We start from the raw sequence: 72,089 nt of genomic DNA, 5'->3' as shown, positions 1-72,089 counted from the left end.
TTGTTGTGGCGAAGGGGCTTGTGTAACTCAGTGAAGCCATAAGCTATGCCGTGCAGGGCCACCCAAGATGGACAGGTCATGGCAGAGAGTTCTGACAAAATGCGGTCCACTGGAGAAGGAAATGGCAACCCACTCCAGTATTCTTGCCAAGAAAACCCCATGGAATGTATCACAAGGCTAAAAGAGATGACACCGGAAGATGAGCCCCTCAGGTCAGAAGGTGTCCAATATACTACTGGGGAAGAGCAGAGGGTATTTCCAAGTAGCACCAGAAAGTGTGAAGTGGCTGGGCCAAAGCTGAAAGAACACTCAGCTGTGGATGTGTCTGGTGGTGAAAAGAAAGTCTGATGCTGTAAAGAACAATATTGTTTAGGAACCTGGAATGTAAGATCAATGAATCAAGGTAAGCTGGAGGTGGTCAAACATGAGATGGCAAGATTGAACATCGACATCTTGGGAATCAGCGAACTAAAATGGACAAGCATGGGCGAGTTTAATTCAGGTGACCATTATATCTACTACTGTTGGCAAGAATCTCTTAGAAGAAATGGAGTAGCACTCATAGTCAACAAAAGGGTGGGAAAAGCAGTACTGGGGTACAATCTCAAAAACGATAGAATGATCTCAGTACAAATCCAAGGCAAACCATTCAACATCACAGTAATTCAAGTCTATGCCCCAACCACTGAGGCTGAAGAAGCTGAGGTTGATCGGTTCTAGGAAGACCTACAACACCTTCTAGAACTAACACTAAAAAAAGATGTCCTCTTCATTAGGGATGGCAGACAATTCCGCCATGAATTCCAGTGAGGTCGGATTCTTTAGAATCTGCCCTCCCCCGGAATCCATGGCGGAATGGCCTCCTGCCCCCTCGCCCCCCTGCGGAATCCCCCCGGGACGGCACTTACCTGGGGTGGATGCGATGGATTTGGAGGTGGCGGTGGCGGTTCCGGCGGCAGCGGTGGCAGCTCCGGCGGCTGGTCTCTTGGCCGGCCACGGCTGGGCTGCTGCCGCCACCCTTGCCATCCTTGCAGCCATGATAGGCTACGTAAGGATTTACGTAGCCTATCACAGCTAACCCCCCCCAAACCCCAGCGGACGCAAATGGTGGCGGCTACAGCGGCCGCCATTTGCATTCCCTATTTTTCGCCTTAGCCGCCGCCATTTGCGTTCCCTATTTTTCGCCGTTTTATCTTACGTAAATATTTATGTAAGATAAATCGGCGAAAAATAGAGAACGCAAATGGCGGCCGCCATAGCCGCTGCCATTTGTGCACGCTGGTGTTTTTTTTTTGGGGGGGGGTTAGCTGTGATAGGCTATGTAAATTCTTTCGTAGCCTATCACGGCTGCCTGGCTGGACGCAAATGGCGGCCGGTATGGTGGCCACCATTTGCGTCCGCAGCAGCCTGTCCGTGGCCGGAAATCCAGCTGCGGACAGCCCTGGCCGGCTGCTCCACGGCCTGGCTGCGGAGCGAAGCCAGCTGTCGAGAATTCCAGGGGGGAGGACCGGATCACCTCCCTCCCTGTCGAGGATTCCGGGGGGAGGGACGGAGCGCCCCCCCACTGTGAAAGATTCTGCGAAAAGGTGAGTTTCGTACATCCCTACTCTCCATCATAGGGGATTGGAATGCTAAAGTAGGAAGTCAAGAATTAACCGGGATAACAGGCAAGCATGGCCTTGGTGTACAAAATGAAGCAGGAAAAGGCTAATAGAGTTTTGCCAAGAGAACATGCTGATCATAGCAAACACTCTTTTCCAACAGCACAAGAGGCGACTCTACACATGGACGTCACCAGATGGTCAATATCGAAATCAGATTGATTATGTCCTTTGCAGCCAAAGATGGAGAAGCTCTATACAGTCAGTAAAAACAAGACCTGGAGCTGACTGTGGCTCAGCTCATGAGCTTCTTGTTGCAAAATTCTGGCTTAAATTGAAGAACGTAGGGAAAACCACTAAACCATTCAGGTATGACTTAAATCATATCCCTTATGAATATACAGTGGAGGTGAGGAATAGATCTAAGGGATTAGACCTGATAGACAGAGTGCCTGAGGAACTATGGACGGAGGTCCATAACATTGTTCAGGAGGCAGCAAGTCAATCCATCCCAAAGAAAAAGAAATGCAAGAAAGCCAAGTGGCTGTCTGATGAGGCTTTACAAGTAGCTGAGGAAAGAAGGGAAGTGAAAAGCACGGGAGAAACGGGAAGATAAATCCAACTGAATGCAGAGTTCCAGAGAATAGCAAGGAGAGAAAAGAAGGCCTTCTTAAATGAACAATGCAAAATCAAGGAAAACAATAGAATGGGAAAGACTAGAGATCTTTTCAAGAAAATCGGAGATCTCAAGGGAACGTTTTGTGCAAAGATGGACATGATAAAGGACAAAGAAGGCAGGGACCTAACAGAAGCAGATGAGATTAAGAAGAGGTGGCAAGAATACACAGAAGAACTATACAGGAAAGTTCTGAATGTCCCTGATAGCCATGATAGTGTGGTCACTGAACTTGAGCCGGACATCCTCGAGAGTGAAGTCAAGTGGGCCTTAGGAAGCATTAGTAACAACAAAGCTAGCGGAGATGACAGTATTCCAGCTGAGCTATTTAAAATCCTACAAGATGATGCTGTTAAAGTGCTGCACTCAATATGTCAACAAATTTGGAACACTCAACAGTGGCCACAAGACTGGAAAGGTCAGTTTACATTCCAATTCCAAAGAAGGGCAATGCCAAAGAGTGTTCAAACTGTGCTCATTTCACATGCCAGCAAGGTTATGCTCAAAATCCTACAAGCTAGGCTTCAGCAGTATGCGAACCGAGAACTACTGGAAGTACAAGCTGGGTTTCGAAGAGGCAGAGGAACTAGAGATCAAATCGCCAACATTCGCTGGATCATGGAGAAAGCAAGAGAATTCCAGAAAAGCATCTATTTCTGCTTCATTGACTACGCTAAAGCCTTTGATTGTGTGGATCACAACAAACTGTGGCAAATTCTTAAAGAGATGCGAGTACCAGACCACCTTACCTGTCTCCTGAGAAACCTGTATGAGGGTCAAGAAGCAACAGTAAGAACCAGAGATGGAACAACCGATTGGTTCAAAATTGGGAAAGAAGTAGAACAAGGCTGCATATTGTCGCCCTGCTTATTTAACTTACATGCAGAGTACATCATGAGAAATGCCAGGTTGGATGAATCACAGGTCAGAATTAAGATTGCCGGGAGAATGATCAACAACCTCAGATACGCAGACGATACCACCCTAATGGCAGAAAGCGAAGAGGATCTAAAGAGCCTCTTGTTGAGGGTGAAAGTGGAGAGTGCAAAAGCTGGTTTGAAACTCAACATTAAAAAAACGAAGATCATGGCATCTGGCCCCATCACTTCCTGGCATATAGAAGGGGAAGAATTGGAAGCAGTGACAGATTTTATTTTCTTGGGCTCCAAGATCACGGCAGACGGTGACTGTAGCCATGAAATTAAAAGACGCTTGCTCCTTGGGAGGAAAGCTATGGCCAACCTAGACAGCATAGTAAGAAGCAGAGACATGACCTTGCCGACAAAGGTCCATCTAAGCAAAGCTAAGGTTTCCCCAGTAGTAATGTATGGCTGTGAGAGCTGGACTATAAGGAAGGCTGAGCGCCAAAGGATTGATGCTTTCTAACTGTGGTGCTGGAGAAGACTCTTACGAGTCCCCTGGACTGCAAGGAGGTCAGATCAGTCCATCCTACAGGAAATCAACCCTGAGTGCTCATTGGAAGGACAGATACTGAAGCTGAAGCTCAAATATTTTGGCCACCTAATGCGAAGAGAAAAGTCACTGGAAAAGACCCTGATGCTGGGAAAGATTAAGGCAAAAAGAGAAGGGGACGGCAGAGGATGAGATGGCTAGATAGCATCATTGATGCAATGAATATGAACTTGAGCACACTCTGGGAGAGAGCGGAGGACAGGAAGGCCTGGCATGCTATGGTCCATGGGGTCACAAAGAGTCGGACACAACTTAACAACTGAACAACAACATTTTCTTATTCTTACATTCTTATGCTTTGGTTTTTATGGTTTATTGTATCTATCCTGTTATTAAAACACGTTTAGAAAACTTAATTTGTTAACTTATATTTTGTGGTCTCCTTTCCTTCTGGATTTCCCATCCCATGCCTAGCAACCAACTCCCACATGACCTTAACGTGGTTTCCGGGGACCCAGAGGATTTTAAGGCTGTTTGATGGAGGCAGATATGGAAAATAAAGATTTTCACCTGGTGGCAGCAGAAAAGTACCAGGAAGCGAAACGCAAAAGGAGCTGGGAGCACTGTTCTACTTCATGTCCCTTCCAGTCATGGACCAGGGAGAAGAGCCAGTGGTACTGAAAAAAAATTATTTTTAAAGTAAAAAGACCACTGTGCTTGCTACCAGTAGTAAGTCCCTAAATATTTTGAAGATTTTCATATTTCCCAAAACCGCCATCCATTTCATGCCTGGCCAATTATCAGCAAAATATTTCTAGTGGTAACCATCAACTTTATCTTAGCAGGAATTCTGCTTATTTCCTTCTGCTAGTGTATCTTTCCTTCCAGATCATGCACTACATTCCTTCACTCATTTTACTTACTTATTATGACTTTGTTATATGTAATCTATTAAATGTCTTTTGTTTAGTCATCAGTATGTGCACTTTATTACTAGCATATATAGGTCTTATTTGGATTTTAGTCACTTCATTAAATCTTTCTTTTTTCATTGTTCGTTATTGCTAAGGGACTGAGATGTAATTAGATGCAGATGCTGAGAAGATCAGACAAATTATCCTATCTAGATCCAAGATCCCCAAAAGTGAGACAGAAGGATATATTCCTGCAATGTGGTATGAAAAAACAGACATGAGTGGATTTGTATTGTTGTTGCAGAAAAGCAATTAATTTATTACACAAAGAAAATGCCAAAGGTTTATGAAGTGTCAAATTTTTCCTTCTTGCATTTGCATCCAGATTAACAAAATGGCTTTACAATAATACAACACTAGAAGATCCTTACAACTCCTGTTAATTTCTTTTTATTAGCTGCTCCTTAAGGTTCAGTTCAGGCCTTACTACAATTATGTAACATTTGGGACAAAAGATACACACCAGTAGTCCAGCACTAGAAGCCAGGATGGAGAAAACCTCCACAGCCACCATGTATTTCCCCTTTGTGCCTAGGTAAGTTGGGACAAAAGAGACCCATACACTGCAAAACAGCAATAAGCTGAAAGTGATGAACTCGGCTTCATTGAAAGTGCTGGGCAAGCGCCTAGCAAAGAAAGCCACAATGAAGCTTGTAAGAGCCATGAATCCCATGTACCCAAGAACACAGTAAAACATGATGGGCGACCCTTCATTACATTCTACCACCGTTTCCTCAGACAGAGAATGAGTGTCGAGGTCTGGGAATGGAGGAGCAATACAGAGCCACACACCACAAATCCCAACTTGAATAAAGGATCCGGAAAGAACAACAGCATTTGCCAATCTTGTCCCCACCCATTTCCTCATCCTGCTCCCTGGCTTGGTGTCCATGAAAGCCAGAACTACCATGATGGTTTTTGCCAGCACAGAAGAAACAGCCATTGAGAAGATGATGGCAAAAGAGCTTTGTCGTAGACAGCAAGTCACTGTGTGAGGTTGGCCAGTGAAAAGCAGAGAGCAGAGGAAGCAGAGGAAGAGAGAGATGAGCAGAGAATAGGTGAGGTTCTGGTTGTTGGCTCTGACAATTGGGGTGTTCCTGTGGTTAATGAAGATTCCTATCACCAAAGCTGTGATCAGAGAGAAAAAGAGAGCAAGGAAAACGAAAGCAATTCCCAAAGGTTCTTGATAAGACAGGAAGTTTGGCATCTTAGGAAGACAGTGATTGTGATCCTTGTTTAGATACTGATCTTCTGGGCATTTGAAACAGTCATCCATGTCTGCAAAATAGAAGAGGGGCCACTGCAGTCATTCAAAGATATCATGAACATTTCTCTCAGACTTTATTTTTTATGTGTGGTGTGAAATACCCATGGCATGGAACATTTATTTTTTAAAGTATGCTTAGATGCTTCCACAGTCTAAATTACGGATGGGTGAGAATGTCATTAGTTTCACATATAAATACCCATAGGGCTTTTTTACATGAGGCTTTCAACCTGCCACTTTACCAAGGCTTCCATTTGTAGATTCTTTGCAGGATTAAAATAGGGTCTTTTTGTTGTTGTTCAGTCGTTCAGTCGTGTTCGACTCTTTGTGACCCCATGGACCATAGCACACCAGGCCTTCCTCTCCTGCACTCTCTCCCAGAGCATGCTCAAGTCCATATTCATTGCATCAATGATGCTATCTAGCCATCTCTTCCTCTGCCGTCCCCTTCTCCTTTTGCCTTCAGTCTTTCCCAGCATCAGGGTCTTTTCCAGAGAGTTTTCTCTTCGCATTAGGTGGCCAAAATATTTGAGCTTCAGCTTCAGTATCTGTCCTTCCAATGAGCACTCAGGGTTGATTTCCTTTAGGATGGACTGATTTGACCTCCTTGCAGTCCAGGGGACTCATAAGAGTTTTCTCCAGCACCACAGTTCGAAAGCAGGGTCCTTTACAGATGTTTAATTCTAGGATATCTCTTTCTCTTCATTATGTTCCATTTCACAAGCACTAGCTCATGCTGTGGTATAGCAGAATTGTGCAATTATACTACGCTTTATCCTGCCATTCACAAATGATACCAAACTTTCTTCATGAGACACCCCCCCCCCCAATTATTGCAAAGCATGGGAGAGGCCCTGGAGGATGACGGTGTTATGTAAAAGACCCACAAATTACCATAAGTGAGTAATCATGAGTACACAGTACATTCCTCGTGTAGAAAGGCTTATAAACACTGACTGAACCCCCCCCCCTTCAGTAGGGGGAAAATATAATGCACAGGCCCCCAGAAAAATAGAGGAAGACTGGTGAGCAATGGAATTTGGAAAGATAAGGTGATACTGCGATGATGATTGGAGGAAGAAAAATTCAGGATCTGACAACTACTATTTAAATCAGAAGAATGTATGAAGCAAGGGAGAATGTTCAGTGGAGTCCAGGGGGTAGATCAGGGAGGGTTCCCACTGGATGAAACACCAGTGCCCTTGCATCAGGACTTTCCTTTAATATAAACTTGTTTACTGTTAATCATCCCCACAATAATTAATACTGGGTGTTTCTCGAGGATAGATATCAGTCCTCATCCCCACACAGCCATTGTCTCCTGTAAAATCTAGGTATGCTGTATTGTATTCATGTTTACCGTACTGTCTCTAAGGCGGTCAGAGCTTCTGACATATCCCAGGTAGTCTCCCATTCAGGTAGTAAGTAGTGTCAGACCTGCTGGGCTTCAGCAGCACAATTGCATCATGTGCCCTCAGACCATTCTCTGAATGCATCTTGAGCTCTGTGCACAGCAGGGAACATACAACCAAATTGATGTGTCATTTCTCTGCCTTTGCAGCCCATTTCTATTCTTCTTTTAAGGTGCCCAGTAAGTGGTGATACAAACTGCAAACATAGACAACATTAATTTACACAGTCTTAATATTCTCTGTAGACCTGCATGTTATGCTTCTTACTGTTCTGGTCTGATATCTTCCCTTCTGGGCATAGAACACAATCATAGCAACAAACGGCTCCCCTTCTTTCCTTTTTTTTGGTGTACCCTGGATGGCAGTGATTGTTACACACAGCAAGTGGCAAGACCTATCCCAAGAAAGTGAAGATTTTTGCCTTATTGATTTTTTTTAACAGATAATCAACATGCCTTGAATTGAAATAACTGCATAACATCCAAGAGAAAGAACAGAGAATGGAACTCTATTTTGTACCCTGCGAACTGCCATTGTCCATTCAATATATACTTCTCAAATTAATATCCAATTCCCCCACTGTGTTCCTATTCTAAGAATGCCTGCAAGACAGAAATCCTTTGCTCAAATGGCAATTTCAAGTTTTCCTCCGTGAGAGAGTTTGCATTTTGCAAACATAAATATTTTCCTGACTGGCAGTGCTGATCTCCTTCCCCCGAATCAAGGTGATTCCTAAAGTGTGGGAAAGGAAATTATTGTAGAAATCAAAACATGGATAGAAACATAGGTTTAAATGCAGTAGTTGTAAAGAGAGCAAAACACATTCCAAATAGGATCAGCATGGCAGTCAATTCATCAATCAAACCTTGTCAATTGAGTATGTATTTTTGAACATCAGTTTTTCTGACAGTTTCAAGAATATTACTATCTACTTTGCAGTATTATCTAGGGAGGTCGGAGAATTCCTCCACGGACCCCAGTGAGGCCAGATTCAAAAGAATCTGGCCTCTGAAGTCTGTGGAGGAACGGATTGCTTACCTCTGCCTCCCTGTGAAGTCCTCGCCGGCCAGATCCCCCCTGCCATCAGGTCTGGTGCACCAGCAATACGGCCACCATTGCCGTATGGCTGGCTGAGGCTGACGGTCTCTTTGCAGTCGTAAAGGTCTTAGATTAAGCTAAATGCAGCCGTAAATGGCTAGCTTATCGTGTGAAAAACCACAGATGCAAATGGCATAGCAGCAGACGCCATTTGTGGCCATAAAGCCCTTACTTTAAGCTAAATGCAGTCATTTACGGCTGCATTTAGCTTAATCTAAGATCTTTACGGCCGCAAATGGCGTAGCAGACGCCATTTGCATCTGGAGACAGCCTCAGCCAGCCATACAGCAATGGTGGCCATATCGCTGGTGCTCTGGAGCTGGCTGGTGGCTCCGCAGAATTGCCGCAGAGCGGAGCCAGCCGGCTAAGATTCTGGGGGGAGGGATGGGTCGCCTTCCTCCAGGGGCGGATTCCCGGCCAGAATGACAGGTAGGGAATCCGCACATCCCTAGTATTATCTAGCATCAACTGCCTTCTGGGAGGTCCAGCAGAGAGATGGAGAAAGGAGGGTAAGGAGGACCTCAGGGCCTGCTCCAGCTAGACTGCCCCCCTCTCCAGGGCCATGTACCATCAACTGCTCTCTGGAAAGAATCCCAGGAGAGAGAGGGAGAAAGGCAGATTAAGAAGACTTCAGGGTCTGCTCCAGCTGGACTTTCCCCTCGTTCCCTGGGCCAAATATCATGAACTACCCTCTGAGAAGACTCCGGGAGAGAGAGGGAGATAGGCAGGACAAGAAGGCCTAGGGCCTGCTCCAGCCCCTCCACAGGGTCATCTACCACCAACTCCTCTGTAAAAGAACTCCAGAAAGTAGATGAAGATGACACCAGACACCTTTTTCTGCTCCAGCTGGACTCTCCCAGCCCCAAAGGACATTGTCCACCAATTGTCTTGTGGGTTTTTCAAATTTCTAAATACATTTATTGTGATTTTATTATTTTTATGTTATTTTTAAGCCAGCTTGATAGTATTTATATCCTGAAAGGTGGCATATAAATAATTGCTATAAATAAATTAAATAAATAAACAGTGTGAGGGTATTTGTTTCTATTTGCCACTCTGATCTCCTTGGAGGAAAGGTGGAATAAAAGATCTCATCAAACAAATAACCCATGAGTTCTTAAAAAGTTAGTTATTGCTTCATGATAATAACTATTGTTTTTTGTAATCATCCTATGTATCAGACCTGTGGATTATTTTCCTCTTTGTTGTTCTTGTAACACAAATGCTAAAAAATACTGAGTCATCATTAGACAATATTTGGCCCACCAATTCACAAATATTTGTGACACATCAAATGCCCATTCCAAATTCCTATGCCAAGGTCAGTGCTTTAGAAGGCCTTCAACCAGCCAAGGGGGAGGGCATGGGATAGATGATCCTGGGATGATATTGGACCACTTTCCTCATCACCGTGGTTAGAACATACAGACAGCCAGATCCCGCCTGGCTAAATTTTCTGTGCCATGTGATGATCCTCTTGTTAACGGTGACCTCTTTGCCTGGCGATGCCTGGGGATCCATGTGTCCAGCTTTTATTCTAAAGATGGATTGGTTTGGAAAAGTGACCCAGTTGATAATGTCAAATCCAGCTGCTAATTCACCGTTGCTGTTAAAAAACACCGTCTCTCCAGCACTGTTGTTAAATGAGGTGCTCCTCAGAAAAGGGTGAAGCTACAAGGAATGAAGTTAAATCAGATTGCAACATTCTATGAAAAGGGGCAACAGCTGTGTCTTTCTGAAAACAGCATTTGTGGCATTTGATTTGTCTATTTAGCTATTCCGCAGCCAATGAACCTAAATAAAAGTGAACACTTTTGCCATTTGGCATAATATTCAAGGAGATTGGAATGGCATACACTATTATTTGTCTAAAGAGGAGAGATTAATATATCCTAGGGCTTCTACACAGCTGGATAGTTGAAGGCGTTGTCTTCATTGGCTCTGGTGGCTGGAATTATACATCACACCACATCTGTCTAGCTGGGGGCCGAAGGAAGGTGCTTTGCAATTAGAATTTGGACAGGAACAGGGGACAGATGTGTGTGTGTGTGTGTGTGTGTAGTCTCTCTCTCTCTCTCTCTCTCTCTCTCTCTCTGTGTATGTATGTATGTAGGTATAAAAAAAAATGGCCTGAACTATCCATTTGCCACAGAGCTCACTATCCTCATGGTTGGTTTTTGTCAGGGTTGGATCGGAGCCCATAGAGTCCCAAAGTAGTTCTGATTCTGAGGAAGAGATAGAAACCTTGGGAGAGGAACCCGCTTGATTTCCATAGGCGCAGTTGGAGGGAGAGCCCCTCCCGGCTCACATGCCTGAGAATGGCAGTGACCCTGGTGGGGAGAGGGAGGGGCAACTGGAGCTTCTAGACGCAAGGTGCTGGCACTGAGACAAATGGGAGGTTGCGGATGCTGAAAGGAGGTGCTCAGCCCACTTGGTGCGATGGCAACAGCTGCGCCCCGATACTCCACGGGAAAGGGGTGGACTCTCTGCTCCTAGCTCTTAAGTTCAGGGGTTTCCCGCCCTTCCCTCCCAAATGGAGATCAACTGTCTCTATAAGCTAGAATCCCCTGGTAGTCTGCTCCCTTAAGTTTTCCTCTTAGGCTCAGGCAATTAGCATCTGTAAGCATCATTAAGGTGAATGGAAATAAAGCCATGGAAAAGAGCCCTTTTGTCTGCATGTTGATTCTGGCTACTGGAGGATTTCAGAAGGCAGCAAGGGTGCTCCTGACAGTTTTCCACCTTTGGTATCACTCGTATTTAGTATCCTGCCACACCACACCTGGGACTAACTTGTCTGGATTTGCAGATTCAATGTGACTATACCATTTAGTCACCTTTTCCTGCCCCCCCCCCGCCTTTTAACAACTTGCCTGAAGAAGAAATCGGGGGATCTCAAAAGCGCGCGCACGCGCACACACACACACACACACACACGGTGATATTTTGGTTGGCCTATTTATGTATTTAATTAACTTATTTCATTTCTATGCCTCCCAATAGCTGAAGCTCTCTGGGCAGTTCACAAAAATTAAAACCACAAAGTACAACATAAAATAATACAAAATATGAAAGCTTAAAACTGCAATATAAGACTACAACCAGAATAAAACCTAGTAGCGATGCAGAGATTTAAAATACAGATTTAAAACACCAAAGCTAAAAGACTAGGAACCTAAAATGCCTGGGAGAATGAAAAGGTCTTCACCTGGCACTGAAAGGAGTACAATGTAGGTGCCAGGTGAATCTCTCCAGGGAGCTTATTCCACAGCCAGTGTGCCACAGCAGAAAAGCCACTCTTTCTGGTAGCCACCCCCCTCACTCCCTTTGGCAGGGGCTGCCAGAGAAGGACTCCTGAATATGATCTTAGGGTCTGGGCAGGCACATATGGGAAGAGACGATCCTTCAGATAACCTGGTCCCAAGCTGTTTATGGCTTTGAATGTAAACACCAGCACTTTGAATATGGCCCGGAGATGGACTGGCAGCGAGCGCAGCTGGAAAAGTACTGGTGTGATGTGATCTCATCGGCCAGTCCCTGTTAACAATCTCGCTGCCCTGTTTTGGACCAGCTGAAGTTTCCGGGCTGTTTTCAACGGCGTCCCCATGTATAACGCATTCCAGTCATCCAAATGAGAGGTTACTGGAGCATGGATAACTGTAGCTAGGCTATCTCTGTCTAGATAAGGGCTTAGTTGGTATATCAGCCTTACTTCATAAAACGTGATCTGTGCCACCAAGTCCACCTGTGCCTCTAGTGACAGTTCTGGCTCCAAGAGCACCTTATCCTTTAGGTGGAGTGCAACCCTCTCCAGAACAATTTGAATATCACCTAGCCGGGCAGATGAACCACCCACTAACAGTACCTCTATCTTATCCGGATTGGGTTTCACTTTATTGGCCCTCATCCATTCCATTACCATGCCCAGGCACTGGTTGAGAACAGCCACTGCCTCACCTGGGTTTGATGAGAAAGAGAGGTAGAGCTGGGTGTCTTCTGCATATTGATGGCGCCTCAGCCCACCCCTCCAGATAACCTCCCTCAGTGGTTTCATGTAGATGTTGAACAGCATGCGGGATAAAATAGAGCCCTGTGGCATCCCTGTGGCATATGCCTTGATACAGAGATTCTCTCAAACTACATTGTCAGTACATTGGCAACCACTGATCCTCGGTAGCACGCTGTGACGAGTTTGCACGGCACTTTGAGGATAAAGTCGCTCAGATTCGTCATGAATTGGACACCACCATTAATGCAGTTCCATTGGTAGAGGCGTTCAGAGCACCGTCTGGTCCAGTTTTATTGGATGAGTTTCAGTTACTGAGGCCTGAGGATGTGGACAAGGTGCTTGGCCAAGTCCGATCGGCCGCTTGTGTGCTTGACCCTTGCCCTTCATGGCTTATTAAATCAAACAAGGAGGGGATGTCTGGCTGGGTCCAGGAGGTTGTAAATTCCTCCTTGAGAGAGGGAGTGGTGCCTGCCGCTTTAAAAGAGGCAGTAATTAGACCACTCCTGAAAAAGCCTAACCTGGACCCAGAGGATGTTAACAATTATAGGCCAGTGGCCAACATCCCCTTCCTGGGCAAGGTGCTTGAGCGGGTGGTTGTAGGACAGCTCCAGGCACTCTTGAATGAAACGGATTATCTAGATCCATTTCAATCGGGCTTCAGGCCTGGTTTTGGAACGGAAACTGCCTTGGTCGCCCTGTGGGATGACCTCTGCCGGGAGAGAGACAGGGGGAGTACGACCCTGTTGATTCTCCTGGACCTCTCAGCGGCTTTCGATATCATCGACCATGGTATCCTTCTGGATAGGTTGTCTGGGTTAGGAGTTGGAGGCACTGCACTACAGTGGTTCCGCTCCTACTTGGATGGCTGATTCCAGAAGGTGGTGCTCTGTGCCCTGGCAATTATTGCTCTGTGCCCTGGCAATTGTGCCATGGGGTTCCACAGGGCTCTATTTTATCCCCCATGCTGTTTAACATCTACATGAAACTGCTGGGGGAGGTTATCCGGAGGTGTGGGCTGAGGTGCCAGCAATATGCGGATGACACCCAGCTCTACCTCTCTTTCTCATCAAACCCAGGTGAGGCAGTGGCTGTTCTGAATCAGTGCCTGGGCACGGTAATGGACTGGATGAGGGCCAAGAAACTGAAACTCAATCTAGACAAGACGGAGGTACTGTTAGTGGGTGGTTCATCTGCCCAGCTAGGTGATATTCAACCTGTTCTGGAGGGGGTTGCACTCCCCCTAAAGGATCAGGTTCGTAGTTTGGGGGTGCTCTTGGATCCAGAACTGTCACTTGAGGCACAGGTGAACTCAGTGGCATGGAGCACTTTTTATCAGTTTAGGCTGGTATACGAACTACGTCCTTATCTGGACAGAGATAGCCTAGCTACAGTTATCCATGCTCTGATAACTTCTCGTCTGGATTACTGCAATGCGTTATACGTGGGGCTGCCTTTGAAAATGGTCCGGAAACCTCAGCTGGTCCAAAATAGGGCAGCAAGATTGTTAACAGGGACTGGTCTGCGAGCTCATATTACGCCAGTACTTTTCCAGCTGCACTGGCTGCCAGTCCATTTCCGGGCCCGATTCAAAGTGCTGGTGTTAACATTCAAAGCCCTTAACGGCTTGGGGCCAGGTTACCTGAAGGATCGCCTCCTCCCATATGTGCCTGCCCGGACCTTAAGATCATCGTCAGCGGCCCTTCTCCGCGTGAGCCCCTGCCAAAGGAAGTGAGGCGGGTGGCTACTAGGAGGAGGGCTTTTTCTGCTGTGGCACCCCAGTTCTGGAATGAGCTCCCTAGTGAGGGTCACCTGGCACCTACATTGTATTCCTTTCGGCGCCAGGTGAAGACGTTTTTATTTTCCCAGGCATTTTAGCATTTTAGCTTTCTAAATTTTTAGCTTTGTTGTTTTAAATCGGTATTTTAAACTCCTGCACTGCTGCTAGGTTTTACTGTGGTTGTATTGTTATATTGTGGTTTTAATGTTCTATATATTTTAAATTGTTTTATTGAGTGTTGTTTGGTTTTAATTTTTGTGAACTGCCAGAGAGCTTCGGCTATTGGGCGGTATAGAAATGAAATAAATAAATAAATAATAAAATAATGATCCCCTATCTACTGTGTATATAGTCAGATTTCTACTAAGTAAAAGTCGTAACCCTACATTTAACAGTTGACACCTCCTTATCTGGATTCCTTTCTAAACAGTAAAAGGGTACTAATGATCTATTTCTAACGGCCTGGTACGATTGTCTCTCATCTGGCAAACCTCAGAGCTGAGACATTATAATTACTCTTGGGTGAGAAGATCATGTGGGGTGGTATTAGGTATTGGAATCTCATTTTTAATTCCAGAATTCTCTTGGAGGCTTTTGACTATAGAATTTCCTGGTCGAGCAGCAGGAGTAAGATCATGCAAATATGACAGATTTTCTTGATCTGCCACACTGCATGGCATAGTTGCCAAGGAACAGAGCAACAATCCTCCAGCACCACCTTCTGGATTTGGCCATCCAATTAGATGTTGAACCACTGCCATGCAGTGCCTCAACTCACAACCCAGACAACCTATCTAGAAGGATACCATGGTCGATGGTATCGAAAGCTGCTGAGAGGTCTTGGAGAATCAAAGGGTTGCACTCCCCCTGTCTCTCTGCCAGCAAAGGTCATCCCTGGACCAGATGGTGCTCTGGACATGTCTCCTAATGGAACTGCAGTAATCGTGGTTCCCTATTCATGACAAATCTGAGCGAGTGTGATTCAAACTCATCGCAGTGTGCTAATGAAGGTTCTCTCCCTGGCCCAGAATGTAGCACAAACCACTTGGAAAAGCTCTGCTGGATGACACTGAGAAGACGCAATGCTGGTGGAAAATAACTCTTTGCCACCCTCACTGCCACAGAGTAGGCTCAGTGATGAGCTCTAACCTGTGTTCGATCAGACTCAGCACAAGTTTTCCTCCACCTGTGTTCTAGCTGTCTCCCCTCTTGCTTCAATGCCCTCAGCTCAGGTGTAGACCAAAGAGCTGGCTGTTCTATGCTCAGAGGGAAAGGGTGCTTTGGCACGATTGTGTAGACCGCTCAAGTCATCTTTGCATTCCACAGAGCAATCTGTGCTTCTACAGGAGCACCAGCCATACCAGCAGGAAAATCCCCCAGGGCCCTTTGGAATACATCCATTAGTTTCTGGGGGTGGACCATTTTAATAGGTCCTCCACCCTTGCAGAGGGGAAAGGCCACTGAGAGTCTAAACCCCAATAGGAAGTGATGTGACCATGACAAGGGCATAGATGTTGATTCCCCCACTTTCAGATCACTATCCTCCTGCCCAGTTGAGAAAACCAGGTCAAGCGTGTGCCTTTTTACATGTGTTGGGCCAATGACATGTTGAGACAGACCCATGGTTGTCATGGAAGCCATGAAGTCCTAAGCCACTCCAGATACAGCAGCTTTGGCATGGAAGTTGAGATTCCCCAGAAACATCATCCTAGGGGCCCTCAACACCAAATCCGAGACCACCTCTGTCAGCTCAAGCAGGCAGTCTGATGGGCAGTGGGATGGACAGTACACCAGAAGAATCCCTAAACTGTCCCAGGTACCCATCCTAAGATCCACACAACTTGAATTAATAGGTAGCCTGGCAAGAGAGATCAAATTTCTATAGATCATGGCAACCACCCTCCGAGTCAGTGTTGGTGCTGCACTGAGTACCCAAGAGGACCCAGCTGGGAGAGAGTATGCCCTCCCAGTTCACCCAGTTTCTCTCTGTGATCCACCAGCAAAAGTGGCCTGTGTACTTTGACCAGGATGGAAAACACTCCTGAGAACAGCTGGAATCTATAACCCTCAAAATGAATGCTGCAACATTGCTCCCTCCTTCTTCCCAGCATAACCAGGGGGAAACAGAGCCCTCCTGCAACCATCACGTAAGGGCCCGAAGCCCGAGTCGAAGCGGTCTGCTTCGGGCCACTTTGTGCCCCTTCCGAGGTGAAGCAGAGGGGACACGAAGCGGCCCGGAGTGGGTTGGGGGCTTGGCATGTTTCAGCCCAGCCTACCCCCGGCGCCTCCAGCTCCTTACCTGAGTCACCTTCTCCTTGCTGTTGCTGTATCACTGCCGCCTCTGCTGTGCTGCCGCCGCCTCTGCCGCGCCTGTGCCTCTGCCACGCCCCCTCCTCCTGAGGCCTGGAGGAAGTTGCCTTTTAAAAATGGTGACTCCCTGCAAGAAGAGTTGCCATGTGTCCAGGCCTCAGGAGGCAGTGGTGAAGGTGATGGCGGCCAAGGCGGTGCAATGGAGAAGGTGGCAGTGGCAGCAGAGGAGGAGGAAGCCCAGGTAAAGAGCTGGGCGGTTGCGTGGGGACGTCGGGGAGAATCTGCTTCTGGTTTGGGGCCGAGGTGTGTCAGGCCCCCCCCTGACTCTGCCTGAGTTGGATCGGGACACTGTCAGGAATGCCCCTGTTGCCCACTGAATCCTCCAATAGCCAGAATCAACACTCAAACAAAAGGGCTGCTTTCCAAGCCTTTAATTCCATTCAACCTAATGAAGCTTACAGATGCGAATTGCCTGAGACTCAGGGGAAATACAAAGGAGCAGCTAACTAGGGGTATCTAAGAGTTAGGACAGCAGTTGATCTCCATTTGGGAAAAAGCGCGACAACTCTCTGAACTTAAGGAGTGGGAGGGGAAGATCTCCTCCTCTCCTGTGTGGCCTTGGGGAGCAGCTGTTGACGTCAAGCCAATCGGGCTGAGCACCTAAGCTCGGCTCCCGCAACATCTTACTTGCGCCTGCGCCTGCACCTCACGTCTAAAAGCTCAAATTGTCCCTCCCATTCCATGCCTGGGTCACTGTCTGACCATCCTTTCCATAATGCCTGTCACAGGAGCCATAGAGAGAGAGTGTGTACAGTGAAGGAAAGAGGCAAAAGACATAATACTGATATGAGTCTTTATTTCATACACTTCCTCTCTTCTTATGGTGGAGGACTAAGGATTGGGAGACAGAGCTGGGGGCTCCGACAGGCTTGTAGTGGGAGGAGAGTGGGAGGTGCCATTCCTGACATATAGGACAAACTGTGGCTAATCAGCCATTGCCACAAGCTTTTGTCTGTGTTCTGCAGATGTTCCTCTCAGGAGGTGCTCTGACCTCTCTCCTTCCTGCCACAAGTAGACCTGGCCTCTGGGCTGGAAGTCCTTAAATTCCCCCACCACGAGGGGGTAGAGATCAGGGGAACAAGTCTGCCAGCCTCCCTTGGAAGGGGGTCAGGCCTTCCCCATTGCTACATCACAGTAGTAGATTGGGCCTATGAGAGAGAGGAAGAGGGACAGTTGGGATGATGCCACTTCTCCAGGGGTAGACCTGGCCTCTGAGGGGCTGCTGAGCTGGCTCCCATCTCTGCAGGCAGATTTGGCCTCTGACTTCTGGCTGCCTGGGACTGAAAACCTTAATGCCCCTGACACAGTGTCATTTTGTTTTTCCTCTTTTGTCATGTTGTCTTCCCTATATTTCCATATATCTACATGTATTTCCCTTAAATAGTTATATTTATACCTTACTTTTAATACCTTATCACTTTTATTAATTTCTCTCTCATTTCTTAAATCCACCTTTACTTGATGTGTGTCAATAAAGGGTGCTTCCCTCTATAACTTCTCTCCCTGCTCCTAGTAGATAACCTTGTAGACTTCAGATGCCACAATGAACTCTTCATCTCATGTTGAAATGTAACAAATGTGGTGAAGAATGAAATGGATGTATGCAAAACTTGACCCTGAATGCAACTTAAAATGTAAATATCCTGAATGTACCCCATTCCCCAAAATGTTTAAGTGTCAATGGAGAACATCATGAAATGTGAAAAGCTTAAAGTGTCAACGATTCTGTGTGATATCCATATGAAACATTGTAGCTCAGGTCAGGAAAGGGGGAGAGTGTGAATGGAGAATGAATGGTTTATTACAGGAAGGCCTAATGAGGGTGCTTTGGCATGTGCTGAAGATTGCTAGAGTATCAGTTACAAAAGATGGAGATGGGCCAATTCAGAAGGGGGTCAGCGGATGTTTTAATAACAAAGGACAGTGCTTTATGACGATGGAAACAACCTTGAGAGGTGTTGGGAATCAGAAGAATGTGTCGGTCTGTCAGTAGACAAGCATCAATATTGGAATTTCGGACATGATGTATTATCAACAAAGAACCCCTCTTTAATGCCATAGGCCCCAACGAAGGAACAAGACTATAAAACCCCGGAGTTAGCCAGTGTTCAGGAGGGGCGTGGTTGCATCTGGATCATTGCATATGGACATACCAACAGTACCCTCAATCTATGGGACAGGTATTAAGTGCTCTGGCCAAGTGCTTCATCACGTGCGGTAATAGGATTTTACCATCCAGGGCATATATAGAGCGCAGTTATCTGTGTACATACAGACAGCAGGTTCTGGCTTGAACCTGGCTGAAACTCTATGCCTGTAACACCATCAGCAAGTTCTGGCATGAGCTTGGCTGCAGGGAAGCTGTGTAGCAAACAGGGACTAACTGTATATTTAGTTATTTAAGGCACCACGTTTGGGTAAGTAAGTTGTGACCAAGGAGTGTAGAGTTCCTTGAGGTACTTGCTAGGTTGTGATTAAGGAGCATGTAATTCCTTGAGGTATTTATAACTAAATTTGTAACCAGGGAGCCTGCAACTCTCTGACAGTCTTGTGGCATAAGTTTGTAACCAGGGAGCGTGTAACTCCTTGAGTATGTTGTGTTTTCTTTGTTCATTTTGGGATTTGTGTTTGTTTACTTGACGACTTTCGTTCACTAAACCCTTAACTTCTTTTTAAATGTTCTGAGTATATATCTTACCTCCATACTCCATAAGGTTCTGTGTGATTCTCACTAGGGGTGAACGAAAGTCACTTACCTTTTCTCGCAGCTTGTTCGCGGTGGGGGGGAGTTCAGGCCGGGGGGGGAGGCTTCCTGCCTCGCCCGGCCGAAATTCAGGCCGGGGGGGGAGGCTTCCCGCCTCGCCCGGCCGAAATTCAGGCCGGGGAGGAGGCTTCCCGCCTCGCCCGGCCGCGAACACGAAAGTAAAAAAAAAAAAAAACAACGTCCCCTGATAGGCTACGTGACGATTCACGTAGCCTATCACGGCTAGATCTGGAAAGTCAGCCGTGATAGGCTACGTGAATCGTCATGTAGCCTATCACGGGTAACTTAAAAAAAAAAAAAAAAAAGCGCGTACGCGAATGGCGGCCCCCATAGGGAGCCGCCATTCGCGTTCCTTATTTAGTCGCCGTAGTCTACGTAAACATTGACATAGACTACAGCGACCAAATAAGGAAGGGGAATGGCGGCTCCCTATGGGGGCCGCCATTCGCGTACGCGCTTTTTTTTTTAAAGTCACCCGTGATAGGCTACATGACGATTCACGTAGCCTATCACGGCTGACTTTGCAAATCTTGCCGTGATAGGCTACGTGACGATTCACGTAGCCTATCACGGCTGACTTTCCAGATCCAGAATCAGGGGACGTGTTTTTTTTTTCTTTCATTGCAATGGCGGGGGCGGCAGCCGGTCGAACACCGGACGAACCGCCAGCTGGACCCGCCGCCGGGAGGGACATTCAGGGAAGGTAAGTCCCGTCCCGGGGGGGGTGCGGGGGGCGGGGGGGGTGCGGAGGATTTCTCCCCGAAACTTGTTCGGGGGGCCGAACACGTTGGCGCTCGGCCCCCCGAAGTTTCGGGGAGAAATTCTCCGCCATCCCTAATTCTCACAGTCTGATCAACTGGGAAAATCACAAAATTAAAGGAGTGCATATCACTCCCATCCTTTCAACGCCCCAACAACCCTACACCTGCTTTCCTGCCCTTATTTCTCCCTCTTTGACTGATCCACCCTCCTGACCCTTGGTCGGGGTTTTGTATGTCACACAGGCACCGCCTTGCTCTCTATTGACATTCAGCTAACACGAGCTTTTCCATTTGTGGGTTGTCATGCTGGAGGGAAGACCCATATGGGCCCTCTCTGTGTCCATGCTGCACCCCAGGTGGGTTCAGAGGTGCTCCTCATGCAAGGGGCTTCTGGCCCGTGCTGGTGGCTGATGTCCCCCTCTCTCCCTGCTTCGCATTCTGGGGAAAATGTGGCTGCTAATTGGTGGCTGCCTGTCATGCCTTCCCCTGATGCCATGGTCTCAGCGGAAGAACCTGATGTAGGGCCTAGTTAAGGTATGGGATGTCAGGGTGTTGGCAGGTTGTCTCTGCCTGTTTTCACAGTTGGGGAGGCCGCTACTCTTGCTCAACTACAGCCAGATCTAGTCTGGGAAGAAGCAGGCAAGTTTTCTTTTTATTAGCTGCTCCTTAAGGTTTTGTTCAGGCCTTATTACAATTATGTAACATTTGGGACAAAAGATACACATTAGTAGTCCAGCACTAGAAGCCAGGATGGAGAAAACCTCCACAGCCACCATGTATTTCCCCTTTGTGCCTAGGTAAGTTGGGACAAATGAGACCCACACACTGCAAAACAGCAATAAGCTGAAAGTGATGAACTTGGCTTCATTGAAAGTGCTGGGCAAGCGCCTAGCAAAGAAAGCCACAACGAAACTCGTAAGAGCCATGAATCCCATGTACCCAAGAACACAGTAAAACATGATGGGCGACCCTTCATTGCATTCTACCACGGTTTCCTCAGGCAGAGAATGAGTGTCCACATCTGGGAATGGAGGAGCAATACAGAGCCACACACCACAAATCCCGACTTGAATAAAGGACCCGGAAAGAACAACAGCATTTGCCAGTCTCTTCCCCACCCATTTCCTCATCCTGCTCCCCGGTTTGGTGGCCATGAAAGCCAGAACTACCATGATGGTTTTTGCCAGCATGGAAGAAATAGCCATTGAGAAGGTGATGCCAAAAGACGTTTGTCGTAGACAGCAAGTCACAGTGTGTGGTTGACCAATGAAAAGCAGAGAGCAGAGGAAGCAGAGGAAAAGAGAGATGAGCAGAGAATAGGTGAGGTTCCGGTTGTTGGCTCTGATGATCGGGGTGTTCCTGTGTTTAATGAAGATTCCTATCACCAAAGCTGTGATCAGAGAGAAAAAGAGAGCCAGGAAAACGAAAGCGATTCCCAAAGGTTCTTGATAAGACAGGAAGTTTGGCATCTTAGGAAGGCAGTGATTGTGGTCCTTGTTTGGATATTGATCTTCTGGGCATTTGAAACAGTCATCCATGTCTGAAAAATAGAGCAGGTGCTACTGCAGTCATTCAGAGATATCACAAACATGTAAGGGTGGAGGTAGCTGGAGGGTGTCTTTGGCCCCCTTATTTCACCTGGGGCTCCTGATTCAGGCTGTTTCATCTCCCTCCCATCCAGGTGATATATAAATCTTGGGCCTGGGCAAAGGCACGAGTCCAAGGGCGAAAGCGCAAGGGCTCCTATCCCACGGCTCTCAGCAGAGGCGAGAAGCCAGAGAGAGGCAGGACAGAAGACACAGTGGGAGACTGGTCTTAGTTTCATAAACCCACTACTAACACTGACAGTAGCAGTTATCTGCACATGTGCTCAGTGCATGTACGAGGTGTACACTTTTCAGAAGTAAAAGCTCGGAGTCCTAGGCTATGTGTCCATGACCACATCTTACTGTAGAGCCAAGGTGTTGTTGTCTATATGCCATGCTTTTAGAAGAGATTCCTGCAGTTACTGTGATAGTTACTGCTCGCTGGCTGAAGACATCATCATCAAAAAATGTTCAGCTCTGTAAGCAGTGGAGAAGATTGGAAGCCCAAAGGATTCGAATCATCTAGAGGCTGATAGTGGAATATTATCTTTTTATCTACTGTAAGATTTCCTGGAGAAGTACGATGGGAATGGAAGACCAAACTCCCAGTGAAATCCAACTAGTCGCATGCAAAACCCCGCAGCTGTGGGGATGCACGCTCCCATCTGCTTTCAAAGGCACATCAGGCAGTTCAGTGGGACCCAGATGAGCACTGCAATGTGGATGCAAATGGAATTCAGATGTGCCTGTGTAACCACCTTTGCTGCACACGCTAAACTCCCTAAATGGCTTTCTTTCCTGGATCATGGCAAATCCTGGGATGAGGACCAGGGGAAGAAAGTGTTAGGATCTGGTAAGTAGTACTTAATTTGGAAGAGTGAATGAACAAAAGGATCATGTTAAATGGAAGCTGCCAGGGGTGGGGGGTGGGGAGTGGAGGAGGGCCTCCCTTGGATAAAACACTAATGCCCCAGAGCCTGTGGGACAGGGTAGAACTTTTCATACTCCATGACTTTCTTTTAGTATAATGTTGTTCACCCTTAAACACCCCATTATCATTAATATTGGCAGCCTTTCAAAGTGGGATACCAGGTTCACTCCTTTCCCCCTACGCCTCTTGCAAAATTTAATCTGTTTACTTCCCACATTCCTTACACTCTGCGAGGAGGTCAGAGTATCTTACATATGATTCCAGGTAATCTCCCATTCAGCAGCACAACGGCATCATCAATCTTCAGGCCATTATATGCATTCATCTTTTGCTCTGTGTACAGCTTTGAAGATCTACCCATGTGGGTGTGTTATTTGTGAAATAAGTTGCTTTTTCAAGTCATCCCTATTATTTTTTAAGCTTCCCAAGAAGAGGTGATGCGAACCCATGTGAAGAAATTTTACATGGCCTTAATATACTCCAGACTGTAGCATGTTGTATCTCTTACCCTTCGAGTCTGCAATCTTCCCTTCTGAGCATGGTGCACAATCGTAGCAACAGAATGGCTCCCCTTCTTTCTTTTGCTTGCTGTACCCTGGACGGCAATGGTCGTTACAAACAGCAAGTGGCAAGACCTATCCACAGAAAGTGGGCATTCTGTATGTGCTCCATTTTTGTGCTCTTGTCTTTTCTCCATATGATTAACATGTCTTGCATTGAAATAATTGCCTAATAGTCTTAAAAAAGAACATGGTATGGAACTCCATTTTGTACCCCATGAACTGCCATTGTCCAGTCAATAATCATTTCTCAAATTAGTATGTAGTAGTCCAACGGTGTTACTATTTTAATGGTGCGTGCAAGCAAGAAATCTTGCCTGCAATGGTGCCTGCAAGCAAGATTACAAAATTTATTAAACCAAAGAAGAGATATTATCATAATGAACAATGGAGAGAAATGGGTCTGGCCCTTTTTCAGAAAAATTCCTAGGAAGTTTTAGTCCTTAGTGTCTAAGATGGAAGTGAGGTCGGTCCCAGTTTTTGATGGCTATATTTGCATGTCCAAATGGAAAAGTCATTTTAGGGAGGTGTTTAATGATCCGACCACTCAAGGAATGGATTCAAAAGTTGGCTTTGACTCTAACTGCAGCCGTCATTGGGATTGTGTTATGATAGATGAAGCCAAAGCATTGATGTTAAGTCTACAGAAAGGGAAGGCTCCTGCTGGAAATGGCTTCCCCCCAGAATTATTTCTCTCTTTTCCAGATTGCTGGGCACCTATACTTGCAACTCTGTTCTCCCTTACAGATCAATCTGGTGATCAATCCAGGTGGCTTTCAGTTGTGATGGTTCCCATCTATAAAAAGGGTCCTAAAGAAAGACTGAAGGCAAAAGGAGAAGGGGACAGCAGAGGATGAGATGGCTAGATAGCATCACCGATGCAATGAATATGAACTTGAGCACGCTCTGGTAGATTGCGCAGGACAGGAAGGCCTGGCGTGCTATGGTCCATGGGGTCACGAAGAGTCGGACACGACTGAACGACTGAACAACAACAAAGGACAACCCAGCAAATTATAGACCCATTAGTCTTTCTGATGTGGCAGGGAAAAGTTATGCCAGACATCTCTTAGAGAAACTGGAGGATTGGGTTGAGGAAAAGGCTTTGCTTGCTCTAGAGCAGGCTGGATTCCATGCAGGGTGATCAACACTTGATCATTGCCTCTTACTTAAACATATTATAGATAAATATTTGTTGGCTTTCACCAAACAGATTTTGGTAGCTTTCGTTGACTTAAAAGCTGCTTTTGATTCCATTTCATGGAAATGTCTGTGGATTAAGTTACAATCCTTGGGAACTGATGCATGTCGACTAAATTGTATTATGGGTCTATACTCAGTAGGGGTGTACGAAACCCCATTTACCTGGTTCTGCTGGGTTCTGCGGCGGGGGGGAGGCGATCCGGTCCTCCCTCTGGAATTCTTGACGGGGGGGGGAGGCAATCCGGTCCTCCCCCCTGGAATCTTGCCCGGCCGGCTCCGCTCCGCGGCCAGTCCATGAAGCCACCGGCCAGGCCAATCCTCAACAGGGCCTCCATCTGCTGCCGGGCTGCTGCGGACACAAATGGTGTCCTGTGTAGGGGATACCATTTGCCGATTTGCGTCCCTGTGCTAGGCCTTGATAGGCTATGTATATATTTATGTAGCCTATCACGGCTAAAGCAGGGATGCAAATGGCATCCCCTATGCCATTTGCGTCCCTGCTTTAGCAGTGATAGGCTATGTAAATATTTATGTAGCCTATCACGGCTAAAGCGGGGACGCAAATGGTGGCTGCTACGCCATTTGCGTCCCTGACTTTTGCCGTGATAGGCTACATAGATACTTACGTAGCCTATCATGGCGTAGTGGCTGCCATTTGCATCCCTGCTTTAGCCGTGATAGGCTACATAGTAGTCCGTTCCACCATGGCATCATTGGAGTCCGTGGCGGAATTCTTCAACATCGCTAATACTCAGAGACCTCTCTTAAAATTAGAGTAGGCCAAGAGGGTCATCTATCTAATATGGTGTCTGTTACAATAGGAGTTAGACAAGGATGCTTACTGGCTCCACTTCCTTTTAACCCTTTTTAAAACGATGTTGTAGGGTTTTTAAAAGGGGATTGTTATTTTCCAGTTAAAGTTGGTCACAACAAGATTTCTATCCTTCTTAACGCAGACGATACCATCCATATATCTCATGGTCAGGTAGGATTGTGAAGACTGCTAAGGCAGTTTAGTCACTATTGTAGAAATGAACAGCTTTCTATTAATTACAGTAAAACTGAGATACTGGTGTTTGGTAAATCAAGGCATGTTTACAATTGGAAAATGGGTGGGAACAGTTTAGAGTAAGTCCCCTCTTTTAAGTATCTTGGGGTCATATTCCAGCAATCAGGGTCTTGGTCCCTCCAGATACAAACCAGTGCTGTGCTGGCTGATAAGATTCTTAGTGGGTTGTTATGCTTCCATCGGACTAACAGAGGTAAACTTGTGAATTTGGTGCTAGAACTTTATCGGGTTAAGAGTCCTGCCACAAATACTATATGGGGCCCCATTGTGAGCAGTGGTTAAATTAGATCCAATTGAAAAAGCCCAAAATAAAGTTTTGCACAGACTCCTTTCTGTCCTAGTTTCTACTAAATTGGTAATAATCCATGCTGAATTAGGACTGATGTCAATAAAAGCAGAAGCCTTTAAATTAGCCTTGTTCTTTTGACTAAACGTGTTATTTAAGCAGACGTCTGACTTTGTATTGACTGCCGTTGAGGAAATGGGCTCCAATTCTCGGAGATAAAAGATTCTCTTCATTATTGCAAACATGGCATTTTCCATACCCTTCTTACTGACACTGAGTTATGATAGAGCAAAGTCATTACTACTGCAACGCCTTAAAGAGATGCAGTTAGGGATGGCGGAGAATTCCGCCACGGAGTCCATGGTGGAACAGACCACCCCACCTCGCCATCCAGTGAAGTCTGACCTGGCCAAATCCTACCTGGCAGGCTGGTACCGCTGGCTCCAGCTCCGGCTGGGTTCATCTGCAGCCGGTCTTTGGACGCGAATGGCGTCCGGCCTAGCGGACGCCATTTGCGTCCCTTTCCCTTTTGTGATATGCTACATAAAGCTTTATGTAGCCTATCACGGAAGGGGAAGGGACGCAAATGGCATGCACTACACCATTTGCATCCCTTCCCTTGATAGGCTATGTAAAGCTTTATGTAGCCTATCACGGAAGGGGAAGGGACGCAAATGGCCTTCGTGAGGCCGGATGCCATTCGCATCTGGAGACCGGCTGCGTCCGGATGTCCGTGGCGGAACAGAGCACTCCCACCCACCACCCTGTGAAATTTTCTCGGGACGGATCCTACCTGGCATTGGCCAGTCTGGTCCATCTGCTGCCCCGGTCTGCGGCCGCGAATGGCTGCCCGGTCTGCGGCCGCCATTTCCCCCCTACTTTAGCCGTGATAGGCTATGTAAATATATATGTAGCCTATCACAGCTAACGCAGGGATGCAAATGGCATCTGCTATGCCGTACGCAGTTTGCGACTGCAGCCCGGCAGCAGTCAGAAGTGAGGCTGTGGATGGGCCCGGCTGGCGGCTCTGTGGAGTCGCTGCGGAGCGGAGCCGGCTGGGGAGGATTCCAGGGGGGATTAATGGATTGCCTCCCCCCCCAGAGGATGCCCTGGAATGGAACCAGGTAAGTGATCCGCCCACCCCTAGTTTTTTATTAAATGATTTTAACAAATATGTAACTTTCAGAACTGCTAAATTTCTTGTACTGGTCCTGCACTCGCGTGAAAAGGCCAAGGGGATGGATGTGATACATCTGTGTGACGTTGTATAATGGCTGGCTGCTAATTACACTAAACTTTTGCTTGCTTGTTTGCTTGCTTGCTTGCATGAGTTTATCATGTGGCACCATATTCTCCCTCCCCTTCCAGTTTCCTTTAGAGAGACCGTTTGCATTCTGCAAACATCGATATTTACCAGACTGCCATTGCAATCGTCCTCCCCCATTTCAATATGAGTCCTAAAGGACAGGATAGGAAATTATTCTAGAAATTAAAACATGACCATTTAAATGCCCTAGCCGAGAGGAAAAGTGGTTGAAATATGGTAGGTGTAAAGGAATTGACATGCTATTGAAATGACCAGTCAGATATTGTCTATCAACCACCTGTCAGTTGAGAGATGTCAAATTTTTGTCAAATACAGAAGTCACTGCGTAGGTGACAGCATTGCATCCTGTAAAATTATGTTTTTGTGTCATTCATTACCTTAGTGAGGGTGTGTATGAGGGCATCTTGTCCCCTATCCCTGAAGCAGGCGGCAGCTAGCACCATAGCCAGGCTTCTCCCACTAGCAACCTGGTGTAATTGGAGGCATCTCCAGGCAAGACCACTGAGCGCAGGAGTAGGGAGGGGAGCATAACTAGGCTGTTATGTATGGAAATTCAAAGGTATGCAGAGCCGTACTGATTTTAAAAGCTTCACTGAGTCCGGGGGGGGGGGGCGGGGAAGGGTGGAGAGCAAGCCTCTTCCCTTCTCCACACCTACCATTTGATGACATTTGGTTCTACTCATCTGCCTGATACAAACTGATTTTTTTTTTTTTAATGTGTGCACTTCATTACTGGCTACTGTTTGCCTCGGGAGGAGCTAACCGGATTTCATGAAAATCTGCATTTAAACGGAACCACCCCAAAACCCGTTTCCATGTAGATTGGCTCCCAGGTTGAAATCCGTACTCAGACATGAAGCCCATTTAGTGACCTTGGGGCAGTTATACACTCTCCGTGTACCAGCATTGTTGTGAAGATAAAAGGGGTCTTGGTTGCATGTCTGTATGCTACCCTCAGCATCTTGCAGAGAAGGTGGAATAAAAATCTCACAACATGATAACCCTAATCCTAACCTTTTACAATGTTAATGGTACTGTTTCACAATAACAACCCTCTGTAATTGTACCAAATATCAAACCTGCTGATGATTATCTTTTCTGTTGTTCTTATAAAATGAATTATGTTAAAAAAAATACTTAGCCATCCTTTCACAATATCAACCACTAGTCAATTGACCAAATATTTTTTGACAATTCAGATGCCCAGGCCTGTTTCCAAATTCCTACACCCAGGTCTGTGGTTTCCAAAAGCTTTCAATTAGAAGGGAGGGAAGGATGTTCATGGGATAGTATTGGACCACTTTCCTCTTCAGCTTGGTTAGAACCTGCAGACTGCCAGATCCCACCTGGTTAAATTTTCTGTGCCATCTGATGATCTTCTTGTTAAGGGTCACTTCTTTGCCTGGAGAGGCCTGGGGATCCATGCGTCCAGCTGTTCTTCTAAGGATGGATTGGTTTGGGAAAGTGACCCAGTTGATAATGTCAAATCCAGCTTCTAATTCACCATTGCTGTTAAAAAACACCTTGTCTCCAGCACTGTTGTTAAATGAGGTGCTCCTCAGAAAAGGGTGAAGCTACAAGCAAATGAAGTAAAAGCAGACTGCATGACACTATGAAAAGGGACAACTAGTGTGGTGTGTGTATGTTGAAAGAATGTATGGAATTGGCTTTCTCTCTTGAGGGCAGTAGTAGTTCAAAGCAGGGGGAGGCAAACTGGTGCCTGTGGGCTCCCATGCACCCCTGCATAGCTTGCTTCGGGGCCATCAAAGTGCCGTACCCCCTTCCTCTTTTAAGGAAAAATTAACTGCATGTAAGAAAAGGAAGACATTATCTTACCGGCAGCTGGGATTGCTGTGAAAGAAGTTTCTGTTGGTGCTATTGTTAGGGATGCACGAATTCTGTAAAATCCGTTCCGTCTGTGTTTTGTGGATTGTAAGGCGCCTTTCGTTCCATTGCCCACCCATCGATGGAATTGGATTTTTTTCTTTCCAAATTTGCCCAAATTTGTAAGTGCACAAATCCACATCTGCACAAATTTGCACATGCAATTCCCCCCAAATGTGCATTTTCACACTTTAGCTTATGGGGGAAATGTGCATTTCTGGCTGTTTTTTTTTAAATTATTTTGTGTATTTTTCAATGACAAAATTTGCACAAAACTTGGGAATGTAAGAAAAACAAGCCTGCAAGTCTGTGGAATCCACCTGGCAGGGAAAAGCCAGTCCACTTCAGAATCCATGGGTGGGATTCATGAAAATCCAAACTCATTTGGTTCCATTGCAGATTTCTCTGACATCCCTAGCTGCTATTTAGTATGTTGTTAAGCATGCTGGGGCTCAGACCACACCCCTGCCTTTTATTCAGCCTTTGGGGCAGACTACTTGTCCTTTGTCATGCCTCTTGTAGAAGCCATTTTGTAGTGGTGTCCTGGACAGTTCATCAAGTTGCCAAATGTTTCCATGGCCAGATAAGGTTGCCTACCCAGCTTTAAAATCAGGTATTCTAGAGCTAGTAAACTGAAAATAGACAGTTCTGCCATTTGGTATAATATTAAAATAAGATATTAATATCTCTCTTGGCTTCAATTTAGCTTAAGAGTTGAAGTGGTGGCTTAAGGGCCTTCGGTAGCTGGAATTATAAATGGCTGCTCCCAGTGACCTCATCCTGGTGGAGTTGAAAACTCCTAGAAGTGGTTCAATTATAGAGAAACACAGCTGCCTGGGTCTCTGACCTCTCCTTGGGGGTGTGGCTGTGGGGACTGTCATGATGAGTCCCTGATCTTCAGAATTTGCCACTACACCACTGCGCTCTACAAGCTATAGCAGGCACCCATCCCCCACAAAAGGCACACCTCACGGCACGAAAATCTGAGTTCTTTCACATTTTAAATAACAGATGTGACCTCACGCTTGCATGACCAAACAGCAAGAGGTACACAAAAACACATACGTGTTGAGAATGGCAGTTCCTGCTGGCAAACAAAAAAGTGGAGTATGGTACCTGCTAGAGCCACACTAATTACAAAAGGGGAATACGAGGTGTGAATGCATATTCAGTGAGGTAGATGAGGTTCATAAGGACCTTACTTGTGAAAAAAGGACTCACACGCTACCTGTATTCTCCTACTGGTGCTGCTTATTCAGTACCTTCGATTACATAGCCCCATGTGATCAGGATGCCCAGTTCCATGGGTTTTTCTGCTGGGAGGACCCCTTGTGTGTGACCACCCGCTGAAGCACAGAGGTTCCTTTGTAGATGCCCATGCTCAGTGCTCGAATAAAGGGGAAATCAGGACAGGGCTGGGAAGCCATGTTAGGGCTTCCCTACGTATTAGTAATAGGGGATAAAGTCACTTTGTGTTTGCATGAATAGGAGGAGGATTGGCTCATGCAGAGAAATGGAAGGAAAGGAGCCCATTTATGAGGAAGGAGTTTGGCAACAATCGTGGGAAACAACTTATAGGGTGGATGACTCTAATACAAGAAAAGGGACAGGGAGGCAGGAGGACGTTTCAAAGAAAGGATATCTGTAGACATAAGTGCTTTCTCTAAGCAATGCTCTTGAACACATTAGCTGTCTCATATTAATACAGTTGGTTGCATTGGTGAGAGATATTACCTGCCACTGCCAGTGATGCAAATTTGGAAGGTCACACATTTCTCTTTGTTTGGGCCTGGATGAGCACATGGCATGTATGGCATGTGCCACAGCATGGACAGCATTGTAGATGCTGTAGCTTTGTCCAGTCATGGTCATTTCAAAAAATGGCCCAGGAAGGTGCTCCAACTTCTCCTCTCCATTGCAGCTTTCTCTGTTCTCCTCACCCAGATTAGAATCTGGAGAGGAACATTTGAATGCCTGCTCCCAGAAGACTCCAATAAAACCATCTCCTTTTGGACAGCGAGGGTTTAGGGTCTGAAGGAAATGTTGGAACTCCAATATCTCACTGGAGTGAATTGTGAAGGACAAGGAGCCATGGAAGACCTGAGAATCTGACCCCTGTTGAAATGTGTTTGATGTGAAAGCCCATTCAGTGGTCATAATCCACACCTTGCTTATACCTGTCACATCTACATCTGCTGTTACTCCCAGAAGTATTAATCCAGTTAAAGCAAACATAGTCTGGGTATGTGCGTTTATGATAATGACATTGGTCCGGTTTAGAAGAGATGCCATGTTCTCTACGTATTCCATTAGGTGTAAAAGATCATAGACAGAAGCCATGTGTTGTATTCTTTCAGTGAAAGCTGCACAGATGCCACTCTGGGAAAGCATTGGTGTCAATGTTTGCATGAAATGTATCCCTTTGTCATCATCCATTGCAATGATCCCAACCCATGTCCATTGGAAATGCAGTAGTAGCTGGACAATTCCAGTGTACTGATACTCTTCTTTGGGGACCATCCGGTAAATGGAAGGGAACTTGGTTTTATCATTCATTACTGGAAGGAGGAAGCAATATGTGACCTAAGCAAAAACAAAATAACATTTACTTTGGAGGCATAGACTGTGTAGGTTTGAGCTGTGCGGTCAACTGCTTGCTAAATTTTAATGAGTTTTCCCAGATACTGTTGATGAATTGCTTCTCAATAAGTGCTCCATCTTACTGTGTTCAGCAGCACAACGGGAATCATACTTTTACGGAGATGCTGTTGGGTAGAGGATTAGGCTGCTTTTCAGTATGGTAGTCTTCTTTGTCTACATATCCATAAAAAGACTTAATTCAGATATATGGTTCATAACTGACATGACTTCAAGGAGAGATTCTCACGCTATAACACCATGCTGTTTCCATGCTTGGTATCTTTTTTAAATAAGTGAGACCTCTCTGCTTTAAGTCAACAACAACAGCAACAACAACAGAAGCAGCAACACTTTAAAATACATATATAAATTACTATTGTGTCAGCCACACCATCAAAATGATGTACAATTTCCCTTCCCCCTCCCAAGCAGTTGCAATTCAGGGAAGGGGTGAATAATTTGTCAAACTGTGAGCTCTAACTTATGACCAAGTCTTACCTGTGGAATCTTGTAGGTGCCTATGATGTTGGCTATGTGGAAGGAGGTTTCAGAGTCAAGTCCCCCAATGACTGCTACCAGATTCTTCTGAATGCCACAGTTGTAGTTGGGAGCAGGCCTGTGCCGGGTGGACAGAAGAATCAGTGTGTTCTGATAAGTCAGCCTTGCATCAAAGTAGCTATCATAGATATGGAATCCCAAGGTGACATTGGGTAATATCTTGGGTGTGTCATTGATCTCCTTTACAGCAAATACCAAAGCCAGGACATGCTGGTAGTTCTTTGGCACTGAACTGAAATGACAGTTACACAATTTAGAAGCTGAATCTACTCTTTATGGCTCTCTTGAGTGTCTGCTTCAGGGCAAGTACCTGCCTCAGGTCAGCTGTGAACATCATTTTAGGATCAAGGTGTACATTACATCAACATTATACAGAGACAGGAGAGACATAATGTTTCAGAAATTGAAACAATGTACTGGGATATCATGTCACTTTAAACAAATCCACCTAATTGAAGTTCAACCATATAAATATGAGGATATGGCGTGGTGCCTGTGACTGATATGGTATAGTAGGGCGTGCCTGTGGTTGAGAAAACTAGAGAATATCAGGCACAGTGTCATTCAAAAACTAATATAGAAAGGGTAGTAACTGAGTGGATCCGAAAGAGAAGGATGCATGAGGTGATGAACTACGACCTCTGACCAGAGTGGTTTTCAGCCCAAACCTCATAGTTCTGTAGTGAAGTACACTGCTAATAAACGATTCACTCCAAGTTTCAAAGGTAGCAATGTTATGCTCCTGCATTTGTCAGGGCTGCTGAAGTACAATCTTGAACAGTTCACAGATGGTGACACGCTTGTTATGCTCCAGTTCCAGTGCCAAGGATCACTGCCTGAGCTCCGCATGTCCCTCCTGCCCAGCCACCCAGTGCACACACTATAACACACCGGAGAGTGACGTGCCCACCTCAGGCGGCACACTGCGAGGAGTGGCAGATGAGGGCTGGCTCCGCCCCCCTCTCCCAAAAGTTGCCTTTGCATTTCCGCTTGGAGCGGTTGGGGCTGTGGCGCTGCTACTGCTGTTCCTCCAGGCCTGTCCTTGACCTTGCTGCTGCTTTTTTTCACCCGGGCCTAGCACACCCTCACAGGTCGCTGCTCCTCGCCTGTGCTGCTCGCCCTGTAGGCAACCACTGGGTTGCCTCCTCCACTGCTAAATGTAGTATTTTGGCATCTTTATTTTTCTCAGTTGGCCAGACAGCTTTGGTTATTGGGCCTTTATGTATTACAGAAAGGTAATAAATATATATGTCAGGAGCACGCTAGCTGCCTCTTAAAGTCCCTTCCAATAGCCAACTCAAGACACAGACGAAAGGGATTCTTTCCAAGGCTTTATTCCTTTACAACTTAATGACTCTTTCAGATGCTAATTTTCAGCGACTGAGCAAGGAACTGCACTGGGGTAGCTAGCAGAGTAGCCTAAGCTCTGGCTAAGGCAGTTGGTCCCCATTTGAAGGAGTAGAGCGGGAAAACTCTGAACTTATGGGCTATGAAGAGGTCCTCCCTCTTACCCGTGGGTCCTCGGGACGTGACCGTTGTCGTAGCGCCAAGCAGGCACAGCGCCTCCTCTCGGTGCCCTCTATTGGCGCCTCTCCCTGCGTTGGCGCCGAGCGTCCACCAACACTCCATCCCCCGCTCTTTCACTGCCAGGGTCGCCAGCTCTCTCAGGAACGCAGGCAGGAGGAATCTCTCCCTGCAGCTGCACCTCTGAAAGACAAGCGGGCTCCTCTCCCAAAGGTTGTTGCTCTTCCTCAGAATCAGAACTGCTTTGGGGCTCTATGGGCTCAGTTTCCACCCTGACAATATAAATGCATTTGGATAATTCTTTTTTTTAAATTTATGTCAAAAAGCAGATAAATTGCTTTCTGAGTGTGGTATTCTTACAAATCGATAGAACTATCTCAAATGATATTTCATTACTTGTAACATGGCTTTGTGCATATGATGGAAAATATTTCCTTACATGGGCTCATCAAGTGGCTTGGTTTTAGGGCGTTCCATGAAAGCTATAAGGTCAGTGACGGAGAACAGCTGAGAGACCATCCCACCAATGACGAGGTCTCCCGGCTGATAGTATTCATGCACGGTAGGAAGGGGGTCATTCATGCTGCACAGATGATGGTGGGCCATGGACTCAGCATGAGGCAGCAGACACAGTAAAACCAGCAGCAATGTAAAGAAAACAGGCATCATGAGGGAACTCCTAAACCACAAATCTCCAACACAGAATCCATGATTTCCATCAAACTCATTGTCACCCTTCCTGCAGCCTGGTTGCATGACTCTACTTGCCACGTTTCCTTACTTTCATGACAGATTGATAAATGGCCTGTAAACTCTAAATGGGAAATACCAAAGAAGGATTGATGGAGTGCTGCATGTCCATAGTCCCTAACCCCAGTTCTGAACGTCACAAGGGTAATCTATATACATTTGCAAACTCGTTTATGTGATCAGGGTGGCCTCTGCGATCCATGTTGGCTTGGGAAAGACAAATTATTCACCACAGTCATTTGAGGTAATTACAAAGTGCACAATTACTTTCCCAAAGTATGTATATTTTTGTGTCATCGTGAAAGAAAATATGTTTTTCAGCAACTTAATTAGTGACGGGTGGAATCTTCTGTAAGTCCTTAGTGGTCACCAAGCCTAAGGAGCCAGGAAAAAATGAATTACTTTATTTGGGTCCTGTCATCATTCCTGACACTGAGATACACATACTGATATCCTATCATATAAGCACATGTAGGTTGCTGAAGGCTGAAGCTCAGTTGTGATTATATAGGATGCTTCTTAATTATGTTTTGACACATCTCCTAGTTGCCTGCCTGTCCATGGTTTATGTTTATAATTTATGGCCACACATCTAAAACTTTGGAGGACATGACTGTGTGGAGTGATTTAACTGGGTAGCCTTTTTTTAAATTAAAAAAATAGCATATGACTCTAGTCAAATTAAGAATTTGGGGGCTATGTATTTCATATCTTTGGTGTATTTGGGGCCCTGAGCAACCAGAGGTATCTTGGGATAAAAGGAAACACCCACTTATAGGTCAGTAACTGGTTAAGGAGCAGAAAACAAATATTAGAAATAAATGGACATTTTTCACAATGGTAGGATGTAAACAGTGGGGTGCCTCAAGGATCTGTACTGGGATTGGCACTTTTAAATTTGTTCATAAATGATCTGATTCTTGGTCAGGGTTTTGTATGTTACAGGGCCTTGTCATCTGCTGAAATTCAGCCGACACAAGCTTTTGCATGCATGTACCCTTGCTGGATGGGGACACCCATGTGAGCCCTCTCTGTGCTAATGCTGCCCCCCAGGTGGGTTCAGAGGTGTTCCTCCCACAAGCACCATCTTGTCCATGGTAATACATGATGTCTCCCTTTCTCCCATCTTCACATTCTGGGAAAAAATTGTGGTTGCTAATTAGTGACTTCCAAGAAGAGGTCTGTTGCTACTGCCACAAAACAGCATCCGTGTTTGGATGTCATGAGGTTAATTTCCTTCTCTGTGTGCTCAAACAAAAAGGTCAGAAGTTCAGGAAGCCAATGGATGACAGGGGCTTATAGATCTACAGAGCAAGGAAGGGAACAGGAGGTCCAGCTAAAGGTCAGAAGTCTTGCTTATCCTTTTCTGACTCTGACTCTGCCTTAGCCTTTTGGTGCTGAAAAGACAGCTCTGAAGGAAAAATAATTTTCTGTTCAGCAAAGAGGTCAGCTGAAGGAATTTAAGGCAAAGGTAAGCCCTCCTGATTGGTCAGAGTTACCAGAGCAGAGGCTAACTTTAACATATATAAACTGGAGCCCCGAAAAGGGATTGTTAGAAGAGAGAAGAAGTTGGAAGTCTGGATGGAATCAGATAAAGAAGGAAAGCTGAGTACTCTGACAGTAAGACATGGGAAGAACTTGGATAAAATAGGGACTATCCAGTTGGGATTGTAACAAAATCACAATGCTTGCCATGTGGAGTTTATATTAATGTCAATATGTTCTTGCTGTGTTCAGTAGAACTTATGTAAGCTAGCGTTAACTGTTTGATAGTGAGTGAGTGAAAGGTGGGAGGGGCTTGTGTGTGTCTCTGTGTGTGGAGACTAGGGGTGTATGGATTCCCCACCATCTGTTCTGGTGGGGAATCCGTGGGGGGAGGAAGAGATCCGTTCCTCCCCCCCAGAATCCTCCAGAGTGGCTCCTCTCTGTGAGGATTCCGGGCGGGGGGGGGGAACTGGCTTGAGGGCTGCTTACCTTCCCTCCTGCCAGACAGAGCCATTCGCCTCCTCCCTGTCCCTGCCAATTGCCATGTCTTTAAAAACAACAATAACAGGCGATCGGGAGGATGTGCCTGTAGACTTAGCTGCCAATAGAGTCATGAATCTTGCATCTAAGTCTATGTGTCCATAGGCTCATACGCAGGATTCACAGCTATATTCGGTGTATAAGTCTATAGGCACATCCTGCTGATTGCCATTTTTTATTTTTTAATATATATTTTTTAAAAATAATTTTTTAAAAAATAAATAAATAAAAATGGCATTTGGCAGGATGTGCCCATAGACTAGTGGAAACTGAGTTTATAAAAGGCAGGAGCAGACAATTAGTTGGTTGGATAGGGCCTTAGGGTCTCATTAAGCTACATCTAGATAGTGGGGCTGTGAGAATACAAGTTAGAAGGGGTAGAGTAGGCAGGGTAAGACTGAGAGCTGAGTAATTAATTATAAAATATAACATCTCTTGTATTAAATTAAGTTTAATCTGTTTGTTTTTAAATGATAAAATCCCACATTTTGTTCATCTTTCTGCACTACCAATAGGGTTCATATTTCCTGGGTACCTCTGTTGGCTGGGCAAAGGGAACCAGTTAGGCATATCAGGTGTCTCTTTTACTTGGTGAATTTAGGGGCTGAAGCCTGTGGGACAGTGAGGACAGCTGTCTCAAAGTCGAGGCAGATGGACCTGAGGGAGGGTTACCTCACAGAACAAGAAAAAGAAAGAAAGCTGCTAGGAAAGCTGAGAACTCTGACAGTAAAATATGGCTGGGGAGAACATGAATAAAATAGGGACAACCTTGCTTGGAATAGCTGGATATATTTAATCCTGGTTATTTTCTTATTCTTACGTTCTTATACTTTTGTTTTTATGGTTTATTGTATCCATCCCGTTATTGAAACATATTTAGAAATTTAATTTGTTAACTTATATTTTGTGGTCTCCTTTCTTTCTGGATTTCCCATCCCATGCCTAGCAACCAACTCCCACACGACCTTAAAGTGGTTTCAGGGGACCCAGAGGATTTTAAGGCTGTTTGATGGAGGCAGATAGGGAAAATAAAGATTTGGCAGCAGAAAAGTACCAGGAAGGGAAATGCAAAAGGAGTTGGGAGCACTGTTCTACTTCATCACCCTTCCAGTCATAGACCAGGGAGTTGCTGGTCACGTAACAGCCAGTGGTACTAAAATAATTACTTTTTAAGGTAAAAAGACCGCTGTGCTCGCTGCCAACAGTAAGCCCCTAAATATTTTGAGGATTTTTATAATTCCCAAAACCACCATCCATTTCATGCCTGGCCAATTATCAGCAAAATATTTCTAGTGGTAACTATCAACTTCACCTTAGCAGGAATTCTGCTTATTTCCTTCTGCTAGTGTATCGTTCCTTCCAGATTATGCACTACATTCCTTCACTCATTTTACTTACTTACTGTGACTTTGTTGTATGTAATCTATTAAATGTCTTTTGTTTAGTCATCTGTATGAGCACGTTATTACTAGCAAATATAGGTTTTATTCAGATCATAGTCACTTCATTAAATCTTTCTTTTTTCAATTGTTCGTTATTGCTGGGGGACTAAGATGTAATTAGACACCAGTGCTCAGAAGGTCAGACAACTTATCCTATCTAGATCCAAGAACCCCAAAACGGAGACAGCAGGATATATTCCTGCAATGTGTTATGAAAAGACAGACATGAGTGGATTTATATTGTTGTTGCAGAAAAGCAATTAATTTATTACACAAAGAAAGTGCAAAAGGTTTAGGAAGTGTAGAATTTTTCCTTCTTGCATTTGCATCCAGATTAACAAAATGGCTTTACAACACTAGAAGATCCTTACAACTCCTGTTAATTTCTTTTTATTAGCTGCTCCTTAAGGTTCAGTTCAGGCCTTACTACAATTATGTAACATTTGGGACAAAAGATACACACCAGTAGTCCAGCACTAGAAGCCAGGATGGAGAAAACCTCCACAGCCACCATGTATTTCCCCTTTGTGCCTAGGTAAGTTGGGACAAACGAGACCCACACACTGCAAAACAGCAATAAGCTGAAAGTGATGAACTTGGCTTCATTGAAAGTGCTGGGCAAGCGCCTAGCAAAGAAAGCCACAATGAAGCTTGTAAGAGCCATGAATCCCATGTACCCAAGAACACAGTAAAACATGATGGGCGACCCTTCATTACATTCTACTACAGTTTCCTCAGGCAGAGAATGAGTGTCCAAGTCTGGGAATGGAGGAGCAATACAGAGCCACACACCACAAATCCCAACTTGAATAAAGGACCCGGAAAGAACAACAGCATTTGCCAGTCTTGTCCCCACCCATTTTCTCATCCTGCTCCCTGGCTTGGTGGCCATGAAAGCCAGAACAACAGTGATAGTTTTTGCCAACACGGAAGAAACAGCCATGGAGAAGATGATGCCAAAAGAGGTTTGTCGTAGACAGCAAGTCACAGTGTGTGGTTGGCCAATGAAAAGCAGGGAGCAGAGGAAGCAGAGGAAGAGAGAGATGAGCAGAGAGTAGGTGAGGTTCCGGTTGTTGGCTCTGACGATGGGCGTGTTCCTGTGTTTAATGAAGATTCCTATCACCAAAGCTGTGATCAGAGAGAAAAAGAGAGCCAGGAAAACTAAAATGATTCCCAAAGATTCTTGATAAGACAGGAAGTTTGGCATTTTAGGAAGGCAGTGATTGTGATCCTTGTTTGGATACTGATCTTCTGGGCATTTGAAACAGTCATCCATGTCTGAAAAATGAAACAGGTGCCACTGAAGTCAGTCAAAGATATCACAAACATATCTCTCAGTCTTAATTTCTTATGTCTCGGTATGGAATACCCATAACATGGAACATTTATTTTTAAAGTATGCTGAAATGCGTCTATAGTCTAAACTAGCAATGGGTGAGAATATCATTAGGTTCACATATAAATACCTATAGGGCTTTTCTACGTGAGGCTTTTAAACTGCAATTTTGCCAAGGCTTCTGTTTCTAGATTCTCTGTAATCAGGTCCTTTGCAATCAGGTCCTTTACATGTGTTTATTTCTAGGATATTTCTTTCTCGTCCTTTCCTTATGTTCCATTTCATAAGCACTAGCTTGTGCTGTGGTATAGCAGAATTGTGCAATTATACTAGTCTTTATCCTGCCATTCACAAATAATACCAAAGTTTCCTTGTGAGAATCCCCCCCCCCCCACTAAAATTATTGCATAGCATGTGAGAGGCCCTGGAGGATGACGGTGTCATGTAAAGGACCCGCAAACTGCCATAAGTGAGTAATCATGAGTACATAATACATTCCTCATGTAGAAAGGCTTATAAACACTAACTGACCCCCACCTTTAGTAGGGGGGAAATACAACACACAAGCCCCCAGAAAAAAACAGAAGACGACTGGTGATAAATGGAATCTGGAAACATAAGGGGATACTGTGATGAAGACTGGAGGAAGAGATATTCAGGATCTGACTACTATTATTTAAATTAGAAGAATGTATGAAGCAAGGGAGAATGTTCAGTGGAGTCCAGGGGGTAGATCAGGGAGGGTTCCTACTGGATGAAACATCAGTGCCCTCAAATCAGGACTTTCCTTTAATATAAACTTGTTTACCGTTAATCATCCCCACAATAATTAATACTGGGTGTTTCTCGAGGATAGATATCAGTCCTCATCCCCACACAGCCATTGTCTCCTGTAAAATCTAGGTATGCTGTATTGAATTCATGTTTACCATACACTCTCCAAGGGGGTCAGAGCTTCTGACATATCCCAGGTAGTCTCCCATTCAGGTAATAAGTAGGGTCAGACCTGCTGGGCTTTAGCAGCACAACTGAATCATATGCCCTCAGACCATTCTCTGAATGCATCTTGAGCTCTGTGCACAGCAGGGAACATACAACCACATTGTTGTGTCATTTCTCTACCTTTGCAGCCGATTTCTATTTTTCTTTTAAGGTGCCCAGTAAGTGGTGATACAAACTGCAAACACAGACAACGTTACTTTACATTGTCTTAATATTTTTTGTAGACCTGCATGTTATGCCTCTTACCGTTCTGGTCTGATATCTTCCCTTCTGGGCATAGAACACAATCATAACAACAAAACGGCTCCCCTTCCTTCATTTTTTTGGTGTACCCTGGATGGCAGTGATCGTTACACACAGCAAGTGGTGAGACCTATTAAAAAAAAGTGGAGATTTTTGCCTTATTGTATTTTCTACAGATAATCAACGTGCCTTGAATTGAAATAATTGCATAATATTCATGAGAAATAACATAGAACTCCATTTTGTACCCTGTGAACCACGATTGTCCATTCAATATGTACTTCTCAAATTAATATCCAATTCCCCCATTGTGTTATTATTCTAAGGATGCCTGCAAGACAGAAATCCTTTGTTTAGATGGCATTGTCAAGTTCTTCTCCATGAGAGAGTTTACATTTTGCAAACATATTTTCCTGACTGGCAGTGCAAATCTTCTTTCCCTGAAATAAGGTGATTCCTAAAGTGTGGGAAAGGAAGTTATTGTATAAGTCAAAACATGAATAGAAACATAGGGTTGAATATGGTAGTTGGAAAGACAGCAGAACACATTCCAAATAGGATCAGCATGGCAGTCAATTCACCAATCAAACCTTGTCACTGAGTATGTATTTTTGAACATCAGTTTTTTTTCACAGTGCCCAGAATACGACTGTCTACTTTGCAGTATTATCTAGCATCAACTGCCTTCTGGGAGGTCCAGCAGATTGATGAAAAAAGGTGGGTAAGGAGGACCTTAGGGCCTGCTCCAGCTAGACTGCTCCCTCTCCAGGGCCATGTACCATCAACTGCTCTCTGGAAAGAATCCCAAGAGAGACAGAGGGAGTGAGGCAAGTTAAAAACACCTCAAGGTTTGCTCCAGCTGGACTTTCTCCTCCTCCTCAGAGCCATCTGTCATGAACTGCTTTCTGGGAAGGAAGAATTTTGGGGGAGAGAGGGAGAAAGGCAGGCCAAGAAGACTTAGGGAAGGTAGCTGAAGATGACACCAGACACCTGCCTCTGCTCTACATGGACTCTCCCTACCCCAAAGAACATTGTCCACCAATTGTCTTGTGGATTTTTTGAATTTTTCAAATATTTTTATTGTGATTTTATTAATTTCATGTTATTTTTAAGTCAGCTTGGTAGGATTTATATCCTGAAAGGTGGCATATAAGCAATTGCTATAAATAAATTAAATAAATAGTGTGAGGGTATTTGTTTCTATTTGCCACTCTGGTCTCCTTGGAGGAAAGGTGGAATAAAAAAATCTCATCAAACAAATAACCCATGAGTTCTTGTTTCACAATAACAATTAATGGTTTTGGTAATTATCCTAAGTATCAGACCTGTGGATTATTTTCTTCTTTGTTGTTCTTGTAACACAGATGCTTTAAAAATACTAAAAGTTCATTTGACAATATGTGGCCAATCAATTTACAAATATTTTTGACAAGTCCAATGCCCAAGCCAAATTCCAAATTCCTATGCCAGGGTCAGTGCTTTAGAAGGCTTTGAACCAGTAGGGGCAGGGTGCGGGGGATGGATGATCGTGGGATACTATTGGACCACGTTCCTCTTCAGTTTGATTAGAACATACAGACAGCCGGATCCCACCTGGCTAAATTTTCTGTGCCATGTGATGATGTTCTTGTTAACAGTGACCTCTTTGCCTGGTGATGTCTGGGGATCCATGTGTCCAACTTTTATTCTAATGATGGATTGGTTTGGAAAGGTGACCCAGTTGGTAATGTCAAATCCAGCTGCTAATTCACCGTTGCTGTTAAAAAACACCTTGTCTCCAGCACTGTTGTTAAATGAGGTGCTCCGCAGAAAAGGCTGAAGCTATAAGGAATGATGTTAAATCAGACTGCAACATGCTATGAAAAGGGGCAACAACTGTGCATTTCTGAAAAAAGCATTTGTGGCATTTGATTTGTCTGTCTCTTGAAGAGAGTCACACTTTCAATTTAGCTATTCCAGAGCCAATAAACCCTCTGAAAATGAACAGTTTTGCCATTTGGCATAATATTCAGGGAGATTGGAATGACACACACAATTATTTGTATAAAGCTGAGATATTAATATCTCCTTGGGCTTCTACACAGCCTGATAGTTGAAGGTGTTGGCTTAATCAGCTTTGGTGGCTCGAATTGTACATCACACCACACCTGTCTAGGTAGGGGCTGAAGGAAAGTGCTTTGCAATTAGAATTTGGATAGAAAGAGGGGACACACACACACTATATATAGGTATAGGTATAGATATAGATATAGATATAGATATAGATATAGATATAGATACACAATGGTCTGGACTATACTTTCCATTTGCCATAGAGCTCACTATCCCTGTGGTTGGTTTTCCAACTCTGGCATCACTCGTATTTAGTATCCTGCCACATCACACTTGGGACTAACTAGTCTGGATTTGGAGATTCGATGTGACTATACCATGTAGTCACCTTTTCCTGCCCCCCCCCGCCTTTTAACAACTTGCCTGAAGAAGAAATCTGGGGATCTCAAAAGCTTGCACACAGACACACACAAATTGGGTGATATTTTGGTTGGCCTATTTATTTATTTATTCATTTATTTTATTTTATTTTACTTATTTCATTTCTATGCTGCCCAATAGCCGAAGCTCTCTGGGCTGTTCACAAAAATGAAAACCACGAAGTATAACATAAAATAATATAAAATATGAAAGCTTAAAACTGCAATATAAGATTACAACCAGAATAAAATTTGTGTGCTGTTTGGTTTTAATTTGTGTGCTGCCTGGTTTTAATTTTTGTGAACCGCCCAGAGAGCTTCGGCTATTGGGTGGTATAGAAATGAAATAAATAAATAAATGAATAAATAAATAAAACCTAGCAGCAATGCAGAGATTTAAAATACAGATTTAAAACAGCAGAGCTAAAACACTAGAGTGCTAAAGTGCTGGGAAAATAAAAAGGTCTTCACCTGGTGCTGTAAGGAGTACAACGCAGGTGCCAAGTGAACCTCTTTAAGGAGCTCATTCCATGGCTGGGGTACCACCGCAGAAAAGCCCCTCTTCCTAGTAGCCACCTGCATCACTTTCTTTGGCAGGGGCTCCCAGAGAAGGATGCCTGAAGATGATCTTAGGGTATGGGCAGGTACATATGGGAGGAGGCAATCCTTCAGATAACCTGGCCACAAGCTGTTTATGGCTTTGAATGTAAACACCAGCACTTTGAATCTGGCCTGGAGATGGACTGGCAGTGAGCGCAGCTGGAAAAGTACTGGTGTAATGTGATCTTGTTGGCCAGTCCCTGTTAACAGTCTTGCTGCCCTGTTTTGGACCAGCTGAAGTTTCTGGACTGTTTTCAAAGGCAGCCCCATGTATAACGTATTGCAGTAATCCAAATGAGAAGATAGTAGAGCATGGATAACTGTAGCTAGGTTATCTCTGTCTAGATAAGGGCGTTGTTGGTATATCAACCAAAGCTCATAAAGTGTGCTCCATTTTATCAAGTCCACCTGTGCCTCAAGGGACAGTTCTGGCTCCAAGAGCACCCCCAAACTATAAACCTGATCCTTTGGGTGGAGTGCAACCCCCTCCAGAACAGGTTGAATATCACCTAGCCAGGCCGATGAACCACCCACTAATAGTACCTCGGTCTTGTCTGGATTGAGTTTCAGTTTATTGGCCCTCATCCAGTCCATTACTGTGCCCAGGGACTGATTCAGAACAGCCACTGCCTCACTTGCCTTTGAAGAAAAAGAGAGGTAGAGATGGGTGTCATCCGCATATTGATGGCACCTCAGCCCACCCCTCCAGATAACCTCCCCCAGATGTTGAACAGCATAGGGGATAAAATAGAGCCCCATCAGTACATTGGCAACCACTGATCACCTATCTACTGTGTATATAGTCAGATTTCTCTTACAACCAGATACCATCTAGAGCTGGTTCCGTATTTCACCCTGATATGGGTAATACCGAATTCTAGTTCTTAAGAAACACTCTCTCAGACAAGACTTGTCTTTTTGTCTTTTCTGACAAAGTATTAGCATAACAGTACTAAATACAAGAGTTTATGTATGCATAAATTCAAACACATAAAACACATAATTCTTAAACAAGGCTTCTAAGCAGAGTCAAGTACATTTGCTATTTCTCAATGATAATCAATATCAAGCTTCCCAGGTTGATTCCACAAGCAACACTTTAAGGGAAGCTGATTGATCCTAAATGATAGCTTCCACTGTTGTGTGTTCTGAGTCTCCTTTATATACTTTTTGGATGCTATAAAATATGTCCAATATTTTATATAAAATAATTTTTTATATAAAATATATTTTATATATATATAACTATTTTTATTACAGTTTATATTTCTTATACAAGAATTCCAAAGGTAACCTTTCTACTCTAAATTTTCATATGTCTAAACAAGATGATTAAATTTTTGAAGTTTCTTATTAAGATTAATGTGCATATCTATCTATCTATCTATCTATCATCTATTAATTTCATTTCATTTCATTTCCATACGGCCCAATAGCCGACGCTCTCTGGGCGGTTCACAAAAATTAAAACCAAGGAGCACACAATAAAACAATATAAAATATATAAAACATTAAAACCACAATATAATAATTGTTGTTGTTCAGTTGTTAAGTCATGTCCGACTCTTCGTGACCCCATGGACCATAGCACGCCAGGCTTTCCTGTCCTCCGCTCTTTCCCGTAGTGTGAATATAACAATACAACCAGACTAAAACCAGAATAAAACCTAGCAGCAGTGCAGTAATTTAAAATACAGATTTAAAACAGCAAAGCTAAAAGTCTAGAAAGCTAAAAGTCTACCTATCTAAACTTTAGCTTTCTTTGACATGTTACAGGTATGTTTTTGACACAAACATATTTACTTGACATCATCCTGTCTTGTGAGTTTGTTTTTCTTACATATTTATGGTCTCTAGTGAGGCCGCTTGGTCACTTATCTGATGGCCCATCTGACCTAATAACTTTACGATACCCTACTAAGTGAAAGTCATAACACTAAGTTAAACATTGACACTGCCTTATCTGGATTCCTTTCTAAACTGTAAAAGGGTACTAATGTTCTATTTCCAATGGACTGATACAATGGTATCACATCTGGCAAGCCTCAGAGATGAGACATTTGAATTACTTTTGGGGAGGAGACTATACTGGGTGGTATTAGGCATTGGAATCCCATTTTGAATTTTAGAATTCTCTTGGAGGCATTTGATTATAGAATTTCCTAATTGAGCAGCAGGGGTAAGATCATGCAAATATGAAAGATTTGCTTGATCTGCCACACCGCATGGCATAGTTGCCAAGGAACAGAGCCATATTCCTCCAGCACCACCTTCTGGAACTGGCCATCCAAGTGCGAGCAAAACCACTGCAGTTCAGTGCCCCCACCTTCCGAGGCAGCCTATCCAGAAGGATACCATGGCCGATGGTACTGAAAGCTGCTGAGAGGTCCAGGAGAATCAACAGAGTCATACTTCTCTTGTCCCTTTCCTGACCAACGTCATCCCACAGGGCGACTAAAGCAGTTTCCTTTCCAAAACCAGGCCTGAAGCCTGATTGAACTGAATCTAGATAATCCATTTCATTCAAAAGTGGCTGGAATTGTCCTTCAACTTCCTGCTCAAGCACCTTGAGCAGGAAGGGGATATTAGCCACTGGCTGATAGTTGACAACATCCTCTGGGTCCAGGTTAGGCTTTTTGAGGAGTGGCCTGATTACTACCTCTTTTAAAGAGGCTGGCACCACTCCCTTTCTCAGGGAGAAATTTACAACCTCTTAGGCCCAGCCAGATATCCCTTCCTTGTTTGATGAAATAAGCCACGAAGGACAAGGGTTGAGCACACAAGTGGTTGCCCGGACTTGGCCAAGCACCTTGTCTACATCCTCCGGCCTCGGTAACTTAACTGAAACTCATCCAATAAAACTGGACCAGATGGTGCTCTGGACATCTCTATGAATGGAACTGCATTAATTGTGGTGTCCAATTCATGAAGAATCTGAGTGACTCTATCTTCAAAATGCCATTGCAAACTCATCACAGCGAGCTACTGAGGGCTCCACAGCTTCTTCCCCAGGCCCAGAATGTAGCAGGGCACAAACCACTTGGAAAAGCAGTGCTGGACAACACTGAGAAGATGTAACGATGGTAGAAAATAACTCTTAGCTACCCTCACCACCACAGGGTAGGCTCGATGGTGAAGTCTAACCTGTGTTCAGTCAGACTCAGCATGAGTTTTCCTCCACCTGTGTTCTAGCCATCTCCCCTCTTGCTTCAATGCCCTCAGCTCAGGTGTAGACCAAGGAGCTGGCCATCCTCCGCTCATAGGGAGAGGGCACTTAGGCACAATTGCGTTGACTACCCAAGTCATCTCTGCATTCCACAGAGCAACCTGTGCCTTGACAGGAGCACCAGCCATACCAGCAGAAAAATGTCCCAGAGCCCTCTGGAACCCATTGGAACCCATTAGCTTCTGGGGGCAGACCATTTTAATAGGTCCCCCACCCTTGCAGAGGGGAATGGCCACCAAAGCTCAGTAGGAAGTGATGTGACCATGACAAGGGGATAGATGTTAATTCCCCCACTTTCATATAATCATCCTCCTGCCCAGTCAAGAGAAATGGATCAAGCGTGTGTCCTTTTACATGCTTTGGGCTAATGATATGTTGAGACAGCCTCATGGTTGTCATGGAGGCCATGAAGTCCTAAGCTGCCCTGGATACAGCAGGTTTGGCATGGAGGTTGAGATCTCCCAGAACCATCATCCTAGGGGTCCTCAACACCAAATCCGAGACCACCTCCATCACCTGAGGCAGGGAGTCTGATGGGTGGTGGAGTGTGTGGTACACCAGTGGAATCCCTAATCTGTCCTAGGTACCCAACACAAGGTATAGATGTTCAGGACCTGCACTTAAATGAACAGGAAGCCTGGAGAGGGAGATTGTATTCCTAGAGACCACGGCACAAACCCCTCCCCAACCCTCGAGTTGGTGTTGGTGCTGCAAAGAGTACCCAAGAGGGCATAGTTGGGAAAGAATAACCCCTCCCAGTTTCCCCACCCAGGTATCAGTAATATGTAGCAGTGTGGCCCCCCCCATACACAATCAAATCATGGATGAGGGAGATTTTGTTTTTGACTGACTTGGCATTCAGCAGCAGCAGCACCAGACCCAAGGGAAAGCTAGTAAGGCTGCCAGGACCCATCTGGTTGGGGGAAGAACCAGAAGAAGGGATAGCTATAAAAGATAGTCTAAATAAAGGTATTACAGCAACATGAAGTTTGGAATATTTCTTTTGGTCAACATGGCTTTTTTGGTGAGACTTGAAGAATACCATATTTAGCCATTCTACAACAGAAATCTGCAATGGAGGATGAGGCCTTTACACCACCGGAAGCTCATACTACATTCTCTGATGGCTCATCCCCTCCAACACCCAAACTGGCTTCAACTGATCTTTATTGTCTAGAACAGCATCCAAAATTACCTCCTGCTTTGTTAATATAGAAACTGCCTAGTTTCTCTCTGTGATCCACCAGCAAAAGTGGCCTGTGTGCTTTGATCAGGATGAAAAACACTCCTGAGAACAGCTGGAATCTATATTCCCCCAAATGAAGGCTGCAACATTCCTCCCTCCTTCTTCCCAGCATAACCAGGGGCAAGAGAGACCTCCTGCAACTATCACATTATCTGCTGACTTGCAGATTTCTCCTTTCACACAACACCTGGGACTAACTAGACCAGATCTGCAGACTATGTGACTATAATGTCTAGAAACATTTTTCCGTCCCCTTCCCCTCTCCCCTCCCCAGCTGCCTTTTTAACATCTTGCCCAAAGAAGAGATCTGGGGATTTTGAAAGTTGCACAAAAATGTGTTTTGTACGTCACCTTTTGGTTGGCCTAATAATGGCATTACAGCAACACGGATGATGTATTTAGGGGTCATCAAATACTGAGTCTACCCATTAATTATGAGTGGCAGACATTGGTGGGTTGGGATGGGATATTTCTGATTCACAGAATAAGTACTGCTGCTAAACGTTAAGCATAGGAGGGGAAGTTGGGATATTCATAACAAGGATGGCGATCGCATGGCAGACCCAATCTGAAGCCCAGCCAGGTCTGAACATGTTACGGCTGGTCGGCCAGAAGCAGATTTAAAGGTGCTCCTGTTGCTTTGGGCTGCTGATCTGAAGACTAGCATTGTTTTGCTACAAGTGTGTCAGCTCCCCATTTAACAAACCGTAAATTACAAAATGAAGAAATATTACACAGCTAGCAGCAGTCTCTGCCCTATGAATACAACGTACTACATCCTGTGGAAGAAAATTCCATAGTTTAACTATGCATATGGTGTGAAGAAGTATTCCCTTTTGTGTGTGCTGAATGAATCTCCCACAGTTCATTTCACTGGATAACTCCAGGCTCCAAGTATAAGGGAGGGAAGATGTGGATGCTATCTCTGAACAATGGCCTCACATACGATATCCTGCTCATTTTGATAGAACTGCTTTGGAAGCAAGGCATTACCTGCCAATGTTGCCATTTCAGAGGCTCACACCTTTCTTTGTGTTTGGGCCTGGATGGGCACATGGCATGTATAGCATGTGCTATGGCATGGACAGCATTGAAAATGCTGTAGCTTTGGCCTGTCATGCTCATTTCAAAGAATGTCCCAGGAAGGTTCTCCAACATCTCCTCTCCACTACAGCTTTCTCTGTCCTTCTCACCCATATTAGAATCTGGGAACGAACAGTTGAATGCCTGCTCCCAGAAGACCCTGATGAAACCATCTCCTTGTGGATAGTGAGGATCTAGGACATGAAGGAAACTTTGGAACTCCAACAGCTCACTTGATTGAATTGTGAAAGATAAGGCGCCATGGAAGAGTTGTGTATCCAATCCCCTCTGAAATGGGTGTGATGTGAAAGCCCATTCAGCAGTCATAACCCACACCTTGCTTAGAGCTGTTACTGTCACATCTGTTATCGTTACTGCCATAGATATTAATGCACTCAAAGCGAACATAGTCTGAGTATGTGCATTTATGACAATGACATTGGTCATGTTTAGAAGAGATGCCATGTTCTCCGCATGTCCCATTAGGTACACAAGGTCATAGACAGAAGCCGTGATTGGTATTCTCTCAGTGAACGCTGCACAGATGCCACTCTGGGAAAGCATTGGCGTTAATGTTTGCATGAAATGTATCCCCTTATCATCATCCATTGCAATGATCCCAACCCAAATCCATTGGAAATACTGGAGTAGCTGGACAATCCCATTGTACTGATATGCTTCTTTGGGGATCATTCGGAAGATGGACGGGAGCTTGGTTTTATCAGTCATTACTGGAAGAAGGAAGCAATATGTGACCTAAGGAAAAACAAAATAATGTCCACTATGGAGGCATAGACTATGTAAATGTGCATTATGTGAGACAAGTGCTTGTTAAATTGTAATGCGTTTTCTCAGAGTTCATGAATTGCTTCTGAATAAGTGCTGCAAGCTAATGTGTTGAGCAGCACAATGCGAGTCTTACTTATTATAGAGAAGATATTGGGTAGAAGTTTAGGTTGCATTTTGATATGGTAGTCTTATCTGCCTACTTATCCATAAAAAACTTTATGTGCTATTAAGTGACCCATCTTAATTCTTCAGACAGTGTCTGTTGTATTTTTATATCAGAAACCGATCCATCCTGCATCTTACTTATACAATTAACTGAAGCTTCTAGTTGACCACTGTTGGAATAAGAATGCTGGACTAGCTCAATGTATTGTCCAAGCCAGAAAGACTTTTCTAATGTGCTGATGTTATCAGAGCAGGATAATATGAAAAGCTTGAAACATCTCTGAGATGTATGCTTTGTGATAAATGGTTAAATGGTTCACATTTGATGTGGCCCAAGGGGAGATTCTCATGCCGTGATAGAATTGTAAAACTGGCTGTTCCCAGGCATGATTTTTCTTTAAAAAATAAGGAAGACTGATCTGTTTTATGTCTATTATGATTATGATTACAAATGCATATAAATTGTTTTCTTGTAAACCACAACGTCAAAGTGATGTACAACTTCTCTTCTCTCTCTCAAGCAGTTGTAATACAGTGAAAGTATTGAAAGGGTGAATCATTTGTCAAATGGTGAGCTCTTCCCCATGACCAAGTCTTACCTGTGGAATCTTGTAGATGCCTATGAAGTTGGCTATGTAGAAGGAGGTTTCGAAGTCAAGCCCCCCAATGACAGCTATTAGGTTCTTCTGAATACCACAGTTGTAGTTAGGAACAGGCCTGTGCCAAGTGGATAGAAGATTCATGGTGTTCTGATAAGTCAGCCTTGCATCAAAGTAGCTGTCATAGATGTGGAACCCCAAGGTGACATTGGGTAATATCTTGGGTGTGTCATTGATCTCCTTCACAGCAAATACCAAAGCCAGGACATGCTGGTAGTTCTTTGGCACTGAACTGAAATGACAATTATACAATCTAGAAATTGAAACTATGCTTTACTGCTCTTGTGAGTATATGCCTCAGGCCATGTACCTGCTTCAAGTCAGCTGTGAACATAATTTTTGGATCAAGGTGTAAATAACATCAATATTATAAATAGGAGAGACATAATCTAAAGATGAAATAAACCAGTGTCCAAGTGAAAACTATGTGGATAGGATGTAGAAGGAAATGCAAATACAATGTACAAGTTCACATGCATTCTGGAACATTTTTTAACATCAAAAAGCAAATAGATTACTTTCTGAACTTGCTATTCTTTCAAATAGATAAATAGATCTATCCAAAAAAAGTTATTTCCTTAGTTATAATACAACTTTCTGCATATCATGGAAAATATTTACTCACATGGGGTCATCAATGGGCTTAATTTTAGGGTGTTCCATGAAAGATATATGGTCAGTAATGGAGAAAAGCTGAGAGACCATCCCACCAATGATAAGGTCTCCTGGCTGATAGTATTCGTGCACGACAGGATGGGAATGACTCATGTTGTACTTGAGATGGCATGTCTTGGACTCAGGAAGAGGCAGCAGCAGCAACAGTAAAGGGAGGATTAACAGGAAGAAAACAGGAATTTTGAGAGAACATTGAAACCATAATTCCTTAACAAAGAATTCAAAATTTCCATCTAGCTTATTGCCAGACAGCATGCAGCTTGGTTGCATGGCTATGCTTCCAGTGGCTCCTTACTTTCCTGACAAATTAATAAATGTCCTAGCAATTCTGGCAGGAAAATTGTGAAAAGGAGGATTGATGGAGCGCTGCATTGAAATGGTATCTATATACATGGTATGTAAATGCTATGTATATACATTTTCGGACTTAGTCACGGCCTCTGAAATTATTGATCACAGTTATTTTAGGTGATTACAGGCTTCACAATTACCTCCACAAAGCATTATTTTCTTTGGGTCAATGTGAGAGAAAACTTGTTTTTCAGCTACCTTCTTAGTGATCGGTGGAGTCTTCTTGTCTAAGTCCTTAGTGGCCCATGAAAGAGCCAGAAAAAAACCTTTATTTGAGTATTATTACTTTATTCCCTAGTGGTGACATTGCCACATGCATGCCGACTAACCCTCCAGTGTGTACATTGGTTACTAAAGCCCATTTGTGATTATGCAAGGTGTTTCTTAGTTACATTGTGCGCCATCTCCAGATTGAACACACTTCCATGCTTTGTGGTTTATAAGCCATGGAAACAGGTAGAAAAATGTGGCAGTCATTAACATATGGAATGATTAAATAAGGTAGCTTAAAAAATAGCCTATAACCCTAGGAAAATTATGAGTTTGGGGGCCATATATTTACATTTTTGGTCAAACTGGGGCCCAAGAGGGCTCACACTCACTAGCAAGAATCTATAATTTTGTGGAGGGCCAGTGAAAAGATGCAGAACACCCAATGCAAAATCAGTAAATCATATGTGGGGAAAAACTTTTTTTAGGTTTCACTTATTTGTTGGGATTGGCCCAAGCACTGCTGTGGGCCCTATAGTTTTAAAATCAGAGTCTAATTTGGAAGTGGACTGTGATGGGCTAAAGATCTAATTCAGTCATAGAAAGCCTGAGGTCTAAGAGAGTTTAGCTCGCCTGGATTCTTACCTGATGGTAGGCTGAAGGAGGGTCTGTGGCTGGTTGTGTTTGCTTGGACTGAAGAATGTCAGAACAGTTGGAGCTTCACTCTGCCTGGCTTTTGCAGGGAAGGAAGCTGAATCCCTCCAAGCGAGCTGCAAAGTATGACCTTTAGATCCTAATCTTCAAATGTCACTTTGCAGTTGTCACCTTTGCAAAATTCTACCCTCTCAACTGCTCCCTTGGAATAACACTGGCTGGTTTACATAAAACCTAATGTTCATTTGAAGAAGTAGAAATAATGTCCCCTGATGACTCAACAAAGCCAGAACACCCAGTTATGTATGTATGTGTTAGGGCTGTGCAGAGACTCCCCAATCTGCCTCGGAGGCTGCTTTGGCCACCCCCGCCGCACTGTGTGAGCCCCCAGTTCCTTACCTGGCCCTCAGGTCATGCACTGGCACGATCAACATTCATTTCCATTTAGAATGAAAGTCAGAAGTGATGACACAGCCTCTCACCCATAGCGCATTGCACATTTGTGGGGAACCTGGTACTCAATCATTCATAGATGACCTGATTCTGGGTCAGGGTTTCATATGTACCAGAGCAACTCCCTCACTTTGATCTATTAAAAGTCAGTCCTCAACAAAAGGTTTTGTCTGCCCTTCATAGGTGCTTGCTGCAGGAGGGACATCCAACCCCTCTCCTCCCCATTGCAGGTAGACCTGGCTTCTGACTGGAAACTTATTTCACCCAGCACTGGGGAGTGTTGGGGTTCATGGCAATAAGTCTGCCAGCCTCCCTTGGAGGGAAGTCAGGCCTTTCTGCTGCTACATCACAATAGGTAGACCTGGCCTCCAAGAGAGAGAATGAGAGAGGGTTGGGGCATCTGCTTAAGCATTTCTACGTGAGGTTTTTATTGCATGCTCACAATTGGTCACTCACAGAAGTTTGCAGGTCCTTTACACAACATTGTCAGTCTCCAAGGCATCTCCCATGCTTTCTCAACTTTATCCTGCTTTTTAATAGATTGGAGATAACCAATAAGAAATGTTAATTTGATATATTGGCTGTGTGTAATTGTGCAGTTCCCCTGTAACCACAGTGCCATCTAGTGGCTGTAAAATGAAACATATGGAACTTGCTGAGAAAGAAATTCCCCTATTCAAAGTATGTCTCAGCCTGCATAAAGGAGCCAACCTCAATCCCAAAGCAGAAATTCCAGTAAGGATGCGGGATTTTAGCCTTGTGTGATGAAACTCCTTGTCTCTGCAGGTAGTCCTGGCCTCTAAGAGGCTGGTAGTTATTTATTGCAATTATTTATATCTCACCTTTCAGGATAAACTCCTACCAACACTGCTTGCAAGTAAAACCATAATACAGTAATAAAACTAATTATAAAACAATATTAAAAATAACTCATGAAGGTCCTTCCCACAGGGGAGTTGATCGAAAGCCCAGCAAGGAGAAGGGAGGGAGAGTCCAGCCAGAGGTCCTCACTTTGTCTACAGTCTTGGACATGTTTTTCTAGACAATCATATCACCCCTGGAATACTGTTTAGGGCCCCCAGGACTGCACTCTAAATGTCTTTTGTCCACATTAATATGAAAACTGCCGTCTCCCAAAAACATGGAAGAAAAAGCTATAGCAGTAATTACAGTTTTACTGGAATACTGGGCCACCTCATACTAATGACTTCTGATTATACCCCTACACATCTCCCCCCTCCCACACGCACACTCAACACACTTCTTTTTCCTCTTACCTGATAAATTCTGAAAACTATGCATGGCCCTTTTAGTTCAGAACTAGCATTGTGCCATTTTTTTTGATCTGTTTACTTTTGACCATTCATTGGGGCAGAGAGGAGTCTTCAGGGGGGCTTTCCAAAAAGCTCAAGCAGCTGGAGAGGCTACAAGGACAGAACAGGGGGAAATGGTAAAAGAAAGACCACACACAACCCTCAGCTACCTCTTATAGTAAGTTAAGCACTAAGTAATAGATCCTGGGCACCATTGAAATTGCCAATTGGCTAATACGCTAGAGTGTACCCCATCTCCAATGGGGTTATTTCCAATGTTGACCAGTTAACTGAATGGCCAATTCACCCAAAGTATTAATTAATTTAATCAAAGCTGGAACCCCTGGCATGTGCTATTACACAACATAGTAGTACCATGGATTTGTCCATTTTGGTTTAGAATTTAAAATTAGCCTTTATGCTGATGATCTTTTTTTGTTTATTTCAAAACTCCAGTCTTCGGTTTCAGCTTTGATGAAATTGATTAATACTTTTGTTGAATTGTCTGGCTATTGTCTAGCTATCAATGTCAGAAATAATGCCAATTGGAGATAGGGTACACTCTAGTGTATTAGCCAATTGGAAATTTTGGCAGTGCCCAGAGTCTATTACTTACTTGGGAATAATTATCTCTAGAGATCTACCTCAAATTATTAGGTTAAAGTTAATACATTGATTAATGATATTTCACAAGATATAGATAGATGGGAATCTTTAAAGTAGAGTTTAATGGGTAAGGTTAATACACTTAAGATGAATACTACACCTCAATTTTTTTATGTTATACATTGGATCCCTATATTTATGTTGTTGCTTATTTGTTCAGTCACCTCCGAGTCTTCATGACTTCATGGACCAGCCCACGCCAGAGCTTCCTGTCAGCCATTGCCACCTCCAGTTCCCCCAAGGTCGAGTCCGTCACCTCCGGAATATTATCCATCCATCTTGCCCTTGGTCGGCCACTCTTCCTTTTGCCTTTCACTTTCCCTAGCATCAGCATCTTCTCCAGGGTATCCTGTCTTCTCATTATGTGGCCAAAGGACTTCAGTTTTGCCTTTAATATCATTCCCTCAAGTGAGCAGCCTGGCTTTATTTCCTGGAGTATGGACTGGTTTGATCTTCTTTCAGTCCAAGGCACTCTCAGAATTTTCCTCCAGCACCACAGTTCAAAAGTATTTATCTTCCTTTGCTCAGCCTTCCTTATGGTCCAGCTCTCACAGTCATAGGTTACTATGGGGAATACCATTGTTTTAACTATGCAGACCTTTGTTGTCAGTGTGATGTCTCTGCTCATAACTATTTTATCAAGATTTGTCATTGCTCTCCTCCCAAGAAGTAAACAATTTCCTGGCTGCAGTCAGCGTCTGCAGTAATCTTTGCACCTAGAAAGACAAAGTCTGTCACTGCCTTCACGTTTTCTCCCTCTGTTTGCCAGTTATCAATCAAGCTGGTTGCCATAATCTTGGTTTTTTTGAGGGTTAACTGCAACCCAGCTTTTGCACTTTCTTCTTTCACCTTTGTCATAAGGTTCCTTGCTTTCAGCCTTTAAAGTGGTATCATCACATCTGCATATCTGAGATCGTTAATGTTTCTTCCAGTGATTTTAACTCCAGCCTTGGCTTTATCAAGCCCAGCACGTCGCATGATGTGTTCTGCGTACAGGTTGAATAGGTAGGGTGAGAGTATACAACCCTACCGTACTCCTTTCCCAATCTTAAACCAGTCTGTTGTTCCATGGTCTGTTCTTACCGTTGCTACTTGGACATTATACAGACTCCTCAGGAGGCATACAAGGTGACTTGGTATCCCCATACCACCAAGAAATTGCTACAATTTGTTATGATCCACACAGTCAAAGCCTTCAGAGTAGTCAATAAAACAGAAATAGATGTTTTTCTGAAACTCCCTGGCTTTCTCCATTATCCAGAGGATATTGGCAATTTGGTCTCTAGTTCCTCTGCCTTTTCTAAATCCAGCTTGTACATCTGGCAATTCTCGTTCCATGAATTCCTGGAGTCTACCTTGCAAGAGCTTGAGCGTTACCATACTGGCATGTGAAATTAGTGCCACTGTTTGATAGTTTGAACATTCTTTGGTGTTTCCCTTTTTTGGTATGGGGATATAAGTTGATTTTTTCCAATCTGATGGCCATTCTTGTGTTTTCCAAATTTGCTGGCATATGGCATGCATCACCTTGACAGCATCATCTTGCAAGATTTTAAACAGTTCAGCTGGTATACCATCGTCTCCTGCTGCCTTGTTATTAACAATGTTTCTTAAGGCCCATTCAACCTCACTCTTCAGGATGGCATGACATTATACACCATGTATACGTTATACACCATGCATCTCTGTCTGCCAAGATTGTAGGAGGAGCTCTGTCTGCCTTAATATGCTGAGAACCTAATGCTATCCATTTAAAGAGAGGCTCCAGAAAAGAAGATTCCAATACTGACCAAGGTGGAAAATCAAATCTGAGTGGAAAAGACCAACATTTAGTACAGTTCAGCAAATAAGACCAATGGAATGTAGCTAGATCCAGAAAACTGAACACGCCTTCATTAACTGGAAGTTGCATCCTTTTCAAAGATAGTCTTGGTGGAAAGGAACCCCCTCATGGGAACCCCCTTATGAAAGGAACCCTCTTTCATAATGCTTATGAAACAAAGCATTACATTTTTGGAAATATTTGCCCTATATTTATACCTGGCAAATATTTCCAAAAACGTAATGCTTTGTTTTATGCCTTATTCAGAAAAAAACTTTTGTTTCGGGTCTATTGGATGCCACAACATCTCTTTAATAAAGACTTGTCAAATTCGGCTAATTGTTGGAGGTGTAATTATAGTCAAAGCTTCTCTTATTCTTATGTTTTGAAAATGCCCAATAGTTGCCTCCTTTTGAGAGGAAGTTATTATATGGATAAATTTTGTATTGGAAAGCTCTTTAATATTTTTTGATGTAAATGTTCTCTTAAATTACTTATAAGAAATGAGCGAACTAGCACACAACTGTAAATAGGTCAGGTAATAATATAATGTTATAACAATATACTCACATAGTGAGTGTTCGTGATCTATTTAAAATAGATGGTTGTTGGAACAATATAATTATACATATGAAAACCATATGAATACAACTGTACATATACTGGAAGATAACAGAAGCATCTGTGTCACAGGTATATACATATAAATATTATAATTTGTTCAAAGGATCTCAAAGTCCATCCAAAAAGTCTTACAGGAATCCGGTGTAATCCTGTTTCGCATATAAGTTGCTTCTTCAGATAAATAATAATGTCCTTAGACTCAGCAAAAAACGCTGTGGCAGTATTGTAATCTGAATAGTTTTTCAAATGAAGCCACTTAATCTGCTGGCATAGCTTGCATTTTATCTCGTAGAGCTTCACAGAGCTCAAACCACAGGCTGATAATTTCTCCTGCTCTAACATCAATGAGTTGAGTCGGTAAAATCTTTCGCGCCCTTGTGGTTGCTAAAAGACTGGTACTATGATACTGGAAGGATAGGAGCTCACTGCCTATAACTGAAGACTTAACAATTCTAGCAACATTTGAAAGAGTGGTATACAGGTGTAACTTGCAAATGGACTTATATTTGAATATCTGGTCTGCTTTTACTAAAGTTTATGTGTAAACTATTTGTTTCTTCTTTTTTTCTCCTTAGAATATTGTGAGATTTGAAACTGAGGATTTTAGAATATGTTATTTTCTTTTTTTCTTTTTTAATGGTTTTTGTTTGTTTGTTTTGGTTAAAATTCACAATAAAAATTGATGTGTGTGTATATATATATATATATATATATATATATATATATATAAATAGCCAGCATTTCTGACCATTGGCCATCCTGCTTGAGGCTGATAAGAGCTGAAGTCCAAAATATCTGGAGGGCACCAGATTGGGACAGGTTGTCCTAAAGCAACCAAGTGACTTTAGATCTGCAAAGAATGATTAAAAATAAGTATTGCTTATTTTCCAATTGTTCCCAAAATTTCTCCCCCCCAAAAAAACCCTATGGGGATTTTCCCCCACCCCCCATGGTTTCAAAATTCTGGAAATTTTATATCTGTAATTTTAAAGCAAGTAAACTGAAAATGGGCATTTTTGCCATTTGGCATGATATTAAATGATATTTTAATGGCACAAAGATGTTGTGTAATGATGAGATATTAATATATTTCTGGACTTCTATTTAGCTAGATAGCTAAAGCAGTGGCCAAATGGCCTTTGGTGGCTGTAATTATAAATGGCTACCCCAGTGACCTGATCCTGGTGGACTTGGAAGAAGAACACAATGAGTTATAGTGAGTCAGAACAAGGGCCATCTTGTCTACAGTCCTGTTCCTAAAAAAAGCTCGGAAAAAGGGACTCACACGCCACCTATATCTTCCTACTGGTACTGCTTATTCGGTGCCTTTAATTACATGGCCCCATGTGATCAGGATGCCCAGTTGCATGGGTGTTTCAGTTGGGTTGAGCCCTTAGGCGTGACCACCTGCTGAGAAACAGAGGTTCCTTTGTAGATGCCCATGCTCAGTGCATGAAGATAAGGGAAGCCATGTCAGGGGTGGAACCAGGAGCATGGCTTCTCTCTTGCTTCAGCATGTGATTTCCCTGCACTTGAGTAATAGGGGATAAACTCACTTTGTTTGTGTTTACATGAATGGGAGTAGGATGGGCTCATGCAGAGAACTGGAAGGAAAGGAGCCTACTTATGAGAAAGAGATTGGCAGTAATTGTGGGAAATACCTTATAGGCTAGATGTCTTTTGTACATCTAAGAAGACAGAAGGGGAGGCAAGAGGACATTTCAAGGAAAGGATATCTGTGCACATAGATGCTTTCTCTGATCAATGTTCTTGAACACATTACCCATCTCATATTAATAAAGCATTGGATGTGAGACACTACCTGCCATTGTTGCCAGTTTGGAAGCTCACATACTAGAATCTGGAGAGGAACATTTGAATGCCTGCTCCCAGAAGACCCTGATAAAACCATCTCATTTTGGATAGTGAAGTTTAGGGTCTGAAGGAAATGTTGGAACTCCAACAGCTCACACGACTGAATTGTGAAGGATAAGGAGCCATGGAAGACCTGAGAATCTAACCCCTCTTTAAATGTGTTTGATGCGAAAGCCCATTCAGTGGCCATAATCCACACCTTGCTTATACCTGTCACGTCTAGTCAGACAGGCATCCATGTATGAAAAATAAATAGGTGCCACTGCAGTCACTCAAACATGTCACAATTTCCCTCTCACAGGCTTCTTCCTCTGAAATTAATTGACATATCTCTTATCCCTGGTATGAAATATCCATTGTGTCCACTTCTGGACATCACACTTTAAGAAGGACTCAGATAAACTGGAACAAGTTGAGAGAAGGACAAGAAAGATGATCAGGGGACTAGAAACTGAATCATATGAGGACAGTTTGAAGGAACTAGGTTTGCTCTCTTCCCTCCCCTTTCCTCAGCTCCTGTAAAAACTAGGTATAGTTTATTGAATTCATGCAGACACTATTCTCTCCAAGGGGGTCAGAGCACCTAACGTGTGGACCCAAGGTAGTCTCCCATTCAGGTAGTGTGGAGGGTCACACATACTAAGCTTCAACTGTGCAATTGCACTGTGTGCCTTCGGACTATTCTCTGCATGCATTTTGAACTCTGTGCACAGCAGGGAACATACCACCCCATGGATGTGTCATTTCTCTGCCTTTGCTGGCCATCCCTGTTTTTCTTTAAGGTGCCCAAGAAGTGGTGATGCAAGCTGCAAACACATACTATGTTAATTAACGTTATCTTAATAGTCTGCATGTTACGCTTCTTACCCTTCTGGTCTGATACCCTTACGGGCATGAAGCACAATCATAGCAACAAAATGTCTCCCCTTCCTTCTTTTTTTTTGGTATACCCTAGATGGCAGTGATTGTTATACACTGCAAGTGGCAAGACCTATCCATAAAAAGTGGAGATTTTTGTCTTATTGCCTTTTCTAAACATAATTAGTGAGGCTTGAATTGATATCATTGCATAACAGGCATGAGAATGAACATTAATGAATCACTTTGTAACTGTGAGCTGCCACTGCCCAATCAATATATATTTTCATAGATTAATATCAAATTTCCCCAAACGGTTAATTTTTCAATGATGCCTGCAAGACATAAACCCTTTGTTCAGATGGCATTGTCCAGGGGCACCATGTTCTCTCACCCCTTTCACTTCTCTTCAGTGAGAGAGTTTGCATTTTGCAAACATAAATATTTTCTTGATTGGCAGTGCAGAGTCCTTCCTCCAAATCAAGATGATTCCAGAAGGATAGTATAGGAAATTATTGTAGAAAACAAAACTTAGAGATAAGAATAGGTTGAAAAATGATAGTTGCAGAGAGAGCAGAACACAGTCAAAATAGGATGAGCATGCCAGTCAATTGACCAATCAAGTACTGTCAATGAAGTACCTATTATTGAATGATGTCAAAGTTTGTTACAGTGCCAGGCATATCACTGTTTACTTAGCAGAGCCATCTACCATCAACTGCCCTCTGGAAAGAATTCAAGGAGAGAGAGGGAGAAAGACAGATGAAGAAGACCTCAAGGTCTGCTCCAGCTGGACTTTCCCTTCCTCCCCAGAGCTGCCCTCTGGGAAGAATTCCAGGAGAGGGAGGGAGATAGGCAGGCCAAGAAGACTTAGGGCCTACTCCACCCTCTCAACAGAGTTATCAACCATCAACTGCACTCTAAAATGACTCCAGAAGAAAGAGGAAGGTAGATGAGGATGACTCCAGACACCTGCTCCTGCAGGAATCTCCCTGCCCCAAGAATAACATCCTCCAATTGCCCTATGGAAAGCACTTAGAGCTGTCACTATCACATCTGCCAACATTACTGCCATAACTATATATCCATTCAAAGCTAATATCATCTGAGTATGGGCATTTATGACAATGACATTAGTCATGTTTAGGAGGGATACCATGTACTCCATGTGTCCTATTAGATATAGAGGGTCATAGAGAGAAGACATGTTTGGTATTCTTTCAGTGAATGCTGCACAGATGCCACTTTGGGAAAGCACTGCTGTCAATGTTTGCATGAAATGTATTCCTTTATCATCATCTGTTACAATAATCCCAACCCACGTCCATTGGAAATACTGGAGTAGCTGGACAAGTCCAGTGTACTGATATGCTTCTTTGGGGACCATCTGGAAGATGGACGAGAACATGATTTTATCATCATCACTTCAAGAAAGAAGCAATATGTGGTCTAAGCAAAAACAAAATAATATTTACTAGTGAGGCATAGACTGTGTAGCTGTGTGTTATGGGAGTCAACTGCTTTCTAAATTGTAATGAGTTTTCCCAGATACATTATAGAGATTTGAGGCTTAAGGCGTAACAATTTGAAGGAGCTGGAGGTTTGTCAAAACAAGTTCCTGAGATATTTACTGGCAGTACCCCAAGTGACCCCGGCTCCCTTCCTCAGGATAGAGACAGGCATGGTATTTGTAGAAGCTAGGGCTCAGAAGGCAGCCCTTCTGTATTATAAGGTGGTCCAGGTTATACCAGGAGACTGCCTCCTCAAGCTTTGCTTGAGAGAACAAATGAAGAAGGGATGCTGGGCTAAATCATGCCAAGAGATGCTAATCTCTAAAAACTTTCCATGAGATATTTTCACCATACCAGAAGCCAAAACCCAATTCAGAGATTGGATATATAGGATAGATAATAATTAGGACTTAGATCTAATTCAGTCTTCAAAATTTTTCTCAATGGTGCTGCCTGTTTAAAAAAGATCATGAAAGAGCCCAATACCTACAAACTCTCTTGCTTCTTTGAGAACCTCATTTACAGAACTTCGCTTCCAACCCATGCCCACGGCATTCTTGGATGACAGATATAGACATGGATTAAAATTTTATATTCAAACCTAAGAGCTAGAGTTAGGACTAATGGACTATTCTGGGCTTTCTTTTTTACTTGGGTGAGGTACCAGACAAGGATGTTCACATTCCCTGTTGATATTTGATTTATGTTTGGAACCCTTGGCATATGCCATTGGACAGAATAGTAGCATTCATGGCTTGGTGCATGATGGTTTAGAATTTAAAATTATCTTTTATGCTGAGGATCTTTTACTGTTTATTTTTAAACTGCAGCTGTCTGTTCCAGCTTCGATGCAATTGAACAATACTTTTGGTGATTTGTCTGGCTAGTCAATTAACTGGTCAAAGTCTGAAATGATGCCAATTGGAGAGAGTATATATCCTAGTGTTTTAGTCAACTGGCAATTTTGATGGTGCCCAGATTTTATTACCTATTTGTAGGGATGTTGGAGAATTACGCCATGGACTACCCCCCCTGTCACTCCCCCAGTCCCCCCTGGAATGGACTTACCCAGCGGCGGCTCTGGGTCATCTTCCGGCAACTGCCGGGCTGCGGACACAAATGGCGGCTGCTACGCCAGCCGCCATTTGTGTCCCTGCCAAGCCATGATAGGCTACATAAGTATCTACATAACCTATCACGGCAAAAGGCAGGGACGCAAATGGCATAGTGGCCACCATTTGCATCCCTGGTTTTTGCTGTGATAGGCTACGTTGATACTTACGTAGCCTATCATGGCTTGGCAGGGACGCAAATGGCGGCCAGCATAGCGGCCGCCATTTGCGGCCGCAGCCCAGCAGCAACCAGAAGTCTGGCTGCGGCCAGCCATGGCTGGTGGCTCCGCGGCCTTGCTGCGGAGCGGAGCCGGCAGGGGAGGATTCCGGGGGGGGGGAGGGATGGATTGCCTCCCCCCCACGTGGACTGCTGGCTGGAACGGGGTAAGTGTTTTGCACACCCCTACCTATTTGGGAATACTTATTCCCAGAGACATACCTCAAATGATCAAGCAAAATTTAAATAACTTGATTAATGAGATAGAGGATAGAGTTATATGGGCATCCTTAAAGCTGAGTTTGTGGGGCAAGGTTAATACATTTAAGATGAATATTATACTTCGGATTGTTTATGTTATACATGAGATTCCTTTACTTAAACATGGCAAATTATTTTCAAAAATCAATGCTTTGTTTCATAATTTTTTCTGGGGTTCCCTCCCACCATGAATATCTTTGAAGAAGACACAACTTCCAGTTAAAGAAGGTGGGGTTGGCTTTCTGAATCTCTCTCTATATGATCGGGTCTATTTCTTGACCTGTACTAAATTTTGGTCCTTTCCACTTAGATTAAATTTCCCACCTTGGTCAGTTTCAGAATCTTTGTGGCTGGAACCTCTCTCCAAAATGATGGCACTAGGTTCTTGGCACATTAGAATGGATAGGGTTCCTTCCACAATTTAGGCAGTTAGAGACATATGGTGCATAATGTTATGTCAATTACCATTTGATCCATTTTCCCATGCTAGATTGACTTTATGGGGAAATCTAGATTTAAAAATTGAAAAGAAAATGTTTTTATGGTAGACTTGGGCAGATAAGATGATCTTTTGACCTTGGATCAATTATTGCAAGATAAGTATGATCTACCTGCTATGGCTGAATGGCAATACTTGCAATTGCAACATTTGTTAGAATCTAGATTCAGTCTTGTTGCTTTTATAGCTTCAGAGTCCTCTCTGATATTGGGAACACTTATTGAAGCTGTTCAGTTATATCGACCCACGATTCAAGTTTATAAATATGCATTATCAGTAAATAAATATGACACATAGGGTCTGAAGCAGGAATGGAATAGGGAACTGTATTGTCCCATTTTACCTAATAAATGGATCGTCACTTTAGCATCTGTTTCTGAAGTGTCTATGAATCTTAGGTTGCATCTTACTCATCAAAAACTTTTGCTTTGGTTCTATTGGATGCCATAAACATTGCTTTAACAAAGCCTTGTAAATACAGCTAATCCCTTGTAAATACAGCTCCAAATTGTTGGTATAATAATTTTAAAAGGTATAATACAGCTAATGCTTCTTTTAGCCATATGTTTTGGAAATGCCCAATAGTTGTCTCTTTTTGGGAAGAAGTTATTATGCAGATAAACTTTGTATTGGAACACTCTTTCATATTTACTGATGTACATGTTCTTTTAAATTACTTACCTGCTTCTTAAAAGTTAATGCATGGTCAGTGTAAATGCCCCTTTGACAGCCAAAAGACTACTACTACAACACTGGAAAGAAAAAGGCTCACATTCTATAATGCAAAGGATTGAGGACTTAACCACAGTATCAATGTTTGAAAGGGCGCTACTTGCAAGTGTGTGTGTGTATATGCATACATGGGTATTTGGTCTGCTTTTGTTTAAGTTTATGTATAACTTACTTTTTTCAGAATGTTGTAGCTAATTGAAATTGATACTTCTAAGGCATGTGGGTACACTCTATCTATCTATCTATCATCTATCTCTATATCTATCTATCTATCTATCTATCTATCTATCTATCTATCTATCTATCTATCTATCATCTGTCAGTGTAATGTTCTTCCCCCTTTTACTTTAGTCTTTTTCTCTCCTTTTTATGATTTGTTTTGTTTTATAGAAATTGACAATAAAAAATCAATTAAAAATGTTCCAAGAAACCTACAGTTCTGTATCTGTGGTATGGGAGATGGGGAGGATGCCTCATATTATTTACTGTATTGCCATCTATATCAAAACTGCAGGGAAGGATTCCTGAGACAAACCTTGGCTTCCTTACATGAAGATTTGCTGGTTACTGTCATATTGCAACCCTTATGTTACATGCAAAACAGCTTTGTTTGCAAAGCTGGAAAACATATTTGTGCAATCACTCTGAATGCTATTGCAGTTGGCTGTGCCTGGCGATCCATTTACATTGATTTCTGTCTCTATTCTGTTATTGCATGATGTAGTAAATTATGTTGGTTGTAATATGTATTAGTCAAACACAATAAAACATTCTGAGTCTGACCAATAACATTAACTATAGCATCTACCTGACCACTATTGGAAAAAGAATACTGAACTACTTCAACATATTGTCCAATTCAGCAGCGTTTTTCTAATGTGTTTGTGTTATCAGAGCAGGATAATAGGAAAAGCTTGAAACATCTGTGAGATGCATGCTTTGCATATTCAGATGTATGGTTCAAAAATGACAAGGCACCAAGAAGAGATTGTCATGGCATGAGAGACTGTAAAATCCCGCTGTTTCCATGGTTGATCCTTGCTTCTAAAATAAGCAAGACTTGACTTCTTTGTGTCAATACTACTGCAGCTGCTGCTGCTGCTGCTACTACGACGACGACTACTACTAGTTTTTAAAGTATATACAAATTGCTTTTTCATCATCCACACCATCAAAGTGATGTACAATTTCCCTTCTCCTCTCCCAAGCAGTTGCAATACAGGGTAGGGGTGAATCGTTTGTCAAACTGTGAGCTCTTCCTTATGACCAAGTCTTACCTGTGGAATCTTGTAGGTGCCTATGATGTTGGCTATGTGGAAGGAGGCTTTGGAGTCAAGTCCCCCAATGACAGCTGCCAGATTCTTCTGAATGCCACAGCTGTAGTTGGGGATGGGTTTATGCCAGGTGGACAGAAGAATCAGTGTGTTCTGATAAGTCAGCCTTGCATCAAAGTAGCTGTCATAGATGTAGAACCCCAAGGTGACATTGGGTAATATCTGGGGTTTCTCGTTGATCTCCTTCATTGCAAATACGAAAGCCAGGACATGCTGATAGTCCTTTGGCACTGAACTGAAATAACAATTACACAACATAGAAGTTAAAAGTATCGTTTACTGCTCTGGCGCAGGGCATGCACCTGCCTCAGGGCAGCTATGAACATATTTTTAGGATCATGTACATAACATCAATATTATAAAGAGGTAGGAGAGACATCACCTATAAAAATAGAAATTGAGATAATGTGCTGTGATCTCATGTCACTGAAAACAAATATAGCTAATTGTGAAGTTCAAGCATATAAATACGAGGTTATGGCACAGTGCTTGTGACTGATATACTATAGAAGGGCATGACTGTGGTTGAGAAGTCTAGAGAATATCAGTCCCAATGGTATTCCAGATCTAATGTAGAAGAATACTAACTAATGAAAGTACAAAGAAAAGGATGCCTAAGAGGAAATAGTAAGGAAAAGGAACAGAGAAGTATAATGAGTTAAAGAAATGTAGAACTGGTAAGTGGAAAACAAAGCAAAGTAAAAACTATGGGTGGGTATATGATGTAGAAGGAAGAGCATATATAATTTACAAACTTGCACTCATTCTGGAACCATTTCTTTAATATTTTAAAAGCATATAGATTACTTTCTGAATGTGGCTTACTTTCAAATAGATAGATCTTTCTAAAACATTATTTCATTACTTATAACATTGTTGATGTTGTTGTTGTTCAGTTGTTAAGTCGTGTCCAACTCTTCGTGACCCCGTGGACCATAGCACGCCAGGCTTTCCTGTCCTCTGCTCTCTCCCGGAGTGTGCTCAAGTCCATATTCATTGCATCGGTGATGCTATCTAGCCATCTCAGCCTCTGCCGTCCCCTTCTCCTTTTGCCTTCAATCTTTCCCAGCATCAGGGTCTTTTCCAGAGAGTTTTCTCTTCGCGTTAGGTGGCCAAAATATTTGAGCTTCAGCTTCAGTATCTGTCCTTCCAATGAGCACTCAGGGTTGATTTCCTTTAGGTTGGACTGATTTGACCTCCTTGCAGTCCAGGGGACTTGTAAGAGTCTTCTCCAGCACCACAGTTCGAAAGCATCAATTCTTCGGCACTCAGCCTTCCTTATAGTCCAGCTCTCACAGCCATACATTGCTACTGGGAAAACCATAGCTTTGATTATATTAATCTTTGTCGGCAAGGTGATGTCTCTGCTTCTTACTATGCTGCCTAGATTTGCCGTAGCTTTCCTCCCAAGGAGCAAGCGTCTTTTAATTTCATGGCTACAGTCACCGTCTGCGGTGATCTTGGAGCCCAAGAAAATAAAATCTGTCACTGCTTCCATTTCTTCCCCTTCTATATGCCAGGAAGTGATGGGGCCAGATGCCATGATCTTAGTTTTTTTTTTTAATGTTGAGTTTCAAACCAGCTTTTGCAGTCTCCACTTTCACCCTCAACAAGAGGCTCTTTGGATCCTCTTTGCTTTCTGCCATTAGGGTGGTATCGTCTGCATATCTGAGGTTGTTGATAATTCTCCTGGCAATCTTAATTCTGACCTGTGATTCATCCAACCAGGCGTTTCTCATGATGTACTCTGCATATAAATTAAATAAGCGGGGCGACAATATACAGCCTTGTCGTACTCCTTTCCCAATTTATTTATTTATTAATTAAATTTATTAATCACCCATCTGGCTGGTCACCCACCCACTCTGGGAGATGTACAACAACAAAACAGTTAAAACAATAAAATTCTACATTAAAAACATAAAAAATACCCTAACCCACCCCGAATACCTGCCTGAACAACCATGTTTTTAATGCATGGCGGAAGCTCATTAAAGAGGCGGCATGGCGGAGTTCCCTAGGGAAGGAGTTCCACAGAGTGGGGGCCACCACAATTTTGAGCCAATTGGTTGTTCCATGTCTGGTTCTTACTGTTGCTTCTTGACCCTTGTACAGGTTTCTCAGGAGACAGGTAAGGTGGTCTGGTACTCCCATCTCTTTAAGAATTTGCCACAGTTTGTTGTGATCCACACAATCAAAGGCTTTAGCATAGTCAATGCAGCAGAAATAGATGCTTTTCTGGAATTCTCTTGCTTTCTCCATGATGCAGCGAATGTTGGCGATTTGATCTCTAGTTCCTCTGCCTCTTTGAAACCCAGCTTGTACTTCTGGTAGTTCTTGGTTCACATACTGCTGAAGCCTAGCTTGTAGGATTTTGAGCATCACCTTGCTGGCATGTGAAATGAGCGCAGTTTGAACACTCTTTGGCATTGCCCTTCTTTGGAATTGGAATGTAAACTGACCTTTTCCAGTCTTGTGGCCACTGCTGAGTGTTCCAAATTTGTTGGCATATTGAGTGCAGCGCTTTAACAGCATCATCTTTTAGGATTTTAAATAGCTCAGCTGGAATATTGTCATCTCCGCTAGCTTTGTTGTTAGTAATGCTTCCTAAGGCCCACGTGACTTCACTCTTGAGGATGTCTGGCTCAAGTTCAGTGACCGCACTATCATGGCTATCAGGGACATTCAGAACTTTCCTGTATATTTCTTCTGTGTATTCTTTCCACCTCTTCTTAATCTCATCTGCTTCTGTTAGGTCCCTGCCTTCTTTGTCCTTTATCATGCCCGTCTTTGCACAAAATGTTCCCTTGAGATCTCCAATTTTCTTGAAGAGATTTCTAGTCTTTCCCATTCTGTTGTTTTCCTCGATTTCTTTGCATTGTTCATTTAAGAAGGCCTTCTTGTCTCTCCTTGCTCTTCTCTGGAAATCTGCATTCAGTTGGATATATCTTCCCCTTTCTCCCGTGCATTTCACTTCCCTTCTTTCCTCAGCTACTTGTAAAGCCTCATCAGACAGCCACTTGGCTTTCTTGCATTTCTTTTTTGGGATGGATTTCATTGCTGCCTCCTGAACAATGTTACGGACCTCCATCCATAGTTCCCCAGGCACTCTGTCTTTCAGGTCTAATCCCTGAAATCTATTTGTCACCTCCACTGTATATTCATAGGGGATATGATTTAGGTCATACCTGAATAGTTTAGTGGTTTTCCCTACGTTCTTCAATTTAAGCCAAAGGTTTGCAATAAGAAGTTCATGATCTGAGCCACAGTCAGCTCGAGGTCTTGTTTTTACTGACTGTATAGAGCTTCTCCATCTTTGGCTGCAAAGGATATAATCAATCTGATTTCGATATTGACCATCTGGTGATGTCCATGTGTAGAGTCGCCTCTTGTGCTATTGAAAAAGAGTGTTTGCTATGATCAGCATGTTCTCTTGTCAAAACTCTATTAGCCTTTGTCCTGCTTCATTTTGTACACTAAGACCATGCTTGCCTGTTATCCTGGTGATTTCTTGACTTCCTACTTTAGCATTCCAATCCCCTATGATGAAGAGGACATCTTTTTTTGGTGTTAGTTCTAGAAGGTGTTGTAGGTCTTCATAGAACCGATCAGCCTCAGCTTCTTCGGCCTTAGTGGTTGGGGCATAGACTTGAATTACTAATGAATGGTTTGCCTTGGATTCGTACTGAGATCATTCTGTCGTTTTTGAGATTGTACCCCAGTAGTGCTTTTCCCACCCTTTTGTTGACTATGAGTGCTACTCCATTTCTTCTAAGGGATTCTTGCCCACAGTAGTAGATATGATGGTCACCTGAATTAAATTCGCCCATGCCTGTCCATTTTAGTTCGCTGATTCCCAAGATGTCGATGTTCAATCTTGCCATCTCATGTTTGACCACCTCCAGCTTACCTTGATTCATTGACCTTACATTCCAGGTTCCTAAACAATATTGTTCTTTACAGCATCGGACTTTCTTTTCACCACCAGACACATCCACAGCTGAGTGTCCTTTCGGCTTTGGCCCAGCCGCTTCACTCTTTCTGGCGCTACTTGGAAATTCCCTCTGCTCTTCCCCAGTAGTATATTGGACACCTTCCGACCTGAGGGGCTCATCTTCTGGCGTCATATCTTTTAGCCTTGTGATACATTCCATGTAGGGATGTATGAATCCCTTACCTGGCTCCACAGTGGGGGATCCGCAGTGGGGGGAGGCGCTCCGTCCCTCCCCCCGAAATCCTCCCTGGCTGGCTTTGCTCTGCGGCGGCTCTGCAGAGCCGCCAGCCAGGGCCATCCGCAGTGGGAGTTCTGGTCACGGCTGGGCTGCTGCGGCCGCAAATGGCGGCCGTCATAGCAGCCGCCATTTGTGTCCTGCCAGGCTGCCATGATAGGCTACGTAAGTATTTATGTAGCCTATCATGGTAAATCCAGCTACGCAAATGGCATAGTGGCTGCCATTTGCATGGCTGCCTTTACTGTGATAGGCTATGTAAATACTTACGTAGCCTATCATGGCAGCCTGGCTGGATGCAAAAGGCGGGCGCTATGACAGCTGCCATTTGCAGCCGCAGCAGCCAGCTGAGAGACCATCCCCCGCTGCTGCCACTGGAGCTGCCGCCGGAGCCGCCGCCACCACCTCCGGAACATCCACCCCAGGTAAGCTTTGTCCCGGGGGGATTCCACGGGGTCGCGGGGGGTGGGAGGCCATCCTGCCATGGGTTTCGGGGGGCAGAATGCCAGTGCATTCAGCCTCACTTAAGTCCGTGGCAGAATTCTCCGCCATCCCTAGTTCCATGGGGTTTTCTTGGCAAGAATACGGGAGTGGGTTGCCATTTCCTTCTCCAGTGGACCACATTTTGTCAGAACTCTCCACCATGACCTCTCCTTCTTGGGTGGCCCTGCATGGCATAGCTTATGGCTTCACTGAGTTACGCAAGCCTCTTCACCACAACAAGGCAGTGATCCATGAAGATGTCTTATAATATAGGTTTGTGCATTTGACAGAAAAATATTTCCTTACATGGGCTCATTGATAGGCTTGAGTTTAGGGTGTTCCATGAAAGATAAAAGGTTAGCAATGGCAAAGAGCTGAGACACAACCCCACCAATGACAAGGTCTCCTGGCTGACAGTATTCTTGCATGATAGGACGGGGATCATTCATGTTGCATATTACACAGTGTGCCTTGGACTCAGCAAGAGGCTGCAGCCACAGTAAAAGAAAGAAAACAGGCATCTTGAGGGAATGCTGAAACCATGATCCCTCAACACAAACTCCATGATTTCCTTCAAACTCATTGTCACCCAGCGTGCAGCCTGGTTGCATGACTCTACTTTACATAGTTCCTTACTTTCATGACCAATTGATAAATGGCCTGGAAACTCTAAAGGGGAACCTACTAATAGAAAGATTGATGGAGTGTTGTATGTCCATAGTCCCTAACCCCAGTTCTGAATGTTACAAGGGTAATCTATATATATTTGCAACCTTGTTTATGAGATCATAATGTGGCCTCTGAAATCCATGTTTGGTTTGGAAAGACAAATTATTCACCAAAGTCCTTTGAGGTAATTACTGGGTTCACAGTTACTTTCCCAAAGGTTTTTTTTTTGCCATTGTGAAAGAAAACATGTTTTTCAGCTACTACATTAGTGATGGGTGGAGTATTCTTGCTTCAGTCATTAGTGGCCCATGAAGCCTAAGGAGGCAGGAAAGAAGTAATTACTGAAATCCAGTCCCTGTTGGGATGTGCATTCTGGCAGCCTGTCACATGTGCACCTTGGTGGCTGAAGCCCAGTTGTGATTATGTGGGGCATTTCTTAATTACATCATGCCACATCTCCTGATTGACTGCATCTCCATGGTTGGTGTTTAGAGCAGGGCTTGGAAATGTTGGGGTGGGAGGGGTCAACAGATCCCAGATGATGTTAGGGCACATGGGCATATCCCCAACATCAGGGCTCTCACCACACCCCAACATCAAGGGCATGGCTACACACTCTGATGTCATCTGGTCCAGCTGAAGTCCAGCAGGACTACTGGTTGGCAGTTTGGCCAGGGACCAGCTTTGCTACATTTCGACTTTCTTGAGCTGGAGACAGCTTGTGAACGACACAACCAAGCTGACCAAGTCAGTGACTGGAGGAATGCTCCAGCCACTGGCTCGGCTGGGGGCGGTTCCTCCACACATCCTCCTTCCC

At 43.8% G+C, this 72,089-nt stretch overlaps 3 protein-coding genes across 3 annotated transcripts; all 3 read right to left on the bottom strand.

Moving 5' to 3' along the window:
- Positions 1 to 5,043: 5,043 nt before the first annotated feature.
- LOC146341682 (vomeronasal type-2 receptor 26-like) lies at positions 5,044 to 5,940 on the bottom strand. The gene has a single exon (XM_084807610.1). The coding sequence runs from the start codon at positions 5,938 to 5,940 to the stop codon at positions 5,044 to 5,046; it is 897 nt and encodes a 298-aa protein (XP_084663736.1).
- Positions 5,941 to 20,739: 14,799 nt separating this feature from the next.
- Positions 20,740 to 34,269, bottom strand: LOC146341681 (vomeronasal type-2 receptor 26-like). Its single transcript, XM_084807608.1, has 6 exons — positions 34,127 to 34,269; positions 32,104 to 32,395; positions 30,700 to 31,548; positions 28,428 to 28,655; positions 23,145 to 23,271; positions 20,740 to 21,659 (listed from the first exon to the last, which is right to left on the bottom strand). Exons 1-6 carry the CDS (start codon positions 34,267 to 34,269, stop codon positions 20,740 to 20,742), a joined length of 2,559 nt encoding a protein of 852 aa, XP_084663734.1.
- A 4,014-nt stretch (positions 34,270 to 38,283) lies between these two features.
- Positions 38,284 to 51,492, bottom strand: LOC146341680 (vomeronasal type-2 receptor 26-like). The gene is made up of 6 exons (XM_084807607.1): positions 51,350 to 51,492; positions 50,665 to 50,956; positions 49,022 to 49,867; positions 42,079 to 42,306; positions 40,489 to 40,615; positions 38,284 to 39,182 (listed from the first exon to the last, which is right to left on the bottom strand). The coding sequence occupies exons 1-6, from the start codon at positions 51,490 to 51,492 to the stop codon at positions 38,284 to 38,286; spliced, it is 2,535 nt and encodes an 844-aa protein (XP_084663733.1).
- Positions 51,493 to 72,089: the final 20,597 nt, after the last annotated feature.

This window comes from Heloderma suspectum, chromosome 6 (genome assembly GCF_057233095.1).
Source record: "Heloderma suspectum isolate Gila_16-S chromosome 6, 16-S_ref, whole genome shotgun sequence".
Classification (NCBI taxonomy): domain Eukaryota; kingdom Metazoa; phylum Chordata; class Lepidosauria; order Squamata; family Helodermatidae; genus Heloderma; species Heloderma suspectum.
Note: the sequence above shows the minus strand (reverse complement) of the source record. Positions and strands in the feature narration are given on the sequence as shown.

Excerpts from the sequence above, each read along its gene's own strand:
- LOC146341682 (XM_084807610.1), bottom strand. The coding sequence starts at position 5,940 with ATGGATGACTGTTTCAAATGCCCAGAAGATCAGTATCTAAACAAGGAT.
- LOC146341681 (XM_084807608.1), bottom strand. The coding sequence starts at position 34,269 with ATGAATGACCCCCTTCCTACCGTGCATGAATACTATCAGCCGGGAGAC. Across the intron at positions 28,656-30,699 it reads TGCATCACTGGCAGTGGCAG|CTTCACCCTTTTCTGAGGAG; the intron begins GTAATATCTCTC and ends ATTTGCTTGTAG. Across the intron at positions 23,272-28,427 it reads GGCACAGAAAATTTAACCAG|GTCTTGCCACTTGCTGTTTG; the intron begins GTGGGATCTGGC and ends TTCTGTGGATAG.
- LOC146341680 (XM_084807607.1), bottom strand. The coding sequence starts at position 51,492 with ATGAGTCATTCCCATCCTGTCGTGCACGAATACTATCAGCCAGGAGAC. Across the intron at positions 50,957-51,349 it reads AAGCCCATTGATGACCCCAT|TTCAGTGCCAAAGAACTACC; the intron begins GTGAGTAAATAT and ends TTGTCATTTCAG. Across the intron at positions 40,616-42,078 it reads GGCACAGAAAATTTAGCCAG|GTCTCACCACTTGCTGTGTG; the intron begins GTGGGATCCGGC and ends TTTTTTTAATAG.